The sequence below is a fragment of the Spinacia oleracea genome, chromosome 4 (assembly GCF_020520425.1).
Source record: "Spinacia oleracea cultivar Varoflay chromosome 4, BTI_SOV_V1, whole genome shotgun sequence".
NCBI classification, from domain to species: domain Eukaryota; kingdom Viridiplantae; phylum Streptophyta; class Magnoliopsida; order Caryophyllales; family Amaranthaceae; genus Spinacia; species Spinacia oleracea.
This window is the reverse complement of record NC_079490.1, coordinates 26,249,348-26,321,436: the sequence shown is the minus strand read 5'-3', so window position 1 is coordinate 26,321,436 and position 72,089 is coordinate 26,249,348. Positions and strand designations below refer to the sequence as shown.

At 39.6% G+C, this 72,089-nt stretch overlaps 2 protein-coding genes and 1 long non-coding RNA gene across 9 annotated transcripts; 2 read left to right on the top strand and 1 right to left on the bottom strand.

Moving 5' to 3' along the window:
- Window positions 1-49,256: 49,256 nt before the first annotated feature.
- LOC110780854 (uncharacterized) lies at window positions 49,257-54,540 on the top strand. Of its 7 annotated transcripts, none has more exons than XR_008932805.1 (7): window positions 49,257-49,560; window positions 49,645-49,684; window positions 50,682-50,771; window positions 51,240-51,482; window positions 51,637-51,729; window positions 52,183-52,678; window positions 54,120-54,540. It is a non-coding gene; the product is annotated as an uncharacterized lncRNA (long non-coding RNA). The 7 variants fall into 7 exon arrangements; XR_008932806.1 differs by having other exon boundaries at window positions 49,258-49,560; window positions 52,188-52,678; window positions 54,143-54,540; XR_008932803.1 differs by having other exon boundaries at window positions 49,259-49,560; window positions 52,188-52,678.
- Window positions 54,541-65,592: 11,052 nt separating this feature from the next.
- Window positions 65,593-68,710, bottom strand: LOC110780531 (uncharacterized). The gene is made up of 11 exons (XM_021984907.2): window positions 68,315-68,710; window positions 68,126-68,210; window positions 67,812-67,897; window positions 67,306-67,433; window positions 67,061-67,176; window positions 66,846-66,976; window positions 66,665-66,751; window positions 66,514-66,574; window positions 66,372-66,412; window positions 66,171-66,291; window positions 65,593-66,072 (listed from the first exon to the last, which is right to left on the bottom strand). Exons 1-11 carry the CDS (start codon window positions 68,560-68,562, stop codon window positions 66,013-66,015), a joined length of 1,164 nt encoding a protein of 387 aa, XP_021840599.1. The 5' UTR covers window positions 68,563-68,710; the 3' UTR covers window positions 65,593-66,012.
- A 175-nt stretch (window positions 68,711-68,885) lies between these two features.
- LOC130459224 (uncharacterized) lies at window positions 68,886-71,654 on the top strand. Its single transcript, XM_056826462.1, has 6 exons — window positions 68,886-69,870; window positions 69,947-70,204; window positions 70,318-70,375; window positions 70,467-70,597; window positions 71,375-71,478; window positions 71,547-71,654. Exons 2-5 carry the CDS (start codon window positions 70,078-70,080, stop codon window positions 71,413-71,415), a joined length of 357 nt encoding a protein of 118 aa, XP_056682440.1. The 5' UTR covers window positions 68,886-69,870; window positions 69,947-70,077; the 3' UTR covers window positions 71,416-71,478; window positions 71,547-71,654.
- The last annotated feature ends 435 nt before the right edge of the window (window positions 71,655-72,089 follow it).

The window sequence follows — 72,089 nt, the reverse complement described above, 5'->3', positions numbered from 1 at the left end:
AAAATAACGAACACTTGGAGGGGTACAACACGTATTGAGATATACGTACCAAAAACACATGAAAAGATTTTTGTGCAAATACAGGTACTTAAAAAATAAAACAAAATTTTGGCTTACGGCAAGGTAGCAGATTAAAATAAACTTCACTTATTCCACCGTTTCAAATAATATGTTTCCACCTCAGAACGTACTTGTTTAAAATCGGCATTCTAAGAAACCATTTTCTGGCTTAGAACTACGCAAGACCTGATTCCAAATTAAATCTATTTAAGGCGGATACGTAGGCAATCCATGATTCGGTCCAACCAATTCGCAAAAATATTAAAGCCTATAGAATAACAAGAATAAAAAATAAAGTCCCTTATTGAAATTTAATCACTTGCAATCCAAGTCGAAAGAAAAACTTAAGTCAAAGAAAGAATCCAAGTCATCAAGATGCCAAAACGAGCACACATCAAAAAAAATAAGGGCACGTACCTTTGCCAAGAAGGAGCACTCACACTCCTAGACACTTAGCCAAGACTCAAAAAACCGATTTGCCTCAATTGAATGGGGGCTAGCACAAGCGTCCATGACCTCCAAAGTACTCGACTTGATCCTCCCTAAAGCGAACTAACCTTCTTTCACCACTAGACGTAGTCGTTCGCTTAAAGACCTTCTTTCACCACTAGACACAGTCATAATCGCCAACAAGTAGTAAAGACAGTAAGCTTGCAATAAAGAGGATTGTTCTACGGCGTCGCCCCATCGTTCCTTCGAACTCAGGGCACCCGTTCATGGTAATTCAAATGCTTGCGAATCCCCTTTGAAAAAAAAATCAGACATTGTCAATAGGACTTGGCACTTAACCAAGGCTCACCCTACTCAGACATATGGCACGGGCATCTAAAATCGAAATCTGAAAGCATCATTAATGGGAAGACATAACAGCAACTAGGGGCTAAAAATTGAAATGAAAGAGCTAGGGAAAGAACTAAGTATACCTTGACCTTTTGTGCAGACATACACCAAGTAAATCTAAGTCAATTTGAAAACGATTTATATTCCCGCAATTCTGGAAAAGATGGCCCTAAAAAGCCTAAAGCATATGCCAAACGGGCACAAGTATATCTTGACGCCTGCACCCTGGCTTCCAGCAAATCCTTAGACAGCATTCCAAAAATCGTAACAGTATTTTGATTCACTCATGTAATCCTGTACGAACCCTTCTATAAGTCAACCTACTTAGGACACCTCGGATTGTACACAGTAGGACTCGAATTTCAAATAATTTTCAAAAGACTTCTTCGAACATAATAAAGTGTCGTTGGTTTAAGTTAAGTATGCGTTTATCTCAATGTTGCAAGTGAGTCAAAAAGATTTCTAAATATGATTATGGGTAAAGAAAGGCACCTAGCTTTTGGTCAAGGAACACTTCAACATGTGACTACCTTGACTATGGCAATGTCGCACAATACGACATTTACAAGAGAAGTAGCAAATCACTACTCGAACATACCTCGCACTAAACGAGTCTGGTTCAAACTATTCATGATCCACGTCACCATGAACGCATAAAAACGTATGCCAAGCATTATAGCACCAAGCCAATCCCGTAGCTACAATTGGGGGCTTGAGAAAAACACTCTAAAAATGCTCGAAACGACGATTTTATCGCAAATTCTCGACGCTAATGCTATACATACGTCATAGGGGCACAATCCTAAGGTTTGATTGTGTAAAACGAACCTTAGAAAGGCTACAACCCCTCCCAAATTCTAAGCGCTACTTAGAATATATAAAGTCACCCCATTAACAAGGGTAACTGAAAATCGCGAGTCACCAATACTCCGATCAAACTACTGCACATAACGCTCGCCCTACAAGCGCCCGTTACACAGTCTACGTCGTTCCAAAGCAAAGGCGAAAGAAAAATCAAGGATAAAAAAGAAAGAAACATCTATGAATCCTCGCATCGAACGAAGTAATAAGCCGTGCACACCCGCGCAAAAGGTGCTACACTTGTTCGAACACTTGAACGAGGCATGATGAAGTACTCCAACGCAAAAAATAATTATGATATCCCAACACCTGGAGGAATATTCTAAGACACGCTGTTAGGCCAGACAAGCCTACGTCGCACCATAAGTTCAAACCATCCCACGGTACAAGTCTAAGAAAAAAAAGAGAGTAAGGAATATTGCGCTAATGCAGGCACAACCAAGAGCATGTGTAAAAGAGGCCAAGACTACTTATCGCCCAAATTCGAAATGCAAGACACACGACTTCTACATTAAGGATTAAAGGTAGCAAAATATTACCTACCACGGAAGGGATAGCTCGCACCTACACGAGCGGAACCCCAAGGTATCTTTCTCGAAAGAACCTACGAAAATCGTACGCCAATAGGAAGCATCCCAACATGCATACTTGGGGGCTCCAAGCTACAAAACAACCATAGCAAAATAAATGTAGAAGCAAATGTTTGAACAATCGAAAGGGCACGATGTTTGAGCCCACTTCATGAATGGGCCTGAACCCTATCAAGTTTCTAAGCAAACTATTCAAAATCAGTCATTGCTCAAAAAAAAAAAAATTGATTCAAGCGAACTGATTAATGGACCGCACACAACGGCTATTCTATGAACGCCCGTTCGCACATACATCGAACATTCACGAACGCGTTCAGAAGAAAAATATATACGAGCGATAAAAATATACGCCTCAAGGTATGTTCCTCGGGCCATGTAGACTCGCCCAGCTATTGCAATAACTGTACACCTTAAAGAGCGACAATTCCTTTAAATAATCGCCCCAAAGCGACAAACACCGTAGTCCACCAATCGGCTACGGCTTTTCGAGAAATCATCACGATCGCTCAACTCATTATAATCTCTAATAAAATTCTACGTTCCAAAAAATAAAGAAAAAAAACAAAAAAGAAGAGAATACGTAGAATTTCCAAGTGAAGAAGACGAACGAACGAACAAGAGGCCAACTGTATCATCAAGAAAACTCGCCAGAAATCATTTTCAGCGCCCAGCGCTGGGCGCCGAAATCTTTAACGCCCAGGCATGGCGCCGAAAACGATCCCCGACCCAAAAAGGCCCCTGACTTCTATAGGGCCCTGCCGTATCTGTTCGACTCGAAAATTACCGATTTCTGAAAGTCGCACCTCACGACTTTGTCAAGAGTAGCACACCACTACAAAGATCGCTCGCACTTACGAGCACAATCCCAAACATGATCAAGGACATCACAAAATGCGTATCCCCAAGGAATCTCTTTGACAAGAAATGACAATCAAGCACGAATGCTTGGGGGCTCAAAAGAAAATATATTATGCAAAGTTAAAAACAATATTCCCAGACTACGCTGTACAAAGTCCCGTGTTTGGATAATCTCAAAAGATGAAACCGGATTACGACCTCAAGACAAAGGTCGCCGTTGATACTTAAACATAGGACCCAAGTGGTGGCAAAATCGAGCCATAAAGACTAGCTCAAAACCACGAAAGAAGATGACCACAAAACAATGGTCCGTCTAAGCACGTTGTCAACCCACATTCACACTACTACATTTCGGAGCAAATGCGACGCCCAAATCCGTTGCATTAGAGCCCAAAACCCGTCGCATTAGGCCTAATGCAACGACTCATGACCGTTGCATCCGAAGGCGTTGCATCAGACCTAATGCAACGGCAATCTGATCTAATGCAACGGCTCTGACCATAACCGTTGCATTAGATAAATATCTAATGCAACGGTCCACTCTATTGCAACGTTTGGGTAACGAGGTACAATAAAGACCTAATGCAACGGCTATATATACAAATATTTATTTCATTATAAATTTATGATGCTTAATTTGATTTTAATATAAATATAACTTAAGATATTAAAAATGAATATCATTATAATAAAAAAAGATGGATAAAATTACATTGTTCGACTTGGGAAAAATTACAAAGCCAAACAATCTAAATAATCAAAGCTAAATTGGTATTCCCCAAACAACATATTTAACATTACACAAAGGCATAAGCCACAAAAAAAACCGCAAGAACCGAGATAATCAAAAGAAAACCATTGTCGTTTGTCTCACTTGTTAAGATGGCAGGTTCCTAATCTTGATCAACCTCTACTATCTCAATGCAATGTGATGCTACTAGCAGCTTTGTTCATTTAGTTTTCCAAATGATACTTCGGTTTGTGTCGCGATTGAGGCCGTTGAGGCTGAAGCAACACCAACACCAACAGCTACACCTGCAATGTAATGCTACCAGAAGCTATGGTCATTTAGTTTTCCAGATGATATTTCGGTTGGTGTCGCGATTGAGATTGTTGAGGCCGAAGCGACACCAGCAACTACACCTGCAACTGATACTAACATCTTATAGTTGGGCATTGCGAGTTTTTAATTCATGCATATTTCCTTCATACTAGTCAGAATTATTAAATATAAAATGAGGCTAGATGAGATTACAGGAAATTTTATGGTGCCTACAGAAGAATTGAGGAAGGTAAGTTGGTTACGCAAATGAATCAATCAACGAACAAAATCCAATCTAGCGTGTGCTAGGAAAAGAGTGAACATGTAAGGGAAGTCTTAAGTTTACAACTGAAATAACGTAAAGAAGCATTTTCAAACCACCATATCAAGCATATTTACATACTTCATTCCTCAAAAAGTTCTACCTACAACGAAAATACATACCTCTAGAATGAAGTTGAGAGTAAATGGGTTTCCGCCTTTCATAATCTTTAGTTTTTCGACATTGTTGATTTGGGCCTGTCATAAAATCAAACAGATAGAATAGATTAAATAAAAGTAAAAGTATGAAAATTTGAAATACATTAACTGATAAAAACTTTCAATGGGCAAGTAGAGCCTAACAAAATCATTAGGTTTCCATTTACCATTTAGCAGGTAGATGGACAAATAGATCAATTTCGACCACAGGAACATAAAGTACAGAACATATTAAAGAAACAAACTGCAAATGTTGTGAAAGTTGAAATTATACATCCAATGTGGAGATTACCTGACCTTTTCATGCAAGAAATGCTATGCAGGTAATAACTCTCAATGAATATCCTTGTTTCTCTTGCTACCCATGAATTTATTTTCCCTTAATCACCAAAAAGGAGCAAATATAAACAATAAACGTGCCAGACCCATTAGATATGGAAGGATGTATAAGTACCAAGGGTTCATTAAGTGCATGGTTAACATACCTCCCTTAAACTCAAAAACAGCTTCCTTTGACCTGTTCACTTATTTATTCTTGTTTCCATTCTCTCTTCCGTCATGTGAGTAAGCTCACAGACTTTCAAAGTAGTCTTGACTTGCAATGTAGATCTTCTGATTGTCATATTCTTTCAATGTTATCTTTCCACTATCAGCAAGTAAATCCAGAGCTTCCTGGACTTGACACCAATTATGGAAGCCAAAAGTATAATTAACTAAATAGAATCAGTGGACAAAGCAAGGGGAGAATGCTCTAAAATTCCATGATAAATTCTAAACTCTAATCTTTTCTTTATTTTCTATTTGATCACCTGCAACTACATCTATTAACTGGCATGAAAAGGTTATATTCATACTTTTCAAGCCTTTAATCTAGTTATTGTTTGAAGCTTAATCATGTTAACAATCGATCTATTCTTCATTCCAGCCTCACATCTTTTTAAACTGTCAAAACAGTGGACAAACTAAGCTTTTCTATTTATTTAAACTAGGTGACAACTCGAATCCACAAAAGAACAGCCAAATCTCGCCCTTAGTTTCATAAAAAATATCCAATATCTTTTGTGTCACAAATATGAATGAATACAGGAACAATTAGGTTCCTTAGAACTCAAATTTAGAGCTATAAAGATACGAAGATCACTATTCCGGTACGAGTTAACAATGAATAGATCAATTCAATATAACTCCAAAATACAACTTTCTGAAATTACTAGTTGTTGAAGTAAACTGTATGAAAAAACCCAAATAAATCAGGGATGCATAATTTTCTCCCAGTGAGTTGAAAAACAAAAAAAATGGTATTCAAATCTATTATCTTGAATCACGGTTGATATGTTATGTCTGCAACAATTAAATAAGAGCTGTAACTAAAATAGAGACTGAAGAGAAGTAGAGGAGTAACTAAATTTGGCTCATTTCGTAAGAATAAGAGACAAATTGGGAAATCCCTAAAAATATAATCAAAGAAATCAGGAAAGATTTCTAGGTTACAATAGCGTCAATTCAGAAATACTCAATTTAGTAATGAAGATTATACTAAGAACTTGAATTACCAAATGTCAAACCCTATATTGAGAAAAAGGGGGGAAAACTACAATTGATTTGCTAGAATGTCAATCATAAAGAATAAAAAGCCTATTTGTTGGTTTTTTTCCATTAATTGATAAAAATAACTAATCAAGAGTTAAAGAACAACATAACCATACCTACAATTTCAATGGACCTCCAAATGAGACAAGGGTATCAAAATCTCTGTACAACTTTTCTTTGACTAGAAATTTGACATTATCCAAGATTAGCGAGACAAATCTTCAACGGAATTTAGATAATAATCTCTTCCTTATTATTCTAGTGCCCTAAGAGAGTGAGAGAGGTGGAGGGAGAGCTCGAGAAGAATGACGGCAAAAATGCACAGGTGAAAAAGTATGAGTTTTTTATTTTATTTTTATATTAGTAAATAAAAAATGAGTAAGAAGGACGGAAGGAGTCGTGGCATTTGGTGGGCTAATGCATCTGTATTAACTATTAAGGCAACCGTTGTCATAGCCTTACCTGATGCAACGGATAGGAAACGCTCTCACATAAATTTACTTGGCGTTGCAGTAGACAGGCCTATTGCAACGGCTTCTACTGTACCGTTGCATTAGCCCCTTTTGTGTCGTTGCATTTGATCGAAAATGTAGTAGTGTCAGGTTACAACTAAATCCGAGCATCCCTCGAAAGAATTCGCTCCTGCGAGAATGAATAAGAAAAGAAATTCTCAAAGAAATCACAAGAACAAATGAAATAGGGACTTGCCCACCTCAATCGGGCAAGATCGCGCCACGAACCGCGCGAGTTCCAAATAGAAAAACGAATTCAGGGACGTCCACCCTCAGCGGACAGGACTCGCTCACCTTCAGCGGGCGGGGTCTGCGTCACTAGCCGCGCAGATCCTCAGTTTTCGAAAAATAAAAATCTTCAAAACAAAAAACAGGCTCGCCATCTTCAGCCGGCGGGGTCTACGCCACGAACCGCGTAGGTCCTTATTTTCAAACAAATTTCAAAACAGATTCGTCCACTTCTATCGGACGGGGTGTCCACCCTTAGCGGATAGGCTCGCCATCTTTAGCCGGCGGGGTCTACAAACCGCGTAGGTCCTTATTTTCAAAAAAAAAACAAACAAACTTCAAAACAGATTCGTCCACTTCTATCGGACGGGGTGTCCACCCTCAGCGGACAAGCTCGCCATCTTTAGCCGGCGGGGTCTGCGCCACTAACAGCGCAGGTCCTTATTCGCTGCAGCGATAACTTTTCCTGGTTTTCCGTTTTTCCAAAAAGAACGATGTGTGTAGCTTTTGGTTTTCCGTTTTTCCAAAAAAGAACGATGTGAGTAGCTTTTGGTTTTCCGTTTTTCCCAAAAAAGAACGATGTGAGTAGCTTTCGGTTTTCCGTTTTTCCCAAAAAAGAACGATGTGAGTAGCTTTTGGTTTTCCGTTTTTCCAAAAAAAAAGAACGATGTGAGTAGCTTTTGGTTTTCCGTTTTTCCAAAAAACCGATGTGAGTAGTTTTCCCTTTTTTCAAAAATTAAAGGATTGGTTTTCCAATTTTCCAAAAAAAAAAAAAGAACGATGTGCTGGATTTTCCTTCGTTTTACGTCCCATAAAAACAAGGGGGTTTTCTCGTTTAGCTAGCCCTGAAAATGAGAATCTTTAAAAACATTTTTACCTCGTGGTTGGGCTTGGCCAGGCCCAATTACACTTTATAGCTTTGATTTCGAAAACATCTGTAGCTACTCCCAATGACAAAGTGAGGGAGTTTCTACGCCTCTTTAGATAATTCCAATGACAAAGTGAGGGAGTTTCTGTACTATCCGTTGACAAATCCCAATGACACGTGAGGGATATGTCTGCACTTCAAGTGATGACCCTTAAGTCAAATGTTATCACTTGGGGGCTCGTGAGACCCTCGCAAAGCAGGTCACCATGACTTGTGTGACGCACTCCGTCTAAAACTTTGACCATCGTCTTACTCCAAGACTCAGTCAAAGTGGGGGCTAACTGTATACACCTACTTTTGTCCCCATTCCCGAAAGGGAAGGTTCGATGATGAGAACATAAATCTCCACTTGACAACGCATCTCCTATAAAATAACGAATCTCAATCACCCTCTTCATTTCACCCGAAACCTGCTATTTATAGTAACCTGGTATTTCTGGAAACCTGCTAAAAATAGTAACTGTCGTAATGGGTAGTTGTTAAAAGTGGCAAGTCATAAAAGATAGAAACCTGTCAGAATTAGGTGTTGCACTCCAATATAAATCCTAAATAAGATAGAGATTACGAGAGAATCCTATTCCTAATATGATTCGAAAATAAGAGTCACGTATTAATTAAAATCCTAACGAGCCTAGAGTTCGTAACGGGCCCAGACGCATTCCGTCACAAGGTTAATACGCTCTAAAAGACTCAATTAAGTCTCAAACACTCCGGATTCTAGGAATCCGAATCTGACTAAGAAAACAGCCCAGATCCTATTTTCAACGCCTGGCTCTGGGCGCCGAAATCTTCGGCGCCCAGGCCTGGGCGCTGAAATTACCTGTGACGTATTCTTTCCTAATTCCTCGTGGATTAGAGCTCTACAATTCTATCTTTCCACGAACTCTTTTCTATAAATATAGCCCAAGTTCGACGTGAAAAAACAACACACAATTATTATTCTAAGTATTGACTCTAAACCCCTAAGCCTAAGCCTCACGCTGAAAAACTGATCACGCGTTCTGTCGCAATCGATCCAAAAATCGAACAGAACGTATCCTGTCCTATAATTTGAGATTCGTTAAATAAAAGGAGAAATAGAAAAGTCAAAGTGGTTAGTTTTCTGAGAACCGTGACACACCTCTCAAGGGTGCGTCGTAATGTGTCCCTTTTCCATGATTTAATTGCTTTCCTCGCCCTTTTTATGAACTGTTAAACTAACTAAATCTGATTGTTCTATCACGCCTAATAAATATGATATTTTTGGGAAATTGGATTATCATGCTAGGTCCCTTAATACAATCTAAATCAGATAATCGCGCTCGATCTAGTACTATATGTTGCATATTGTTAAAATCAACTCAGATTAGTTTGATAGTTAACACATGTCCCTTCAATTATTTATGCTGAGCTAGTAAGGATATCCTGCCTCTGGAGTTATCGAAGAGCGAGTACTCCTCTCGGTAGTTACAGTCCCCCGAACCCTCAATCTCTACCTTGCGGGTGTATGTTGAGAGATCCCCACACCAGGGATCACAAGGGAACCTACGGCCGTCGTGGTCAAACATAATTTCACTCCCTTTATGTCAAGATAACCGGGTTTTGTCAGTTTTTCCCATTGTCGTTAAAAACTGAATGGCGACTCCTATATTACTAGTTAATTGGGTGTAAACTCACAGGAAATCCAATTACACTTGATTTGACAAAAAGAAACGTCACACCCACGAGGGACAAGGTCACGCATTAGCCTCGTGCTTTTTCGACCCCCTCACAGCAGTCGTGCTTGCTGGGCGTGGCCCATGAGCTGCTACCTTGCTCGCAGCTTGGCGCGGCCCATGGCGCTGCTGCCTTGCTCGCAGGGCGCGGCCCATGTGCTGCTGCCTTGCTCGTAGCTTGGCACGGCCCATGGCTGCTGCCTTGCTCGCAGGCCGCAGCCCATGGTGCTGCCTTGCTTGTCGAGCGATGGGCCGACTCGCTTGCCGGCTTGTCGCTCGTCGAGCTTCCGATTCATTTTCCGATTCCGGAATTCATTTCCGTTTCGAACAAATATTTACGTTTCCGTTAATATTTTCGATTCCGGAAATAATTTCCTTTTCCGACAATATTTTCGATTCCGGTAATATATCCGTTTCCGGCAATATTTCTATTTCCGATAATATTTTCTGATACGAAACATGTTTCCGTTTCCGGTAACATCTACGACTTGGATAATATTTATATTTCCGTTATGAACCATTTCCGTTTCCGGCAATATCATCATTTCCGGAGTATTCTTTATTTTGCCTTTTGACGATTTCAGCTCCCACTGGAACCGAGATCCGTCGTTTCCGAATGTTCATAAATGAAGTACTTAATGAATAATATATTCACTTAAATACATGATCCGTTCACGTAATATTTGTGTGACCCTACGGGTTCAGTCAAGAGTAAGTTGTGGATTAATATATATTATGAATCCCACATGAACTGAAGCGGCCTCTAGCTAGGCATTCAGTTCACTTGATCTCACTGAATTTATTAACTTGTTAATTAATACTGAACCGCATTTATTAGACTTAGCATTAAAATGCATGAAATGCAAACTTGGACCAAGGGCATTATTTCCTTCAGTTTGTGTGAAGTGGATGGAGTGGCTTTAGATGATGCTTTGGTGGTTTTCTTTGGAGGTGGCTTGGCTCTTGCTATGTGGGAAGGATTACGCTTTTTCGCGATGGACTTTGTAGGAGTAAGTGGGGATGTGGTGGATTTTGGGTGAGAGATAGTTGGTTTAGTTGTTCTCATGATGCAACAACCACAATTCAAGGTACTCCAAGTCTCCAATGAACCAAAACGGTGCACAATTCAAGATTCAATGATCAATCCCAACAAATACTTCAAGCAATAACAATGATCTCCAATGCCAATAAGTCAAACTCAACAACCAACAAGAGATAACCAATATCAACAAACAATTCAGATAATATTCACCAACAACGACAACCATTCGAATTCAACAACCAATATTGATATCAAAATTCCAATTTCCCTTTCAAAATATGATTCAAGTGAATTAACTTTAGAAAATTTGAAAATTTAATACCTTTGTGTGCACCACAAAGACCATAATTGGTTGCTGTAGACACCTACTTTTGTCCCCATTCCCGAAAGGGAAGGTTCGATGATGAAAACGTAAATCTCCACTTGACAACGCATCTCCTATAAAATAACGAATCTCAATTCCCCTTTTCATTTCACCCAAAACCTGCTATTTATGGAAACCTGCTAAAAATAGTAACTGCCGTAATGGGTAGTTGTTAAAAGTGGCAAATCATAAAAGATAGAAACCTGTCAGAATTAGGTGTTGCATTCCAACATAAATCCTAAATGAGATAGAAAACTGCGAGAATCCTATTCCTAAAATGATTCGGAAATAAGAGTTACGTATTAATTGAAATCCTAACGAGCCTAGAGTTCGTAACGGGCCCAGACGCATTCCGTCATAAAATTGATACGCACTAAAAGACTCGATTAAAGTCTCAAACACTCCGGATTCTAGGAATCCGAATCTGACAAAGAAACGGCCCAAACAGCAATTTCAACGCCCAGCCCTGGGCGCTGAAATTGCCTGGATCCTATTTTCAACGCCCAGAGCTGGGCGCCGAAATCTTTGACGCCCAGCCCTGGGTACTGAAAATACCTGGGACGTGTTTTTTTCCTAATTCTTTGTGGATTAGAACTCTGCAATTCTATCTTTCCACGAACTCTTCCCTATAAATAGACCCCTAAATTCGACGTGAAAAGAACACATAACAACACACAATTATATTCTGAGTATTGACTCCGACCCTTAGCCTAAGCCTCTCGCCGCGAAACTGTTCACGCGTTCTGTCGCAATCGATCCATAAATCGAACAGAACGTATCCTGTCCCATAATTGAGAGTCGTTAAATAAAAAGGAGAAATAGAAAAGTCAAAGTGGTTAGTTTTCTGAGAACCGTGACGCACCTCTCAAGGGTGCGTCGTAATGTGTCCCTTTTCGATGATTTAACTGCTTTCCTCGCCCTTTTTATGAATTGTTAAACTAACCTAATCCGATTGTTCTATCACGCCTAACAAATATAATATTTTTGGGAAATCGGATTATCATTCTAGGTCCCTTAATGCTATTTAAATCAGATAATCACGATCGAATTAGTATTATATGTTGCATATTGCTAAAATCAACTCAGAATAGTTTAATAGTCAACGCATGTCCTTTCAATTATTTATGCTGAGCTAGTAAGGATATCCTGCCTCTAGAGTTATCGACGAGCGAAGTACTCCTCTCGGTAGTTACAGTCCCCCGAACCCTCAATCTCTACCTTGCGGGTGTATGTTGAGAGATCCCCACACCAGGGATCACAAGGGAACCTACGGCCGTCGTGGTCAAACATAATTGCACTCCCTTTATGTCACGATAACCGGGTTTTGTCAGTTTTTCTCATTGTCGTTAAAAACTGAATGGCGACTCCTATATTACTAGTCGATTGGGTGTATACTCACAGGAAATCCAATTACACTTGATTGAATAAAAAGAATCGTCACACCCACGAGGGATGAGGTCACGCATTAGCCTCGTGCTTTTTCGACCCCCTCACAGTGGCGACTCCGCTGGGGACAGTGAAGGAAATACTCGTGCTTGTAGGTAATCAAAATAGCCGAAGGGTGAAACGATCCTACCCCGCGTTTATTTCCCCATCAAGTTGGGACGACCTGAAAATCAGCATATGAATGTGAACGGGCAGAACCGCATAACGAATCTCGGCTCCCTCGGGAGTTGGGACTAAGGATACCTTTTTTCGCCAATAGGGGGGTTCATACGCCGCGCATGTTTCCCACTCGGTACTTGTGCAGGTAGTACACCTATCCCGAACCCAATCGCTCGCTCATTAGGTCCCTCTCGCCTGCATGCCCCCTTGGCTTGCACTTGCGGGTTGGCCTCTTGAGCGAAATTCGTCTGTTGAAGACACTACCTTGACCGGGGCATGTGTTGGATCTACGATAGAAGCGGTACCAAGCCAGGCGCAAATACTACCCATAGAAGCCTATCATAAACTACGTGACATATTTAATTTTCAAATCCATGTTTGTAATGTAGTTATGTGTAGCGAACTATGTGACTATGTTATGATTGTGCGTACGAATAATGCTAGACAAATAATGCTAGAAAACCAACGACCTTAAAAGTTGCCCAAACATTCATGAACCAATTGGCCAAAGAGTTATACCAACATACGTGTTCCGCAAGCCCGAACGATCGCCACAAAAATAAGCGACGCTTGGGATGGCCTGTAACGAATCCCACAAACGCTGCACAACGCGTAAAGGTCGTTATAAGGCAAGCACGCAAAACTAAAGTCGCAAAAACAAAAGTATACGCAAACAGAAAACGAGAACCAGCCAGGGACGCATTTTCAACGCCCCTGGCTGGGCGCCAAAGTTTCTCACGCCCACTGCTGGGCGCTGAAGTTGTTGCCTGGCCTTTTGGTCAGGCACAGCAGCCTCGGTGCCCACGCATGAAGAAAATACGTAGCAAAAAAAAAAAACTTTTCGTAAAAACAATTGCTACGAGGGCGTATGAAAAAGCACTCGATTCTAAAAGCGACTTGTAAAAAATAAATAACTCTTTGTGTCGTTGTTAGGCATCCTACGACGACGATGTTCGGCACCAAAGCCGAGCATGCTAATTAAACCTTGAATGTCACATGGGCGAAGTATTCGAAAAAAATAAATGTTCAAATAAATCCAAATCTAGACTAGGCTATGCCAAAATACAATCCAAATCCTAAGTCTTAGTTGTCTTATCCATAGAATCGGTCCTAATGCTTGGTGTCGTTCTGCAAGTTAAAAGGTTAAACCATATTTGAGTCTCCCTTCCTAACATTTAAATCAATGAGCACCCATATGTAATTGTCATCCCTTGCTAGGAATCCACGGCCTCAATACTCTCTCTCACCAATAAAAAGAATATATTATAGTATTTGTAAAATGGAAATGGTCACATTCTGGAAATCATTCCCCCATAGTCGCACAACCCCCAAAGTGAACCTAAGGTGTTAATACCATTGGCAAAGAAAAAATTAATGGCCCCAAGGCTTATAATCACATTGGGTCACGACTATCATAGTCCTCTCGAGTCACTCGCTCCTTGAAATACTACTAAGTACGGACTAAAAGATTTTCCATGAATGCAACATGACCAACCATGAAAACACCCAAATCGGCATACCATAAAGCTACCATTGGGGTAAAGCAATACACACTAAGAGAGAAGCCGCACTAATGATTCTAGTCTTGCAAAAATAAAAATTCGATCTCCCCAATTAACTACCTTGCCAACATTAAGCAAAATGGCGCATGACAAATGAACACCCAAGGGTTAAAATCTAAAGTGTCAACCAACGAAAGTTATGGTCCAATTAGCCTAAGTCTGAGAGTCGCTTGGTCAAGTATTATAGGCTTACACCATGTCATTATTTTGAGTCTAAGCCACCTCCTTGTATTCATACACGAGTTATAATCAGAAAGATTAATGAAAGTTTGAGTCTAAGTCACAACTTCCAGTTAAAATCCGAGAAACTGGAATCTGAAAAAGAAGCAAAAAGGATATTTTCGATGCAATTCTTTCGTTAAATTTCAATAAGGTAAAAACAACATTTTGAATCTACGCTATTTGCACATCTTAAGAAACGACTAAATACGCTTGCAAAGTAAGACAAAATTAAAGGTCCACCCTAGGCCTGCTAAAATTAAAGGTCCATCCTAGGCCTACTAAAATTAAAGGTCCACTATAGGCCTACCAAACGAGGCTCACTCAGTCTCGCCTCGTGACTCAAAGACCACAACCATCTACCTTTTAGCCCAAATGAAAAATTCGAAGGATTTATGTTGGGGAGAAATCCCAAGCAAAAAGAAAAAAATAGAAAGAGAAAAGGGAGAGCGAAAAGAGCCATGAAATACTTAGCCCGTACCTCCCAAAGTGCGAAATCTACCCAAGTAAACGAAGGAAAAGAATTGAGTCAACCAATCCAAATCATAAAATTATACGATGTCTACCCTTTCCAATCCTTATGACGCTTTCGCTCTGGGGCCCCTGTTCAGCTCATTTAACCCTGTTAGGTTATGATACATATGACAATACATAAATCATGCGGAAACAACCATTAAGCCAGGAATACATATTATTTACACATAATCATATAGCATAATTTAGATGCATACTCTTTGTTGCGTGCCTTCCCTAGCTGCGCCCGAACCGAACAAGAACAAGTCTTTAGGACTCCAAGTGTCGTCCCTCCGTAGATAGTCCACAGCACGTCCGGATCCGCCTTAAGATTGAACAACTAGAATCGCCCTTAAGGTACTAGAATTTTCGGCACTCTTAGGTAAGAAATATGGCTGAATTTTTCTCTCAAAACTCACTTTGAATACTTGAATTAATCTCTGAAAATATGTGACCCTAGGCACGTATTTATAGAGTTATGGAAAGGGAATTGGAATCCTAGTAGGATACGAATTAATTAAACTTAGAATCCTACAAGAACTCTAATTAATTAATTTATCCTTTTAGGAATAGGATTTTAATCATATACTAATTCTAATAGTTTTAGGAATCGTGCATGAACACAAACTCACACACACACGGCAGCCACGATGGGCCGCCCATGCGTGTGCGTGCGAGCAGCAGCCCACGCAGCGAGGCCATGGCCTTGGCGCGCGCTGGGCCTGCCTTGCGGTGGGCCTGGGCGCGGCCTTGGCTGGGCGCGCGTTTGGCTGGGCGCGCGTTTGGCTTGCTGGGCGATGGCCCAACTTCGTGCTGGGCCTTCGTCCGGCAGGCCTCGTCCAATGCTAATTCGTACGATACGATTCCGATTAAATTCCCGGTTCCGGAATTCATTTCCGATACGAACAATATTTAATATTTCCGATTCCGGAATCAATTTCCGTTTCGAACAAATATTTAATATTTCCGTTTCCGGAATTATTTTCCGATTCCGATAATATTTCCGATCCTGACAATATTTCCGTTTCCGGCAATATTTCCGATTCTGGCAATATTTCCATTTCCGATAATATTTTCCGATACGTACCATGTTTCCGTTTCCGGCAACATCTACGACTTGGATAATATTTATATTTCCGATAGGATCCATATTTCCGTTTCCGGCAATATCATCGTTTCCGGAGTATTCATTTCTTGCCTGTGACGATCTCAGCTCCCACTGAAACCAAGATCCGTCGATTCCGAATATCCATAGATGGAGTATCTAATGCCATTAAATACTTGATCCGTTTACGTACTATTTGTGTGACCCTACGGGTTCAGTCAAGAGTAAGCTGTGGATTAATATCATTAATTCCACTTGAACTGAAGCGGCCTCTAGCTAGGCATTCAGTTCACTTGATCTCACTGAATTATTAACTTGTTAATTAATACTGAACCGCATTTATTAGACTTAACATAGAATGCATACTTGGACCAAGGGAATTATTTCCTTCAAACCCGTCCATGTTCTCATCACCATAACCCAAGAAACCATTACCTCGACTCTTGTTCTCGAACTTGTTGTCAACCGCAAACCACGCACGGCCATTGACACGTGCGTCATACCCATTATTTCCAAAGCCCAAACCTGCTCTTACACCACCATTAGCACAAGGACCATATAACTTATTTGGATACATCCTGTTGATATACCCTTAAGCCATCCCCATGCTATTCATTGGCCTTGGTTGATGTAATCCTCATGCTCGACTAATACCTATACAACCTATCCTATCTCATTTAACCCATCTTTCAAGCCGTCTTGAGTCACAAATAAAAAAGAGACAAATGAAAAGTACATTCTACGCTCAACGTAAAAAAAATATGAATAATAAAAAAGGAAACTTTGCAAAGCGCCTCTAAAGTTAGTTTAAAAAGAAAATGAAGCATTTAGCACAACAAAAAAGAATCCGTCCCAGAAGTCATTTTTAGCCCCCATAGCTGGGCGCCGAAATCTTTAGCGCCCCTGCCTGGGCGCCGAATCTCTCTGCTTGCCAAATTTTGTCCAGAAGTGCTCGTCATTTTATCCGCACATGCACGGAAAAATAACGAACACTTGGAGGGGTACAACACGTATTCAGGTATACGTACCAAAAAACACATGAAAAGAAAATACATGTACTTAAAAATAAAACAAAATTTTGGCTTACGGCAAAGCAGCAGATTAAAATAATAATAAACTTCACTTATTCTACCGTTTCAAACAATATGTTTCCACCTCAGAACATACTTGTTTAAAATCGGCATTCCATGAAACCATTTTCTAGGCTAAGAATTACGCAAGACCTGATTCCAAATTAAATCTATTTAAGGCGGATACGTAGGCAATCCATGATTCGGTCCAACCAATTTGCAAAGATGTTAAAGCCTATAGAATAACGAGAATAAAAGTCCCTTATTGAAATTTAATTACTTGCAATCCAAGTCGAAAGAAAAATTTAAGTCAAAACAAGAATCCAAGCCATCAATATGCCAAAACGAGCACACATCAAAAAATAATAAGGGCACATACCCTTGCCAGGAGGAGCATTCACACTCCTAGGCACTTAGCCAAGACTCAAAAGATCGCTTTGCCTCAATTGAATGGGGGCTAGCGCAAGCGTCCATGACCTCTAAAGTACTCGACTTGACCCTCCCTAAAGCGAACTAACTCACTTAAAGACTTTCTTTCACCACTAGACATAGTCATTCGCTTAAAGACCTTCTTTCACCACTAAACACAGTCATAATCGCCAACAAGTAGTAAGGGCAGTAAGCTTGCAATAAAGAGGATTGTTCTACGGCATCGCCCCATCGTTCCTTCGAACTCAGGGCACCCGTTCATGGTAATTCAAATGCATGCTAATCCCCTTTGAAAAAAAAATAAAAAATGGTACATTGTCAATAGGACTTGGCACTTAACCAAGGCTCACCCTACTCAGGAATATGACATGGGCATCTAAAATCGAAATATGAAAGCATCATTAATGGGAAGACATAATAGCAACTGGGGGCTAAAAATTGAAATGAAAGAGCTAGGGAAAGAACTAAGTATACCTTGATCTTTTGTACAGACATACACCAAGTAAATCTAAGTCAATTTGAAAACGGTTTATATTCCCGCAATTCTGGAAAAGATGTCCTTAAAAGCCTAAAGCATATGCCAAACGGGCACAAGTATATCTTGACGCCTGCACCCTGGCTTCCAGCAAATCCTTAGACAGCATTCCAAAAATCGTAACAGTATTTTGATTCACTCATGTAATCCTGTACGTGTTAGGTTATGATACATATGACATTACATAGATCATGCGGAAACAACCATTAACCCAGGACAACATATTATTTACACATAATCATATAGCATAATTTAGATGCATACTCTTTGTTGCGTGCCCTCCCTAGCTGCGCCCGAACCGAACAAGAACAAGTCTTTAGGACTCCAAGTGTCGTCCCTCCGTAGATAGTCCACAGCACGTCCGGATCCGCCTTAAGATTGACCAACTAGAATCGCCCTTAAGGTACTAGAAAATTTCGGCACTTTATGAGCAAGATGTGTGTTTTAATTTTCTCTCAAAAAACTCACTTTTGAATACTTTGAAACTTGTGTATAAATTATGACCCCTAGGCCTTTATTTATAGAGTTATGGAAAAGGAATCGTAATCCTAGTAGGATACGAATTAATTGAAATTAGAATCCTACATGAATTCTATTTAATTAATTTATCCAATTAGGAATAGAAATTTAATCATACACTGACTCTTGTAGATTCAGGTATCACGCATGAGCACAAACTCACACACACACGGCAGCCACAAGGGCTGCCCATGCGCGTACGAGCAGCAGCCCACGCAGCGCGGCCCACGCATCCGTGGCCCTTGGCGCGCGCTGGGCCTGCCTTGCGGTAGGCCTGGGCGCTGCCTTGGCTGGGCTTGTGGCGCGCATGCTTGCTGGGCGATGGCCCCGGCTTCGTGCTGGGCCTTCGTCCGGCAAGCCTCGTCCGATGCTAATTCGTACGATACGCTTCCGATTAAATTTCCAGTTCCGGAATTTATTTCCGATACGAACAATATTTAATATTTCCGATTCCGGAATTAATTTCCGTTTCGAACAAATATTTAATATTTCCGTTTCCGGAATTATTTTCCGATTCCGGTAATATTTCCGATTCTGACAATATTTCCGTTTCCGGCAATATTTCCGATTCTGGTAATATTTCCATTTCCAATAATATTTTCCGATACGTACCATGTTTCCGTTTCCGGCAACATCTACGACTTGGATAATATTCATATTTCCTATACGATCCATATTTCCGTTTCCGGCAATATCATCGTTTCCGGAGTATTCATTTCTTGCCTGTGACGATCTTAGCTCCCACTGAAACCAAGATCCGTCGGTTCCGAATATTCATAGATGGAGTATTTAATGCCATTAAATACTTGATCCGTTTACGTACTATTTGTGTGACCCTACGGGTTCAGTCAAGAGTAAGCTGTGGATTAATATCATTAATTCCACTTGAACTGAAGCGGCCTCTAGCTAGGCATTCAGCTCACTTGATCTCACTGAATTATTAACTTGTTAATTAATACTGAACCGCATTTATTAGACTTAACATAGAATGCATACTTGGACCAAGGGCATTATTTCCTTCAGTCTCCCACTTGTCCTTAGGGACAAGTGTGCATTTCCTAATTCCTTTGTCGCTCGATGCTTGCTCTTGAACATAAGGTAAGAGTTGTCATCCTTATTATGTCCAGAGGTGTTCCTCGGTTTCAGAGTTCAACTGATCAAATAAACAGATAATCATAGCCTATGATTCATCCGAGCACGGCCATGCATTTCACAGTTTCTAGCTCTCCGAGTGGCCTTGTACAACTTTTAAGCATCTCATCCCGATTTATGGGAGGACAATCCCAATCTTGCGATCTTGAGATTAGACTTCGTTTGATAGGTGATTACCTGAGCGTTGCCTTTATAGCCTCCTTTTACGGTGCGACGGTTGGTCAACGTCAAAGCAACCAGTTCTCAAACAAGTAATCTCAAATCACTCAGGTATTGAGGATTTAGTGTCTAATAATTTAATGAAATTTACTTATGACAGACTTTCATCTCTTACAGTAAAGTTTCATAGGTCTTGTCCGATACTAGTCTTCCCAAAGTAAGTATCTATGCAAATGATTATGACATTGCCATGTCCACATAGTTCAAGAAACAGAACTACTAGTCATCTTGCATTCTAATCGTCTAACGTTTTCTATGCGTCCAATTTTATAGAAAACTCCGATTAGGGACCATTTTCAACCTTTGACATTCAAGTTCACTTGATAGACATTTCTTAGTCACAGGACTGGTCCTGACAGTCTATCTTGAATATATCGTCAAGTTGAAGGGACTCATCATTTAATAAACCACAAATTAAATGGAAAAATGAATTCCTTTCATTTATTGTGAATGATTAACCAATAATGTTTTACAAAGATTTAAACTCTAAAACTTTAAAACATTAAACAGAGACATCAAAGCCATTCTCCAATATGCTTGATTCCCATAGCTGCAGTGTGCGAGTTGTGCTTCGCTTGCGGCAGAGGTTTAGTTAATGGATCTGATATGTTGTCATCAGTTCCAATTTTGCTTATCTCGACTTCTTTTCTTTCAACGAACTCTCGTAGAAGGTGAAATCTACGAAGTACATGCTTGACTCTCTGGTGGTGTCTAGGCTCTTTTGCCTGTGCAATAGCTCCGTTATTATCACAATACAGGGCTATTGGTCCTTTAATGGAGGGGACTACACCAAGTTCTCCTATGAACTTCCTTAGCCATATAGCTTCCTTTGCTGCTTCATGTGCAGCAATGTACTCCGCTTCAGTTGTAGAATCCGCAATGGTGCTTTGCTTAGCACTTTTCCAGCTTACTGCTCCTCCGTTGAGGCAGAAGACAAACCCAGACTGTGATCTGAAATCATCTTTGTCGGTTTGGAAACTTGCGTCCGTATAGCCTTTAACAATTAATTCATCATCTCCACCATAGACCAGGAAGTCATCTTTGTGCCTTTTCAGGTACTTCAGAATGTTCTTGGCAGCAGTCCAATGCGCCTCTCCTGGGTCTGACTGGTATCTGCTCGTAGCACTGAGTGCGTACGCAACATCCGGGCGTGTACATATCATAGCATACATTATTGAACCAATCAATGATGCATATGGAATCCCATTCATTCGTCTACGCTCATCAAGTGTTTTTGGGCACTGAGTCTTGCTTAGAGTCATTCCATGAGACATGGGTAGGTAGCCTCGCTTGGAGTCCGCCATCTTGAACCTATCAAGCACCTTATTGATATAAGTGCTTTGACTAAGTCCAATCATCTTTTTAGATCTATCTCTGTAAATCTTGATGCCCAATATGTACTGTGCTTCTCCTAGATCCTTCATCGAAAAACATTTCCCAAGCCAAATCTTTACAGAGTTCAACATAGGAATGTCATTTCCGATAAGCAATATGTCGTCGACATATAATACTAGGAAAGCAATTTTGCTCCCACTGACCTTCTTGTATACACAAGATTCGTCCGCGTTCTTGATGAAACCAAAGTCACTGACTGCTTCATCAAAACGTATATTCCAGCTCCTGGATGCCTGCTTCAATCCGTAGATTGACTTCTTTAGCTTGCATACCTTTTTAGCATTCTTTGGATCCTCAAAACCTTCAGGCTGTGTCATAAACACAGTTTCTGTTAAAACGCCGTTTAAGAAAGCAGTTTTGACATCCATCTGCCATATTTCGTAATCGTAATATGCAGCGATTGCTAACATTATTCGAATAGACTTTAGCATTGCAACTGGTGAAAAGGTTTCATCGTAATCCACACCGTGGACTTGCCTGTAACCTTTTGCAACCAATCTAGCTTTGAAAACTTCAAGTTTCCCATCCTTGTCCTTTTTCAGTTTGAAAACCCATTTGCTTCCAATGGCTTGGTAGCCATCTGGCAAATCGACCAAATCCCATACTTGGTTTTCAGACATGGAGTCTAATTCAGATTGCATGGCTTCTTGCCACTGCTTGGAGCTAGGGCTCGTCATAGCTTGCTTGTAAGTCGCAGGTTCATCACTTTCAAGTAATAGAACGTCATAGCTCTCGTTCGTCAAAATACCTAAGTACCTTTCCGGTTGAGATCTATATCTTTGCGATCTACGCGGGGTAACATTTCTAGATTGACCATGATTCTCACCAGATTCTTCTAAAGATCTCTGAGTTTCATCTTGAATGTCATCTTGAGCATTCTCTAGAGTTTGTTGTTCGACTCGAATTTCTTCGAGGTCTACTTTTCTCCCACTTGTCATTTTGGAAATGTGATCCTTCTCCAAAAAGACACCATCTCGAGCAACAAACACTTTGTTCTCAGATGTATTGTAGAAGTAATACCCCTTTGTTTCCTTTGGATAGCCCACAAGGATACATTTGTCAGATTTTGGATGAAGTTTGTCTGAAATTAATCGTTTGACGTAAACTTCACATCCCCAAATCTTAAGAAAAGACACATTTGGAGGCTTTCCAAACCATAATTCGTATGGAGTCTTTTCGACAGCTTTAGACGGAGCTCTATTTATAGTGAGTGCAGCTGTATTTAGTGCATGTCCCCAAAATTCTAATGGAAGTTCGGCCTGACCCATCATTGACCTGACCATGTCTAGCAAGGTTCTGTTCCTCCGTTCTGACACACCGTTCCATTGTGGTGTTCCATGAGGAGTCAATTCTGATAGAATTCCACATTCTTTCAGATGGTCATCAAATTCATAGCTCAGATATTCACCGCCTCTATCAGACCGCAGTGCCTTAATCTTCTTGCCTAATTGATTCTCTACTTCACTCTGATATTCCTTGAATTTGTCAAAGGATTCAGACTTATGCTTCATTAGGTAGACATAACCATACCTACTGAAGTCATCAGTGAAAGTGATAAAGTAGCTGAAACCACCTCTAGCATTTGTACTCATTGGTCCACATACATCTGTATGGATTAAACCCAATAGTTCATTTGCTCTTTCTCCAACTTTGGAGAAAGGTTGCTTTGTCATTTTGCCAAGTAAACATGATTCGCATTTACCATAATCCTCTAAGTCAAATGGTTCTAGAATTCCTTCCCTTTGAAGTCTTTCTAAGCGTTTCAAGTTTATATGGCCTAATCGACAATGCCACAGATAGGTGAGATCTGAATCATCCTTTTTGGCCTTTTTGGTATTTATGTTATATACTTGTTTGTCGTGATCTAATAAATAAAGTCCATTGACTAATCTAGCAGATCCATAAAACATCTCTTTAAAATAAAACGAACAACTATTGTCTTTTATTATAAAGGAAAATCCCTTAGCATCTAAGCAAGAAACTGAAATGATGTTTTTAGTAAGACTTGGAACATGGAAACATTCTTCCAGTTCCAAAACTAGCCCGGAGGGCAACGATAAATAGTAAGTTCCTACGGCTAATGCAGCAATCCGTGCTCCATTTCCCACTCGTAGGTCGACTTCACCCTTGCTTAACTTTCTACTTCTTCTTAGTCCCTGTGGATTGGAACATAAGTGTGAGCCACAACCTGTATCTAATACCCAAGAAGTTGAATTAGCAAGTATACAGTCTATAACGAAAATACCTGAAGATGGAACGACTGTTCCGTTCTTCTGATCTTCCTTTAGCTTCAAGCAATCTCTCTTCCAATGCCCCTTCTTCTTGCAGTAGAAGCATTCGGATTCAGAAGTGGGTTGACTGACCTTCCTCTTTGCAGATTTGGCGCCAGTTTGCTTAGTTGGGCTGGCCTTGTTGCCACCTTTCTTAGCATTCCTCTTCTTTCCAGATTTCTTGAACTTGCCCCCACGCACCATAAGCACATCCTGCTTATCACTTTTGAGCGTCTTTTCAGCGGTCTTCAGCATACCGTGAAGCTCAGTGAGCGTTTTGTCCAGACTATTCATACTGTAGTTCAGTTTGAACTGATCATACCCGCTATGAAGAGAATGGAGGATGGTGTCTATAGCCATTTCCTGAGAAAATTGCTGATCCAGCCGACTCATATTCTCAATGAGTCCAATCATTTTGAGAACATGTGGACTTACGGGCTCGCCTTTCTTAAGCTTGGTCTCAAGAATTTGCCTATGAGTCTCGAATCTTTCGACTCGAGCCAGATCTTGGAACATGTTCTTCAACTCACTGATGATTGTGAAAGCATCTGAGTTGATGAACGTTTTCTGCAGATCCGCACTCATGGTGGCGAGCATTAGACATTTCACATCCTTGTTGGCATCAATCCAACGATTGAGGGCAGCCTGAGTGACCCCGTCGCCAGGAGCTTCGGGCATCGCCTCATCTAGGACATACTCCTTTTCTTCCTGCATAAGAACTATTTGCAAGTTCCTTTGCCAGTCAAGGAAGTTTTTCCCGTTCAACTTCTCCTTTTCGAGAATTGATCGAATGTTGAATGAATAGTTGTTTGCCATATTAAAAACTACAATTGAAAAGAATAAACAAATAAATAACCATTCACAGTTTCTCTTAATAAACTTAAATTCTAGCATACATGCATAATTCAATGTTTATTAAGCATTTTATTCAAGTTATGTGTTCCGGCAGGTGTGAATAAAATGATTCCAAGATCCTAAAATCATTGAAGAACTAAGCACAGTTTGTCGACTTAATCCTAGAACATCTTAGGTAAGCAAAAGCCTTTTGCTAATAGTCTAGAAACTATTCTTGGTTGATAGGTACGTCTAAGAACTTATTAGGTAAACCTATCGAATTTGCCACGACATAAAAGGACTCCTTACTTATATCGTTGAGTTTCACCAAAACTAACATGTACTCACAATTATTTGTGTACCTTGCCCCTTTAGGACCAATAAGTAACACCTCGCTGAGCGAAAACTATTACTAGATTGATGTAAAGGATATCCAAGCAAGTGTATATTTTGGCATGGCACCTTTTAACTCAATTTTTAAGTTTGGAACTTAAGGCTCTTACTATGTTGGTTAGATTTTAAGTGAACTAAAATCCTTAATCATGCAACATAATCAAGCTTTTGATCTCATGCATTTTAAGACATATTTAAAGCAATAAATAACTTAAAACATGCATAAGATATTTGTGATCTAGTATGGCCCGACTTCATCTTGAAGCTTTGACTTCAAAGTCCGTCTTGAAAATCTCCGTGGGAGGCACCATTTTCTTCAAATAGGATAAGCTATAACTAATTACAACTATTTGATGGTTCGCAGACCATATTTGAATTGAAAAATAACTTTGATACTTTAGACCAATTACATTCAAATTAATGGTACGCAGACCATATTTTCTATCCTATTTGGGCCATACTAGTCACTTCATAACCTGCAAAATAGTACATATACAATATATACCATTCACCCATTCATTATCATGAATGGCCCACATAGCTGGTTAGTAAAACACATTATGCATCACGTAAACATTTGCAGCAATTAATCAAGGGCACCAATAATCTACCAATTATTCAGTCCTTATTAATTCTAATCAAGTTGTTTTAACCTTAAGGATTTGTAGACCTAATCAAGAGTTTATGACTAAAAAGCGCTCCCACTTAAACCAATAAATTCATATGCTTTACCAATTTTAAACATAAAAATGTATTTCTAGTCCAACCGGAAACATACAAATTTAATTAAAATTTAAAGCTCATATCAATTTATAATTGAATCCAAAAATTTAATTTAATTTCAGTCGTATTTAAATTAATTCATGATTTTAATTTTAGTAAAATAATTAGAATAAATTAAATTTATTATAATTATAATATTCAAAATTAAAATCCAAGAAAATAATTCAAATTATCAATTTTAAAATTAATTAAAATTACGTGAACTGAAATTTTCAAATTAAACATTTAAAACGATCTAATCGTAACGCAAACACCCTACGCGTTGCACGCCCATGGACCGTACGCACACAGCCATTGCTGGCCATGTGCGCGCAGCCCATGCGCTTGTCGCATAGCTGCTGCTTCCCTATCGCAAGCCTCCGCACACATCGTGCTCGCTGCGCGCGCCAGCGCTCATCGCACGCGAGCTATCGCTCGCAGTGCGCGCGCGCGACATCGCTCGCTGGGCGCGCGACATCGCTCGCTGGGCGCGCGAGCCATCGCTCGCTGGGCGCGCGACATCGCTCGCTGGGCGCGCGACATCGCTCGCTGGGCGCGCGACATCGCTCGCTGTGCGCGCGAGCCATCGCTCGCTGGCGCGAGCCATCGCTCGCTGGCGCGCGAGTGATGCTGGGCGCAGCGCTCGTGGCACGCGAGCTTGCGCTCGCTGCGCGCGAGGCTGCGCGCTCTTGTGCGAGGCAGCGCGCGTTGTGGCGCAGCTCGCTTGCTGCCCACACGCGACTGCCTTGGCTCGCCCTTCGCCCATGCCCATTCGTTCATTGCTCGTGGCACACGACACAAGGCAGGGCTGCTGCCTTGTGCTCGTGCACTACGCCCTTGCTCATTGCATTCGTGCCGCACGGGCGACGAGCTCCCTTGCTCGTCGTCGCATGCCCGCATTATACAACACCCCTTAAGGGTAACACGAAGCGTCCATTGCTTCGTGCGTGCAAGTTTTATGAACGAATCGCATAAAATTTAAAATTTATATTTAAAATTAATGACAAATTAATAAATAATATTAATTTCATAATTTTAGGGCGAAAAAATCGAAAATTTATTATCCAATTGATTTCCGATTGATATGGATTCAAGTCTAGGTCATAAAATTTAAAATTTATCGTAAATTTACAATTTTTATGGTGGTTTTTAATCATAGGTTTCTAATTAAATTACAATTAATTATGAAAATCAAATTAATTCTAAATTATTCTAATTTTCAACAAATTAATCATAATTACAAATTAGATTGCATAATTAACAAGACTAGGCATTCAAACTTGTTAAACATATGCAGTAGGTCAATCAAAAATTCAAGATTTATCAACAAGAATCGCAAATATTTAATTTAACATCTTAAATTTACGAAATTTTGCATTCGAAAAACTAAAACCTTCGAAAAGTCATAGTTAGGCTTCGAATTTGAGAATTCTGGGTTCGGCAGAAAAATACTGTTTTTGTCAAAATTTTAGAATGCCTTTTACATGCGGAATTGACACAAAAATCACTCAATTCGGATGAGTAACGAAGAAACTGCCGAAAAACTGCGTACGTATAATTAAATAAACGCAATTTGCAATTAATTAACAATTACGAAAATTAATCACCCCTTTTAATTCTTGCAAATTTGTAATATTTAACCATGTTCATGCAATTTAGATTATGAAAATAATAAGGGGCTCTGATACCACTGTTAGGTTATGATACATATGACATTACATAGATCATGCGGAAACAACCATTAACCCAGGACAACATATTATTTACACATAATCATATAGCATAATTTAGATGCATACTCTTTGTTGCGTGCCCTCCCTAGCTGCGCCCGAACCGAACAAGAACAAGTCTTTAGGACTCCAAGTGTCGTCCCTCCGTAGATAGTCCACAGCACGTCCGGATCCGCCTTAAGATTGACCAACTAGAATCGCCCTTAAGGTACTAGAAAATTTCGGCACTTTATGAGCAAGATGTGTGTTTTAATTTTCTCTCAAAAAACTCACTTTTGAATACTTTGAAACTTGTGTATAAATTATGACCCCTAAGCCTTTATTTATAGAGTTATGGAAAAGGAATCGTAATCCTAGTAGGATACGAATTAATTGAAATTAGAATCCTACATGAATTCTATTTAATTAATTTATCCAATTAGGAATAGAAATTTAATCATACACTGACTCTTGTAGATTCAGGTATCACGCATGAGCACAAACTCACACACACACGGCAGCCACAAGGGCTGCCCATGCGCGTACGAGCAGCAGCCCACGCAGCGCGGCCCACGCATCCGTGGCCCTTGGCGCGCGCTGGGCCTGCCTTGCGGTAGGCCTGGGCGCTGCCTTGGCTGGGCTTGTGGCGCGCATGCTTGCTGGGCGATGGCCCCGGCTTCGTGCTGGGCCTTCGTCCGGCAAGCCTCGTCCGATGCTAATTCGTACGATACGCTTCCGATTAAATTTCCAGTTCCGGATTTTATTTCCGATACGAACAATATTTAATATTTCCGATTCCGGAATTAATTTCCGTTTCGAACAAATATTTAATATTTCCGTTTCCGGAATTATTTTCCGATTCCGGTAATATTTCCGATTCTGACAATATTTCCGTTTCCGGCAATATTTCCGATTCTGGTAATATTTCCATTTCCAATAATATTTTCCGATACGTACCATGTTTCCGTTTCCGGCAACATCTACGACTTGGATAATATTCATATTTCCTATACGATCCATATTTCCGTTTCCGGCAATATCATCGTTTCCGGAGTATTCATTTCTTGCCTGTGACGATCTTAGCTCCCACTGAAACCAAGATCCGTCGGTTCCGAATATTCATAGATGGAGTATTTAATGCCATTAAATACTTGATCCGTTTACGTACTATTTGTGTGACCCTACGGGTTCAGTCAAGAGTAAGCTGTGGATTAATATCATTAATTCCACTTGAACTGAAGCGGCCTCTATCTAGGCATTCAGCTCACTTGATCTCACTGAATTATTAACTTGTTAATTAATACTGAACCGCATTTATTAGACTTAACATAGAATGCATACTTGGACCAAGGGCATTATTTCCTTCAGTACGAACCCTTCTATAAGTCAACTTACTTAGGACACCTCAGACTGTACACAGTAGGACTCGGATTTTAAATAATTTTCAAATGATTTTTAAAGACTTCTTCGAACATAATAAAGTGTCGTTGATTTAAGCTAAGTATGTGTTTATCTCGATGTTACAAAGTGAGTCAAAAAGATTTCTAAATATGATTATGGGTAAAGAAAGGCACCTAACTTTTAGTCAAGGCACACTTCAACATGTGACTACCTTGACCATGGCAATGTCACACAATACGACATTTACAAGAGAAGTAGCAAATCACTACTCGAATATACCCCGCACTAAACGAGTCTGGTTCAAACTATTCATGATCCGTGTCACCATGAATGCATAAAAAGGTATGCAAAGCATTATAGCACCAAGCCAATCCCGTAGCTACAATTGGGGGCTTGAGAAAAACACTCTAAAAATGCTCGAAATGACGATTTTATCGCAAATTCTCGACGCTAATGCTATACATATGTCATAGGGGCTCAATCCTAAGCTTTAATCGTGCAAAACGAACCTTAGAATGGCTACAACCCCTTCCAAATTCTAAAGCACTACTTAGAATATATAAAGTCACCCCACTAACAAGGGTAACTGAAAATCGCGAGTCACCAAAGCTCCGATCAAACTACTGCACATAACGCTCGCCCTACAAGCGCCCGTTACACAGTCTACCTCGTTCCAAAGCAAAAGCGAAAGAAAAAAAAAACAAAAAAAAAAAAAACTGTCAAAGTTCTGCCCAGAAATCATTTTGAACGCCCAGAGCTGGGCGCCGATATCTTCAACGCCCCAGCCTGGGCGCTGATTCTTTATGCTAGCCAAGTTTTGCCCAGATATAAAAATAAGAAAGAAACACCAATGAATCCTCGCGCCGAACGAAGTAATGAGCCGTGCAAACCCACGCAGAAGGTGCTACACTTGTTCGAGCACCTGAACAAGGCGTGATGAAGTACTCCAATGCAAAAAATAATAATGATATCCCAACACCTGGAGGAATGTTCTAAGACACACCGTTAGGCCACACAAGCCTACGTCGCACCATAAAGTTTAACCATCCCACAGTACAAGTCTAAAAAAGAGAGTAAGGCATATTGCACTAATGTAGGCATGACCAAGAGCATGTGTAAAAGAGGCAAAGACTACTTATCGCCCAAATTCAAAATGCAAGCCACACTACTTCCATAATAAGGATTAAAAGTAGCAAATCATTACCTACCAAGGAAGGGATAGCTCGTACCTACACGAGTGGAACCCCAAGGCATCTTTCTCAAAAGAACCTACAAAAATCGTACGCCAAAAGGAAGCATCCCAACATGCATACTTGGGGGCTCCAAGCTACGAAACGACTATAGCAAAATAAAAAAAAATCGAAAAAGCAAATGTTTGAACAATCGAAAGGGTACGATGTTTGAGCCCGCTTCATGAATAGGCCTAAACCCTATCAAGCTTCTAAGCAAACTGTTCAAAATCAGTCATTGCTCAAAAAAAATATATAATTCAAGCAAACTGATTAATGGACCGCACATAACGGCCATTCTATGAACACTCGTTCGCACATACATATCATCATTCACGAACGCATTCAAAAGAAAAAAAATATATATACAAGAGCGATCAAAGTCTTACGCCTCAAGGTATGTTCCTCGGGCCATATAGACTCGCCCAACTGTTGCAATAAATGTAGGCCTTAAAGAGCAACAGTTCCTTAAAATAATCGCCCCAAAGCGACAAGCGCCGTAGTCCACCAATCGGCTACCGCTTCTTAAGAAAATCATCACGTTCTAAAAATAAAGAAAAAACAAAAGAGAAGAGAATACATAGAACTTCCAAGTGAAATAAACGTATGAACAAGAGGCCAACTGTGTCATCAAGAAAGCTCGCCAGGAATTATTTTCAGCGCCCAGCGCTGGGCGCCGAAATCTTTAACGCCCAGGCTTTGGCGCCGAAAATGATCCCAGACCCTTTCTGACTTCTATAGGGCCCTGCCATATTCCTTCGACTTTAAAATTGCCGAAAGTCGCACCTCACGGCTTTGTTAAAAAGTAGCACGCCACTACAAAGATCGCTCGCACTTACGAGCGTAATCCCAAACACGATCAAGGACATTACGAAATGCGTATCCCCAAGGAACCTCTTCAACAAGAAATGACCGTCAAGCACGAATTCTTGGGGGCTCGAAAGAAAATATAGAGTATACAAAGTTAAAAACAATATTCCCAGACTACGCTATACGAAGTCCCGTGTTTGGATAACCTCAAAAGATAAAACCGGATTACGACCTCAAGAAAAAAGTCGTCGTTGATACTTATACATAGTCCCCTAATCAAGGACCCAGGTAGTGGCAAAATTGAGCCGTAAGGACTAACTCAAAACCATAAAGGATGATGACCACAAGACAATGGTCCATCTAAGCATGTTGTCAACCCACATTCAGGTTGCAACTAAATCCGAGCATTCCTCGAAAGAATTCGCTCCTGCAAGAATAAATGAAAAGAAATTCTCAAAAGAAATCACAAGAAAAGAAATGAAATAGGGACTTGCCCACCTTAATCAGGCAAGATCGCGGCACACGAATCCCAAATCGAAAAGACGAATTCAGGTTCGCTCACCTCCAGCGACCGGGGCGTCCACCCTTAGCGGACAGGGCTCGCCCACCTTCAGCGGGCGGGGTCCGCGTCACTAGCCGCGCAGGTCCTCAGTTTTTGAAAAATAAGTCTTCAAATTTAAAATAGGCTCGCCCTCTTCAGCCGGCGGGGTCTACGTCACAAACCACGTAGGTCCTTATTTTCAAAAAAAGCAAAACAAATTTCAAAATAGATTCGTCCACTTCTATCGGACAGGGTGTCCACCCTTAGCGGACAAGGTTCGCCGTCTTTAGCCGGCGGGGTCTACGCCACAAACCGCGTAGGTCCTTATTTTCAAATTTCAAAAATAGATTCGTCCACTTCTATCGGACGGGGTGTCCACCCTTAGCGGACAGGCTCGCCATCTTTAGCCGGCGGGGTCTGCGCCATTAAAACCGCGCAGGTCCTTAGTCGCTGCAGCGATAACTTTTGCTGGATTTTCCTTCGTTTTACGTCCTATAAAAACAAGGGTGCTGGATTTTCCTTCGTTTTACGTCCTATAAAAACAAGGGTGCTGGATTTTCCTTCGTTTTACGTCCTATAAAAACAAGGGGGTTTTCTCGTTTAGCTAGCCCTGAAAATGAGAATCTTTAAAAACGTTTTACCTCGTGATTGGGCTTGGCCAGGCCCAATTACACTTTACAACTTTGATTTCGAAAAACATCTGTAGCTACTCCCAATGACAAAGTGAGGGAGTTTCTGCGCACCTTTAGATCATTCCAATGACAAAGTGAGGAAGTTTCTATACTATTCGTTGACAAATCCCAATGACACGTGAGGGATATGTCGACACTTCAAGTGATGACCCTTAAGTCAAATGTTATCACTCGGGGGCTCGTGAGACCCTCGCCAAAACAGGTCACCATGGCTTGTGCGACGCACTCCGTCTAATACTTTGACCATCGTCTTATTCCAAGACTCAGTCAAAGTGGGGGCTAACTGTTTTTGTCCCCATTCCCGAAAGGGAAGGTTCGATGATGAAAACGTAAATCTCCACTTGACAACGCATCTCCTATAAAATAACGAATCTCAATTCCCCTTTTCATTTCACCCGAAACCTGCTATTTATGGAAACCTGCTAAAAATAGTAACTGCCGTAATGGGTAGTTGTTAAAAGTGGCAAATCATAAAAGATAGAAACCTGTCAGAATTAGGTGTTGCATTCCAACATAAATCCTAAATGAGATAGAAAACTGCGAGAATCCTATTCCTAAAATGATTCGGAAATAAGAGTTACGTATTAATTGAAATCCTAACGAGCCTAGAGTTCGTAACGGGCCCAGACGCATTCCGTCATAAAATTGATACGCACTAAAAGACTCGATTAAAGTCTCAAACACTCCGGATTCTAGGAATCCGAATCTGACAAAGAAACGGCCCAAAGAGCAATTGCAACGCCCAGCCCTGGGCGCTGAAATTGCCTGGATCCTATTTTCAACGCCCAGAGCTGGGCGCCGAAATCTTTGACGCCCAGCCCTGGGCGCTGAAAATACCTGGGACGTGTTTTTTTCCTAATTCTTTGTGGATTAGAACTCTGCAATTCTATCTTTCCACGAACTCTTCCCTATAAATAGACCCCTAAATTCGACGTGAAAAGAACACACAACAACACACAATTATATTATGAGTATTGACTCCAACCCTTAGCCTAAGCCTCACGCTGCGAAATTGTTCACGCGTTCTGTCGCAATCGATCCATAAATCGAACAGAAGGTATCCTGTCCCATAATTGAGATTCGTTAAATAAAAAGGAGAAATAACAAAGTCAAAGTGGTTAGTTTTCTGAGAACCGTGACGCACCTCTCAAGGGTGCGTCGTAATGTGCCCCTCCTCGATGATTTAATTGCTTTCCTCGCCCTTTTTATGAACTGTTAAACTAACTAAATATGATTGTTCCATCACGCCTAACAAATATAATATTTTTGGGAAATTGAATTATCATGCTAGGTCCCTTAATGCTATCTAAATCAGATAATCGCGATCGATCTAGTATTATATGTTGCATATTGCTAAAATCAACTCAGATTAGTTTAATAGTTAACGCATGTCCCTTCAATTATTTATGCTGAGCTAGTAAGGATATCCTGCCTCTGGAGTTATCGACGAGCGAAGTACTCCTCTCGGTAGTTACAGTCCCCCGAACCCTCAATCTCTACCTTGCGGGTGTATGTTGAGAGATCCCCACACCAGGGATCACAAGGGAACCTACGGCCGTCGTGGTCAAACATAACTACACTCCCTTTATGTCACGATAACCGGGTTTTGTCAGTTTTTCTCATTGTCGTTAAAAACTGAATGGCGACTCCTATATTACTAGTCAATTGGGTGTAAACTCACAGGAAATCCAATTACACTTGATTGAATAAAAAGAATCGTCACACCCACGAGGGACGAGGTCACGCATTAGCCTCGTGCTTTTTCGACCCCCTCACAGTGGTGACTCCACTGGGGATAGTGAAGGAAATACTCGTGCTTGTAGGTAATCAAAATAGCCGAAGGGTGAAACGATCCTACCCCGCGTTTATTTCCCCATCAAGTTGGGACGACCTGAAAATCAGCATATTAATGTGAACGGGCAGAACCGCATAACGAATCTCGGCTCCCTCGGGAGTTGGGACTAAGGATACCTTTTTCCGCCAATAGGGGGGTGCATACGCCGCGCATGTTGCCCACTCGGTACTTGTGCAGGTAGTACACCTATCCCGAACCCAATCGCTCGCTCATTAGGTCCCTCTCGCCTGCATGCCCCCTTGGCTTGCACTTGCGGGTTGGCCTCTTGAGCGAAATTCGTCTGTTGAAGACACTACCTCGACCGGGGCATGTGTTGGATCTACGATAGAAGCGGTACCAAGCCAGGCGCAAATAAACTACCCATAGAAGCCTATCATAAACTATGTGACATATTTAATTTTCAAATCCATGTTTGTAATGTAGTTATGTGTAGCGAAATATGTGATTGTGTGTGATAAACTACCCTAGAAAACCAACGACCTTAAAAATTGCCCAAACATTCATATACTAATTTGCCAAAGAGTTATACTGAAACACGTGTTTCGCAAACCCGGATGATCGCCACAAAAATAAGCGACGCTCGGGATGGCCTGTAACGAATCCCACAAACGCTGCTACGCGTAAAGGACGTTATTAGGCAAGCACGCAAATCGAAGTCGCATAAACAGAAAACGAGAACCAGCCAGGGACGCATTTTCAACGCCCCTGGCTGGGCGCCAGAATTTCTCACGCCCCTCGCTGGGCGCTGAAGTTGCTTCTTGGCCTTCTTGTCAGGCGCATCAGCCTCGGTGCCCGCGCGAAAGGAAAATACGTAGCGCAAAAAAAATGTTCATAAAAAGACTTGCTACGAGGGCGTAAGAAAAGAACTCGAATTTCAAAAGCGACTCGTGAAAAAATTAATAACTCTTTGCGTCGTTGTTAGGCCTCCTACGACGGCAATGCTCGACACTAAAAGTCGACCATGCAAATAATTATGAATGTCACACGGGTAGAGATTTTCGAAAATATAAAGAGTTCAAAGTGCACACATAGCAGTCCAAATATACTAGTCCGACTTAAGGGTAGCCATAGAATGTCTAAAAAAACCGACTCACGAAACAAACTAATGTGTCTCCTACTCCACAACAATAATGCAAGGCCCCTGAGTACTTGCCTGTGATAGCCATCAAGGAACGCGATGGAAGAAGCATATCCCGAACATCTATACCTAGAGGTCGCACAAACCCAAGAGATGCATGCTCTGGGACACGACCCTTTACGTTCTCAAAGGCCACTCGCCCCAAAGAATCATGCTATGCCAAAAACGCTCCCCAACTCACATGCTTTCGGGCTATTGTTTGGGTTAGAAAAGAAAAGAGCGGAAAAAGAAACAGAAAGTATGGCATTAGCTATCCAAGATGAAGTGTTCGATCCTACTAAATTGATCGCTGCGTCACCCTCAAAAGATGACCAAATCCAACGAGGGTGGCGCAAGACTTTCAAATGGACTAATGCTCGTGGGATGAAGTTCAAGATATCTGCGGGAGAGGGTCCGATGTACGAAGAATTAGAGTCTGGATCCGAGTCTGACTCCGAGTCCGAACCTAGCAAAATTGTAACCCCTCCCAAAAATAGTTTAGACCCGGAAATCTCTACTCCGGGAGATCTTTTTGATGTAATGCTTCATGACTTTAATAAGATAAACAAAACTTTTGAGTATGTGCCGCTTAAAAATCCGAGTAATAATACAGAATGTCTCGCCACTAATGAGCACGAAAAAGAGCCAGAAGAGGAATATACCGAACTAATATAAGCTGTAAGTGAACAAGAACTCAAAACTCCTATAATTGAGGACACGGAATCGGTAAATATTGGAACAGAAGAAAATCCTAAAATTATTAAAATCGGCCTCACCTTAACTCCCACTGAAAAGGCTGATCTAATCTCCACTTTGCGGGAATTCGAGGGTGTCTTTGCTTGGTCCTACAAAGACATGCCAGGAATAGATCGAGAAATCGCTGAGCATAAAATTCCGCTAGATCCCAAAATGACGCCAGTAAAACAAAAGCTACTGCGGCTCAAACCAGAGATAGCCTTGAAAATAAAAGAAGAAGTCACTAAACAATTAGACGCCGGCTTTATAAAAGTCTCCAACTACCCATAATGGGTGGCCAATATTGTCCCCGTAGCTAAAAAAGACGGACGAGTGCGAATGTGCGTAGACTTTCGAGACCTCAACAAAGCCAGTCCTAAAGATGACTTCCCTCTACCTCACATTGACATATTAGTAGACAACACAGCAGAGCACGCGCTCCTCTCCTTTATGGACGGGTATGCCGGATATAACCAAATACTCATGGCAGAAGAAGACATGGGAAAAACAACTTTCATTACCCCTTGGAGTACATATTGTTACACTGTAATGTCGTTCGGTTTGAAAAACGCGGGGGCCACCTATCAAAGAACAGCCACCACGTTACTCCATGACATGATACACAAAGAAATCGAGGTCTATGTGGACGACATGATCGTCAAATCTAAAGACCGGCACGGTCACCTCCCGGCACTTAGAAAGTTCTTCACCCGAATCTTGAAATATAACATGAGACTAAATCCACAAAAATGTGTGTTCGGGGTAACCTCGGGAAAATTGCTAGGATATGTTGTTAGTACACGAGGAATCGAGATTGACCCATCTAAGATCAAAGCCATTACCGAAATGCCCCCACCAAAAACTGAAAAACAGATAAGGGGCTTCCTAGGAAAGCTGCAATACATTAGTAGGTTCATTTCCAAGCTTACTATGACTTGTGAGCCAATATTCAAAAAATTTAGAAAAGAAGAAAAAGTCAAATGGGATGAACAATGCCAAACTGCCTTCGATAAAATCAAAGAATACCTAAGCAAACCACCCGTCCTCTCCCCGCCTATGCCTAGAATCCCTTTACGCCTATACCTAACCATCACGGATACTGCAGCGGGAGCTATGCTCTCACAGTGTGTACATGGATCCGAGCGAGCCATTTACTACTTGAGCAAGAAGTTCATACAGTACGAGACGAGATACACAGAACTTGAGAAAACCTGCCTCGCCCTCGTCTGGGCATCCAAAAAACTCAGACATTACCTATTGGCCCACACTGTTCATATAGTGTCACAACTAGACCCCTTAAAATACATGTTCGAAAAGCCCGCCCTAAATGGTCGCCTGTCCAGGTGGCTAGTCATGCTCTCAGAATTCGACCTAAAATTCATGCCAGAAAAAACAATCAAAGGAAGAGCGGTAGCCGAATTCCTGGCCGAGCATGCCACGAATGAGGAAACCACGGAAGCTTACCTCCTCCCCGACGAGGAACTTCTGATGATACGAGACGACTATTGGACACTATACTTCGATGGCGCGTCCAACCAGAAAGGATGCGGCGTCGGAGTTCTCCTAGTCAGTCCCGAAGGGGCCCATATACCAATTTCCGTCAAACTTGACTTCGAGGCCACAAACAACGCCGCCGAATACGAGGCCTGCATAGTTGGGCTAGAGGCCGCAGTTAGCCTCGGAGTCAAACATCTACAAGTCTTCGGGGATTCTTCCCTAATAATCAACCATATATCCAAAAGATGGAAGGTCCGAAGCACTAGTCTCTCAAAATATCAAGCTCACTTAGACCAAATAGTCGAGCAATTTGAAAAAATCGAGTATACATACTTGCCAAGAGACGACAACCAATTCGCGGATGCACTAGAGAAGCTAGCTTCAATGCTCAACATCCCGAATGAATGGGACGGAATGACCCTTCGGGTCGAGCGAAGGAAAGAGTCGGCTTATTGTTGTGCCATAGACTCCGAACCTGAAAACACCGAAGAAGAACCATGGTACACGGACATCCTTCGTTACAAAACAAGTGGGGAATTCCCCCCAAACACCTCCCCGCGAGCACAAAAGGCCCTACGCCTCCTCGCTTCACAATATAGCATAATTCTGGGAGAACTGTACAAATACACGCCGAATAAAATCAAGTTACTTTGTGTCCACCAAAACCAAGCCCAAAGACTAATGGAAGAATACCATAACGGCGTGTGCGGACCCCATATGACCGGAAAAATGCTATCCCGAAAAATATCCCGCTCAGGGTACTATTGGACCACTATGGAAACCGATTGCCATCACTTTGTAAAAACTTGCCCAAAATGCCAAATCTTCAGTAACCTTAACCATTTGCCTCCCTCAGAACTATACACCTTCACTTCTCCATGGCCCTTTTCTACCTGGGGTATAGATATAATCGGCAAGGTAACACCAACAGGCGTAGGGGGAAACGAGTACGTTTTAGTCGCAATTGATTATTTCACTAAATGGGTAGAGGCAGTCTCCTATGCAAAATTAACGGCCAAACATGTCGCTCGATTCCTAGAAAAGAACATATTCTGTCGATACGGGGTTCCACATGAAATCATAAGTAACCAAGGTTCCCACTTTAGGTCCGAAGTCCAAGACCTGCTCGAAAAATATCATGTCAAACACCATAAATCCTCTCCCTACAGGCCGCAAATGAACGGCGCGGTAGAGGCGGCCAACAAAAATATTAAAGTCATAATCGAAAAAATGGCCGAAAATTATAAGGATTGGCCCAACAAATTACACTTCGCATTATGGGGCTATAGAACCTCAATCCGCACCTCCATTGGAGTAACACCCTACTCCTTGGTATACGGAATGGAAGCAGTTCAACCGATCGAGTTGGAAATTCCCTCCCTCCGGATCGTCCTAGAAAGCAAGCTACCCGAAGCTGATTGGGTTCAAGCTAGGTACGACGAGCTCGTCCTTTTAGACGAACGGAGGTTGAGAGCTTTACATCACGTGCAAGTGTATCAAAAGCGCATCGCAAGGCAATTCAACAAAAGAGTCAAACCTCGAAATATCAAAGAAGGTGATTTTGTATTAAAAGAAGTCTGTGCACCTACTACGGACCCTCGAGGAAAATTCCTGCCTAACTGGACAGGACCATATTTTGTAAAGACCATCCTACCTGGCGGAGCAGTCCAACTAGCTGACATAGATGGAGCGGAATTCGCTAACCTCACGAACTTAGACCAATTGAAAAAGTACTATATTTAATAAAATTCAGTCCGGAGTTAAGGCATCTAATAAAACACATTAAGACTCATAAGCAAACATTATGCGCATTACTCTAAGAAAACGGCATAAAACTCGATAAAGTAGGAAAAGCGAAGGACAAAACTTCAACGCCCAGGTCTGGGCGCTGTTATTTTTCACGCCCAGGCCTGGGCACCGATATTTCTTTCGCCCTTGAACGGGCGTCATTCTCTCTTGCCACCTATCCTCCCGATTCTGCAAGTGTTCGTACTCCTTTTTCGAACCATCAAAAGAACCACGAACACTTGGGGGGGAAGCAGACGTGTAATGAACACCCTTTCAAAAAAAAAAAAAAAATTTTTTTTTCAAAAGCTAGAACTACGCGCGACCTGATTCTGACAAGATACGTAGGCAATCCTTATCAAGGATTCGGTCCAATAAAAATTAAAAAATAATAAAGTCATGCAACGCATCAAGAAGAAAGGATATTGCAAAGGGCACTATACCCTAACCCATGCACGGGCAAGACAAAATAGAAGCCACAAGAACTTTCAGGGACAAGCCCAACAAAGGAGTATGACACGAGTCGGCAAAAAACAAAAAATAGTGAACATGCATATGTAATGCCCCAAGTAGTCGGTTAGTCTAAAAATATGTGTGCACTCTTGTATGAACTCATTATTTTTACGAAAGTCTTTCCCTTTTCAAAATTCGTCGGTTGTTTAGAAAGCTAATATTACTATAATATGTTAAAACAAAGCCCACGGAAGGCTCAAAACATTCTTGCACCAAAAATCGCAAAAAATATATATACATGCGGAATACAAGAATGAATATGTACAAAACAGGAGGTAAGCCTAAGACTCGTCATCGGCTCCATGTCTCCAAGCCTCGCCGGTCCATCCACTCCACTCCCCGTGGTATGAGGGCCCCCAGCCAGAATCACCCCAAAAATGAGGCTGTGACTGCAACTCGGGGTTAGGCTCTCGGGCCACCGACACGGAACGTCGCCTAAGCTCCGGCTCGGACCCCTCCCCGGAAGAACTCACCCCCGCATCGGAACGGCGATGCCGTAGGGGCGAGTGACGTGCCCTCTCTCTCTCACGACCGTGTCCCCCGCCCGAGGGACCCGCGTCGTCGGCCCCTGCGCGTCCAGCACCCGTCTACAAGAAAAGACAAAAAAGAGAGTGAGTAACCGAAAGCCAAACAAAAGGTACAGATCAAAAGAAAAAAAGAGGGCACATTACCCAAGTAGAGTGGGGGCTCCTGCAAGAAAGTGCAGATCGGGCTCGAACCAACGCGGACTTCAACCGGTTGATCACCCCCACCATCGCGTTGGCCGTACGGGCCGGAACCTGAAACAGGAATGTGAGTAACAAAAAAGAAAAAAAATATAAGAAGAGTGCACAAATAAAAGGTGCATACCGCCTGTACTCCCTCAGGGAGCGGAGCATGGAAAACCCGGTCTTCTGGGAAAGTCTCCATAATCTCGGATCCACTCTCTCCGGTATACGAGATCCGAGCATCGGGAAGCACCCATCCCCCCGACGAAGGGTCAGGACACTCCTGCACAAAACACAGTAGACATAAACACATGGGCACGAGCATGAAAACACTAAAATCAATACAAAAAGAGAGGGCAACTTACAGCGCCAGGCTCCGGGAGACGAAGAGAATCCTGGATAAACTGGTAATAGCTAGCTCCCTCTATCACCAACTCCGTCGCCGGCACGCCAGTCCTCGAGTGGACCCTCCACGACTCGCCTATCGAGCGAGTAGACAGCATGGTCGCAGGCGGAGGCCTAGGCACCGAAAAAGCCCCGACCGTCTGCATGCGTACCCGCTCTCCCAGGTACCAGACAGGGTCCCGGCGGCCAACGAACAAGACCCGCATCTGGCTCAGGGCATAACTATCCCTGACCGAAGCATGAGTACCCATAAAAGAGAGCCATGGGGTCCAAACCACCTGTTTTTGTGCAAACACGGTCAGATCTCGCACATAGAAAATAAAAAAGAATGACGAAATACGAGATAGAGGATAAGATTATGTACATGCTCAGGGTTCCCGTCCCGAATAAGGTCCCACACGGTATCGGGCGGTGGACGCACTGTCAGCTTCTTTTTCCAACCCCAACGGCGACCGGCGGGAACTCCAAAGGCCTCTGCCCCTTTCGGGGAGCCAGCCAAGGTAAGTGCTCAAAGGCCCACAGCTGCAAAAAGAAAATAAAACATCAAAAAAGAGGCCCGGTAAAAGCGAGAAAACAAAAGAAAGTCTAGGCACATACCTCGATCAAACGCGGCACTCCCGCTAATGTAATCACAAAGTGACGTCTACTCGGGTCCGAGTCGCGTACCGCCAAACTCATCTGGCTGACGAGCGTCGCATGGCCCAAATCGCCCCAACGATAGTCACCCAGTGTAGACACGTCCTCCACCATGCCTATCCACCTCGGGTCAAAGGTGTCAGTCGGACCCGATAGAAAAGTGGAAGTAATGAAATGGAGGTAGAACAGCCGAGCCTGTCTCAAAGGCGACTCCTCTACCCCATGCTCTAAGGCCCACATCAGGTCAGCAAAAGGTATCCCACGGGGCTGGTACGAAGGTAATCTCCTACCCATCCACGAGCCCAGGAGCCTGGTACCCTCAGCAACAGTCGGCGATGGGCCATCCGACCTCAGACGAACGGGGTTCCTTGTAAAGGTCAAGCCCGTCAAAGCCGTGTAGTCCTCGGGAGTGATCGTCATCTCGCCCCAAGGAAAATGGAAGGTGTTGGTGGTATCCCACCACCACCTCATGAACGACCGCAGAAAGGACAGGGAGATGTTAAGCCGCAGTATCTCCCAGAAGGTCTCGACCACCGAAAACAGTGAGCTCGCCCTCATCAAGGCATGGGCGTCCGAGCTCAGGAAGCTAAAAACGGTCTCACTCGTCGCTGCGTCATAGCCGCGAACCGTAGTCTCTCTCCTCGCGTGAAGGCGAGAAGTCACGTGGTGCTCTAGGTCGTAGTGCAGATCACGACCGTCGTAGAGCTCAGGGCCCACCCATAGGGGACCCGCGCCAGTAGACTGACGCGTCATGCCGCGCTCCTCGTGGCCACCAGGAGGAGGTGACGACTCGTCAGCCATGCTGATCAATAATACAATAAGGCATTATACCTTTAACAAAACTGGCACTCACACCAATCACTAAAGGAGTGCATTCCACTCATAAAATGGAGTCATACAATTTTTGTTCCCTAAGACATGATACTAAGTTCATATCGAGCAAAAAAAATTCCCTAAGTGAAATTTTTTGATTAAACTCCAACAAAATGAAAATTCTTCCATAATTTGTCATTCATGAATTATGAGGAGCGCAAGCGATATACCAAGAACACCTACATTGTAAGAAAACACTAGAGTCGTAGGTATACTTGGGGGCTAGCATAAAAATGCCCAAATTCAACAAGAATCAACATACTTGCGAAAATTAACATGCACAAACTAATTAACATGTTATGTGGAACATTTCCAACTATCTAATTGAAGGAAAGGGGCACAAAATCAAAAACCCCCAAATCAATTTCATGCATAAAAATACTTGACAAAGATACTGAAATTGACAAAAAGGTTCAAAATTACTGAAAAATACTTACATTGGGAAGATTAGGACGTGATTTGGAGTAGAATTCGTAAAGAAAAGTGAAGAAACGAGCAAGAAATCAGTTGAAAGAGATGAGGAGCTTGAGCGAAAATGGTGGAAATGGGAAAGGAAGGAGATGGTTCGCGAATTTAAAGACCCGTCTCCCCTTCGCATTTTCAATGCCCAGCTCTGGGCGTTAGAAATTCTCGCGCCCAGAGCTGGGCGCTGAAAATGCTTCCCAAACAGCGAATATTCGCTGTCGGGCACGCGTACTCCCCTATTTTGTGTAAATTATCTGTTATGTTGATATTTCTTTCCCAAGAATGGTATTTTGAGATATCGTTAAAAATATACACAGTGTGGACCCACTCATAGGACACACCTGATGAGGAAATATTACGACCCACCAACAGGTTGTAATCACAAAAACCCTTCTACATAGGCAAAATAAGAAATTCAAAATGGGCTCGCCCACCCTCAGCGGGCGGGGTCTGCGTCACTAGCCGCGCAGGTCCTCGATTTTCGGAAAAATAAAGTCTTCAAATTCAAAATAGGCTCGCCATCTTCAGCCGGCGGGGTCTACGGCACAAACCATGTAGGTCCTTATTTTCAAAAACACAAAACAAATTTTAAAATAGATTCGTCCACTTCTATCGGGCGGGGTGTCCACCCTTAGCGGACAGGTTCGCCATCTTTAGCCGGTGGGGTCTATGTCACAAACCGCGTAGGTCCTTATTTTCAAATTTCAAAACAAATTCGTCCACTTCTATCGGACGGGGTGTCCACCCTTAGCGGACAGGCTCGCCATCTTTAGCCGGCGGGGTCTGCATCACTAACCATGCAGGTCCTTAGTCGCTGCAGCGATAACTTTTTCTGGGTTTCCCTTTTCCAAAAATTAAAAGGATTGGTTTTCCGTTTTTTCCAAAAAAGAGCGATGTGCTGGATTTTCCTTCGTTTTACGTCCCATAAAAACAATGGGGTTTTCTCGTTTAGCTAGCCCTGAAAATGAGAATCTTTAAAAACATTTTTACCTCGTGGTTGGGCTTGGCCAGGCCCAATTACACTTTATAGCTTTGATTTCGAAAACATCTGTAGCTACTCCCAATGACAAAGTGAGGGGGTTTCTACGCCTCTTTAGATACTCCCAATGACAAAGTGAGGGAGTATTCTATACTATCCGTTGATAAATCCCAATGACACGTGAGGGATATGTCGACATTTCAAGTGATGACCCTTAAGTCAAATGTTATCACTCGGGGGCTCGTGAGACCCTCGCAAAACAGGTCACATACACCATGGCTTGTGTGACGCACTATGTGTAATACTTTGACCATCGTCTCATCCCGAGACTCAGTCAAAGTGGGGGCTAACTGTAGACACCTACTTTTGTCCCCATTCCCGAAAGGGAAAGGTTCGATGATGAAAGCATAAATCTCCACTTGACAACGCATCTCCTATAAAATAAACGGATCTCAATTCCCCTTTTCATTTCACCCGAAACCTGATATTTATAGAAAACTGCTATTTATAGAAACCTGCTAAAAATAGTAACAGCCGTAAAGGGTAGCTTCTAAAAGTGGCAAGTCATAAAAGATAGAAACCTGTCAGAATTAGGTGTTGCATTCCAACATAAATCCTAAATGAGATAGAAAGCTGCGAGAATCCTATTCCAAATATGATTCGGAAATAAGAGTTACGTATTAATTAAAATCCTAACGAGCCTAGAGTTCGTAACGGGCCCAGACGCATTCCGTCATGAAATTGATACGCACTAAAAGACTCGATTAAGTCTCAAAAACTACGGATTTCAGGAATCCGAATCTGACTAAAGAAAACAGCCCAGACCCTATTTTCAACGCCTGGCTCTGGGCGCCGAAATCTTTGGCGCCCAGGCCTGGGCGCTGAAAATACCTGGGTACGTGTTTTTTCCTAATTCTTTATGGATTAGAACTCTGCAATTCTATCTTTCCACAAACTTTTCCCTATAAATACAGCCCCAAATTCGACGTGAAAAGGACACAACACAATTATATTCTGAGTATTGACTCCAACCCTTAGCCTAAGCCTCACGTTGCGAAATTGTTCACGCGTTCTGTCGCAATCGATCCATAAATCGAACAGAACGTATCCTGTCCCATAATTGAGATTCGTTAAATAAAAAGGAGAAATAGCAAAGTCAAAGTGGTTAGTTTTCTGAGAACCGTGACGCACCTCTCAAGGGTGCGTCGTAATGTGCCCCTCCTCGATGATTTAATTGCTTTCCTCGCCCTTTTTATGAACTGTTAAACTAACTAATTCTGATTGTTCTATCACGCCTAACAAATATAATATTTTTAGGAAATTGAATTATCATGCTAGGTCCCTTAATGCTATCTAAATCAGATAATCGCGATCGATCTAGTATTATATGTTGCATATTGCTAAAATCAACTCAGATTAGTTTAATAGTTAACGCATGTCCCTTCAATTATTTATGTTGAGCTAGTAAGGATATCCTGCCTCTGGAGTTATCGACGAGCGAAGTACTCCTCTCGGTAGTTACAGTCCCCCGAACCCTCAATCTCTACCTTGCGGGTGTATGTTGAGAGATCCCCACACCAGGGATCACAAGGGAACCTACGGCCGTCGTGGTCAAACATAATTGCACTTCCTTTATGTCACGATAACCGGGTTTTGTCAGTTTTTCTCATTGTCGTTAAAAACTGAATGGCGATTCCTATATTACTAGTCAATTGGGTGTAAACTCACAGGAAATCCAATTACACTTGATTGAATAAAAAGAATCGTCACACCCACGAGGGACGAGGTCACGCATTAGTCTCGTGCTTTTTCGACCCCCTCACAGTGAGATATTAAATCAGTAAAGGGACCGTTACCTCAAGATTCTAACCATTTCCAAGAACTTACCAAGTTGTTGATCCACCTTAGTTTTCTGGATCCGGTGAGGCAACGGAAACTTAGGCACAATAGGGAGAGAATCAGAAATCTTCTCCTTCTCCTTATTTGCGCCAACATCATCAGCATTATCAACTTCCGGGACTTGAATCTCTACATCAATTTCTTTCTCTGGTCCATCTGTGTTCTCCTTAGCAAGAGTTACATCATCAGTGGGAATGGGGGGTCCATCATATTTAGTGCCACTTCTAAGAGTGATTGCATTGGCACTTTCTCTATTCTGACCTTGGGGAGGAGTAGGTTGCCCTGGTAGTGTACCCGGTTGCCTCTGAGATAGTGTGTCAGAAAATTGAGTAACTTGATTCTCCAACATTCTATTCTATTCTGATTCTTCAACTCTTTGATGCTCTCATCATGGTTTTTTTGAGCTATCTCTGCGGTCTTCTGCATATTTGCAATGAGCTTATACAGATCACCCATCTTAGGCTCTGGAGTAGCATTGGCCTGAGGAGATTGGTGTTGATAGCCTTGGTGCGGGGTCTATTAAACCTCGTGGGAGTATTATGTGAGGCTCCTTGTGGAAATGGAGGCCTATCAACATGCGGCTGAGGTGGATGGAACTGTGGTTGTGACCATTGTTGCTGGGGTTGAGGATTATGAACATTGTTGCTCCGATATGAGAAATTTGGATGATTCCTCCACCTCGGATTATATGAGTTGGAATATGGGTCATTAGGCTGCCTCTGTTGAAAAGCATTCACTTGCTCCATTTGCGTAGTATCCTGCGGACTATAAGAGCACTCATGACCAAAGTGACCTTGGATGCCACATACTCCACAGTAAGAAGTTGTCATCGGAGCTACACTAGACATAGCATTTATACTCATTGGGGGAGTACCAGACTGAGTAGCCTTCAAAGAATCGATCTTCAGGTTCAAGGCTGCCCCTTGTGATGACAATAGAGCATAAGCATCGACATCCATCTTGCCCTTCTTAGATGTGGTTCTGGTGGTGCTGTAATGATTGGCAGCTAAATTGGCAAGAAAATCATAGCCCGCATCCACTTCTTTGTCAAGAAAAAGACCCCTAACAGCATAATCAACCGTGTTCTTTGTATCATCTTGCAAACCATGGTAGAAAATCTGAACCAAGAACCATTTTTCAATGTTGTGGTGAGGATAAGACAGTTGCGATGCCTTGAATCTATCTCAGGCTTCTGTAAGTGATTCACCAGGTTCTTGAGTAAATGTAGTCAGCTTGTGTCTTATTTCGGCAGTCTTGGTGGGGGGAAAGATTCTTCCAGAAAAGCCTGTGAAATAGCACTCCACTCTGTCTCCTTAACGTTGTTCAACCATGTTTGAGCCTTATCACGAAGGCTAAACCCAAACAACATAACTTTCAATTGGTCTTGAGTGACCCCTTGATGCTTGATAGTACCACAAAGTTGGTTGAACCTCTGCAAATGGTTGGTGGGTTCCTCATATGGATAGCCACCATATTGATTTTGTGAGACCATGGAGATTAGAGTAGGCTTGATCTCAAAGTTGATTGCCTCAATAGTTGGCAGAGCCCAGTCAGAACACTGTTCGAGGAAGGCACCCTATATGCTTTCAAAGATTTAGACATCGTGTGTCTCAGTGGAGTCTGTAAGTCTTGGGACCCTGACTGCTTCTTATTCTTCTGTTGCTTTTTTAGTTGTCGAAGGGTCTTTCCAAGATCGGGATCGGGAGGAACCAAGGTACTGTTCTGGAAGACCTGGGCATAAACAACAAAGAAAGAAAACGCAGTGAGATTTGCCTCAATTGGAACTGAAAGTTCCAATGAGACAATGCAAAACATTCAAATAATCAAACTAAAACTAATAGAATCTAGCCGTTTCCCCGGCAACGGCGCCAAAACCTTGATAAATTAAAAAGTGATACCCCAAGTGCACGTCTTCTGTTGTTAGCAGATACTTAGCAAATACGGCCGGGTCGATCCCACAGGGAAACAAGTTCTCTTAGTTTTTGCCCAATTATACGAACTATTTCAATAAACAAAAGTTTGTTTTTCTTTATAAAAAAGCAATCATATAAATGTTGAATTTATCAATGAATTAAAGGTTTAGGGCATGCTTTCGGTCCACCATGCTTATAACAATCCAAGAACACAAATTAATTTGACAATGAATAAACTAAGCTGGGTAGTTAAAGTACATGTTAATCCTACGGTCGGGTCTTAACACTTTCAATTCAACATATGCAGTACATCGCTAACATAATCAGATTGCCAATTGTACCAAGCCTCTAAATATACGATCTTTCGATTCTAATTCCTATTAGCTAGATAATCAATTCACGAAATTGGCCAATTACATGAATCAACAGTTAAGAACAAATCAATTGGAATTACTCAACCATAATCTATAAATTAACAAACTTTAATGCATAACAATCATGGTATAAACATGGCTTCCTTTACTTAGCCCTAGAGAACGACTACTCGCTCATTATTGAATTAACAAACATGATAGAAATAATAAACATGAATTTCATAATCAAAGGACAAATTAAACTAAGGAACGAAAACAATAACAAAGAATTAAAGCAAAAACAATTCTTGAATTACTTCTAGATGATGAATTGAAATATTGAAAAGCTAGGATTCAACAAAGGAAGAGAGAAGAATAGAAAATGACGTGTAAATAATAATGGGAAAATAAAAGCATAAGGGAAGTAAATTAATTGCCTTGAAATATTTATATGCTTCCTAAATTCTAAACAAAACAGGAAATAACAATAATTACATAAGTTACGATTTAATTGAACGATCACGAGAAGGAAAGCAACGAATCCGCGTGGAATCAGATGAGTGCAGAAACCAGCGGGCCCGCTGGTTGGTCGCTTGTTTTCGCGCCCAAGAAGAAGAGCCGGGCCAGCGTTGTGGGCTGTGGGCGAATTGGATAGTCGAGCCACCTTGTTTATGTCATAACTCTTGTTCTACAATGCCCATAGGGACTTGTGACCTATGGTTGAAAAGCTCTTTAAACCTACTTTCTAGCCCAACCAAAATCATCTCACTCCGACATGTAGAACTTGATATATCATCAAAATAGTGAACGCTTGTCCATTTTGATGCTTAGAAAAATAATGTTTAGCTTTGTTGTTGACTCAAAATTATCCCTAGAGACATGTAATGATCCTTGAGTCAACATCCCATCCGTTCATCATCCAAATCAACTCAGAACGCTTCGAAAGCATCCAAATGATCGTAAAATCACCTGAAACATCAAAGAAAACACAAATGGGGCGTAATAGAGTACGACAACGATAACTTATGCAAATGTGACCCTAAATGCAACTAAAATCTTATATATATATATATATATATTATATATATATATATATATATGTGTATATATATATATATATATATATATATATATATATATATATATATATATATATATATATATATATATATATATATATAAGGAGGCATATTTGCTGAAATATTAGAGCGCCACATAGGATTACTAATGGTTTCTGCCAATGAAAAATAAGATTTTTAATTTATTTTTGAATTAAAAAAATCGATTGTCACGTAGATATTTTAATTAATTAATTACTAATATATACAACTCCATCTAAAATCAAACACTATAATCCTAACCCTTTTAAAAGCAAGAGATGGCTTCTAATTTTCCTTAAGAATAGTGGAGTTACGAGCTTGCCCTTGAATTCCTTCATGAATTACAACTCACCCTTATCACTTTGTCTGCAAAAAAGAAAAATGCTTACTGCTTCTGCTTTTCCTTTTCCTCGTGCTTCTGCTTTTCCTCTCTACCCTCCCATGCCTTTGGTACCTCCACCCTCTTCTCTCCCATGGTGTTGGTACCAAAAACAATTCTCTTTCTTTTATCTTTCTCTGGGTTTGATTTCATTTTTATTTGCACAAATCGATTTCCGCAAATACTCTAATTTGCTGATTCAAATGACTTTGAGAGAGCTTGAGGCGAAAGATTAGGGTTTCAAAATGAGATGGATCGGGGCTCGCATTCATTTGACTTGGACGGCGTTGAGGAAGGTTCGTGTTTCTCATTCAAGGTTTGGTTTGTTTTTCTTTTTCAATCGTTTGCATCTACTTATTGATTTTTGTTTCATTTTTTAGGGTTTATCAGTTCGAGCATCAATGGCGCCTACTGCTAAAGGTATTTCTTCCATTTTTCACTTGAATGTATTCATTTATTTTGAAGTTTTTGTACGATTTATTTCTGGTTTCTAAAAATTTTGTGGGAAAAATCAGGATTATCGTTTCGGTGTATTTAAATTGTAATGCCATTGTTGATTATTTCAAATCCATGTTTTACCTGCAATTATCTGTTTGTAATTGTTCTATTGAACCAGTAATTGACTATTAATTATGCGGACAAAAGCTTATTGTTCTTGGCTTTATGTTTGCTGAATGTAATCACTTTTGTTGTTGATTGATATTAAAGGCATGACATTTTGTATGTCGCCCAGATATGTTCGAAACATCGCAGTGCTTGTCCCACCCTTACATTCCTTCTAAAAATGGTTCAATTTCTCTTAAGAACAGCGGAATTACCGCCCCACCCTCTCCCACATTTCTGCCTGCCTCCTTCTCAACCTAATTTCTTCACTTCCTTTCAGTTCTTTCATCTCCTTCCTCCCCATGACCCATTTTCTTTCTCTCTCTTCAGTTTGGTTTGGTATCTTTAATGGACAGAGACAATAATCAAACTCTTTCAAGGTATATTTAATTTCTCAATCTTCTTCTTTACTGTATATGAGATTATTCGTATTTAAGGTTCTTTGATTTGGGCATGCAATCTTTTTTATGATGTGCGTGTGGTGAAGATGATTACGAAATCAATGTTTAGTTTCATGTGGGTATGTTTGATCTGCCTCATCGGATGTTATAATCATCTGCGTATTTAGTGTTTCATCGATTTGAGTATATTTCAAGTTTTGATTACAATTTTTAATTATTACTCCGTATTAATTTTTTTCTTCTTCTTCGATTCAACTCAATTTGTATTTATTTTAAGATACAAGTGGATATTAGCAGAACTTCACAATTAGATTGGATTAGGACTAACTATTTCTTGCATTTATCTTGTCTAAGCATTGATTTCTTCCAATTATAATAATTAGTGATTGATTCTCTTTCTGTGCTCACTACAGATACAAATCACAAGTTCTCTGAATCCGGGGCTTTACTGTACATAATTTGAAAATTTTCAGTGGGTCATCATCAATGCCTTCTCCTACAGAGTATACCCCATTTCTCATTCTTTACGGTTTTAAATTCCGATCTTTGATTAAAGGGTGTATTTCTTGATTATTTATGTTTTCTGGTTTTTTTTTAATTTGGGTTAGAATGTTTGATTTTGTGTTAGAAATGTGGATTTGAGTGGACTGGAACTTCTTGCCAATGAATTCCTAACCATTTCTATATCTTTCCTGTCAATTTTGTGTGTTTTGGCTTCCTTCATTGTATTCCGTCCTTTATCTTCCCTTCTGGTTTGCAGATCTATCCCACGTGAGTTGGATATTATTGGTTTGTTTGATTGATTGTCTTTTATGGTTGATTTGTTTGTAGTTGATACTTGCCTTCTTAATTGAATGGATTAGTCATATCTTATCCTTCGTCCATTGCTCGGTCAAATTTATTCACAATTTTTGGGAAATCTTTGTATATCATTCATTTCGTTAAATCACCGTCCTGGCTTACTCACACAGGGGGCATGTTCTTCCAATTTTGAATTTTAAGGATAATTCAAGCCGTTTAGGTACCCTCTCTTTCCCACACCATCCCCACTTCCTCTCTTTATATCATACTTCGTATATATTACTTTGGAAGATAGCATCCATGATATGAAAATCTCAATTCAGCTTGGGGTTGTTCTGATTGGGTTCGTAAATATGCACTCTTCCATAAAGAGTGCAGCGTGGTTGACAAGATCTTGACCGGGTGCAAGTAAGGTAAGAAGACTTGTTGAGTATATTTTGATCATGTCCCTATGTCATTTTTAACTCTTCTTACTATGTGTGTTTTACTTGTATTGAAGAACTGTTATTGTGAAAATAGAGTATCACACCATGAAAACAGTGCTTAATTAGCTTAGTTGCTTATCAGGTACACGGTATAACCCGACTATGGGCCTCTGAGGAGTTACTAGACCAATGGCCAGCTCTCCAACAGCTTTTGTCCAGGTTGATGTGTTGTCAGGTAAGACTTAATTCTGTTTTAGAATCTCATACTTGTTAGTTTCCAACACTTATATGCATGTCCGGAGTCTGATTACTGAAAATCGTGGGTTGGCTTAGTGTGTCTTACCACAGGACTTCAACATCAGGTGCTGAAAGAAAGACTAATAATGGTATAAATAATTTAGTTGACCTGGTTTAAACTTCTATCCAGAAACTTGTAACCTACTTTTTCTTGACGAATCCTACATCCCTTTATGAGCAGGTCTTATTCCCTTTGATGCTTTTTGTTTGGCTAAATTTCTCATTCCCTTTATCCTCTTCTCTTTTCCACTTCACCTCAAAGTATCCTTGACTAATTCCCAGACCCTCCAACTCCAATTTGATGTTCAACGTGTCTTTTACGTTTAAGTCATGGTGTGAGCCTATGACACATCTGCTACTTTCAGATTTTAAAACTAAGCTTTATTTGAAGTTCAGGAGTATCCAGAAAATGATGGATCCTCAAACAAAAGTGAAGAACCTGAAAACGAACAAAATCAAGAGGAAGAAGCGGAAGAGAAACCGGAAGAGCGAGAAGAAAAAATGATAACCATTTTGGAAAAGTTGAAAGAAAATAAAGACTTACCATCACCAATGGAAAGAAATGTGGTGCAGTCTATCACTGCTGGTATCATGTGGCTACAACGATCACAGTGGAGCCAGCAAACTCTATTCAAATTGTTTTCCGAAGGTTGTGTCAAATTGCGTTATCAATTGATGCAGTCGCTTCATCAAGAACCAACACTCAATGGAAAAATATCTTGATTGAATTGAGAGAATTAAAAAGGAGTTACATGGAGAGGGAGATCACAGATCGAGGCCAGCAGAAGCTCTCGGGAAGAGGCGTCTTAGGATCTCCCTGCATCCATTGCAAAGAAGCTCAAGGAACTCATGTCGCTTTCTGTTGAGTGCAACCAGGGTCTTAAAAGGTAAACTGTTCCCTTCCTCATTTCTTTTCCATTTTATTTTCAGCTCAGATGCATTTAGGTTTTTTTAAAAAATATAATTGGATTTATATACTTTGTTTTCTGTAGAATATGATTGATGTCAGTCAATGTAAATAACTCATAAGAACTTAGAATTTTCTTTAAGCAGAATTGTCTTTGAATTTTGCGAAGTTTTACTTTACCGCATATTTGGTAAATGGCTACTTTGATGATTGTATGCCATCATACAGGGTTAAGAGTTCAGTTCTGTTTATAGTTTCAGTTAAGTTGCTTGAAAATTTTTTTAATGGTAAAGAAAATTAGAACACTTGGATTTGTATCATAAACATGTCACACATACAAGAGTTTTCGTAAAACTTCTAAAACCATAGAAGACAAGCAATAGAGGAGAGAATGTGGGACATAGGAGAGGGCTGAGGAGTTAGAGAGCACTTTTAAAAGACTTATTTTAGAAGTATGATTTGTTTTAGAGATAAACAGAAACACAAGCAAGTAAAAAGAGACTTTATGAAATACGCAAACCATAAGTGTTCAGTGAGAGATGGAGTTATGGGAAGGGTAAAAGATCAAGTAGGGAAAGACTTTCTAAAATTACAAAGCCGTAAAAGACGAGTGAAAGGGAGAGAGAGGGAGTGAGGAGGAAGGACGATCAATGGAGAACACTTGTTAATGTAGTTGTTTATGTTGTACGAATTTGTTAATTTTATTATAGATGGGATCATTTTGATTTGAATAGATTCTACTTTTGGTTATATCTTTCTTAATTAAAGAGATTTTGAGTTGATTTAAGTTTCCAAGTTTTTATTTTTTTGCTGCTTTGTGTTCCTTTTTGTGTCACTTGTGAAGCTTTTGTTTCGGAAGTCTAGAAACTGAATGTCTGTTAAAATGAATATCTTCTTATCTTAATAAGAGGTTTGGTGGTAAAAATTAGTTCAAGAAATTGAGGGGAGTTAAACTGAATTTTTGCCTAATTAAGCGGTTTGATGGTAGAACTTAGTTCAAGCTTCTCGGTAAATGTTGGATGTCTCTAATCTTTTAGTAAGTTTGTACATAAATTAAACTGAAGTTTATGGCCCTGTTTTAGTAGTTGTTTAAAAGTAAAATCCTAGCCGAGTGTCTGACACGAGGGTCATGGCTAAGCGGGATGAGGGATCATTTGTCTCATGTCTGCATTAATTATGGCTAGGCTTGATTGATCATGTTCTTGACTGTGAAGCTAGAGACCCGCTACCTATTTTATAATTAATTGTTTAGTGATGCTGTGAGGTGGAGTATCAGAATCTTTGCTATAATTTTAGGCTGGTTTGTGAGAGATATCTATGAGTTGTTCTCATACTTGCAGTTTTCTTGCATAGTTGTAGAAAATAAATGATTTTTTTTGTTTTACCAAAAGTGTCATGGACTCATGGTGTTGTCTTAGCAGTATGGTTTGACTATGCAATCCAGGGATGCAAGGAACTTCGCAGGGACACAGGGCTTACTTGCGTCACAGTACATGGAGGAGGGTGGGGGGGAAGGAAGGGAGAGAGAGATGTTGCTTCGTGGTGTTGTAAATTGTCGGTAGAGCCACAAAGGGATGGAACTTGGCAGGGACACGGGGATCGCGACACTGACTCGAATTGTTGTTGTAATGACAGTAGTTAAGCTACAGTGACTGATTATGTACTAGACTACTCGAATTATGTGTTTATTGTGCCTCTAAAATTTATGGCACTTACATTGTCAACATATTTAAGGTTCTGTACTTCTGTAAATCCAACTTTAATATCTATTACATGTAAATCCAATTGTAGCATAACATTTTTAACATTTACAATATTTCTCGCATTTACCTTAAAACATAAGTGTTCATCTTTTACGTAAGGATTTTACAAAACTATTTTACATATCTTGGAGCGCGCACGGTCCAACAACTAGTAATTAAAAAAAATCTAAAATAAAATTCATCCAAAATCAAACACTAATCTAAAATAAAATAAATAAAATACAATTTAAAATCAAACATTAATCCAATAGGCATATTTATTGAATATTATAGCGTCACATAGGATTACTAATGGTTTCGGCCAATGAAAATAAGATTTCTAATTTATTTTGAATTAAAAAATCGATTGCCACGTAAATATTTTAATTAATTAATTACTAATATATACACCTCCATGTAAAATTAAACACTCTAATATTAAAAAATAAATCTAAAATAAAATTCATCCAAAATCAAACATTAATCTAAAATAAAATAAATAAAATTCAATTTAAAATCAAACATTAATCCAATATTAGAGCGTCGCGTAGGAAATCTAATGGTTTCGGCCAATGAAAAATAAGATTTCAAAATTAATTTTGAATTAAAAAAGTCGAGTGCCACATAGATAAATAATTAAGTATCACGTACATATTTTTATTAATTAATTATTAATATTACGCATATACAATTTCATCCAAAAACAAACACTCTCGTAATTAAAAAAAAATCTAAAATGAAATTCAATGCAAAATCAAAAACTAATCTAATATGATACGAAGTATATAAAATTTGTATATACATATGAGTTTCATTTAAACATAAAAAATTAATAGAATTCGTGCATCGCACGGGCTAAAATCTAGTGATATAAATGTCTAACAATGCAACCTAAATGCGCCTAATATACCCTATACAAATATGACTCATCACTAATCATATGGAGGAAGTATTTTCGGATATCAGATATGTGCTTGCAAATACATATCATAGCAAAAGACAAAATAGGAAAAAGGACAAAAAAGAAATTAAATGGTACTTTTTAAAACAAAAATGGTACTTTTTTTTACAAAATGGTACTACTTTTTATAGAATGGTACTTTTTTTTACAGAATGGTACTTCCTATTTTGTCTTTTAACTATTTGTCTTTTAGCTGATATGTGTGTTTCCACACATATCTGATATGCGAAAAATTAACCTCAATCATTAGGCACCTGGATTCAAACATAAAACTATCCCGAAGTCCCGGCATTCATGTTTGCTACAAATTGAAAAATGGTAGAGACATGGTATATATAGTCCCATTTTATAAGGCACAAAGATATTTTTATTAATTAATTATTAATATTACGCATATACAATTTCATCCAAAAACAAATACTCTCGTAATTAAAAAAAATCTAAAATGAAATTCAATGCAAAATCAAAAACTAATCTAATATAATACGAAGTATATAAAATTGGTATATACATAGGAGTTTCATTTAAACATAAAAATTTAATAGAATTCGTGCATCGCACGGGCTAAAATCTAGTGATATAAATGCCTAACAATGCAACCTAAATGCGCCTAATATACCCTATACAAATATGACTCATCACTAATCATTAGTCACCTGGATTCAAACATAAAACTATCCCGAAGTCCCGGCATTCATGTTTGCTACAAATTGAAAAATGGTAGAGACATGGTATATATAGTCCCATTTTATAAGGCACAAAGATTTTTTGAACCAAGAGCACATTGTAAACTTGTGGCCCTCCCACCCCCCCCCCCCCCATCCCTGAATTTTCAGCTAACAATGACTTTCTTCTTTCATTCCATGAAGTGACCAACATAGGTCTCGATTGGTTGCAGGGTTTAAGAATTGTCTCGCGATAATCTACATCAGATGCACAATAAGACTATATATCAAATCAAGATCACATAGGATAACTGTACGTACGGGATACTCCCGTAGGCCCAGTTCTATACCAGAATACCATATTCTAGTATTTTGGGCCCAGAGAGTAATAAAGGCAAAGGCCCAATCCATGACCTAATAATCCATAAAATCCCTATAAATACTCATTTATGGGGGAAGGTAAACAAGACAACTTCTCTACACTCTCTACTCCCTCTTCTCTGTACTCCATCTCTTTATGATATATTACTAATGTTGGGCGTCGGAGGCTCCGATCCGGGGAACCTCCCTCGGATTCGGGGTTCACTTTGCAGGAAATCACCTCTACATTCAAGATACGAAGATCCGACCACACCACCCGATTCCAATACCGGAACAATTGGCGCTAGAAGGAGGGGCACAATAACATACCATTGTGCCCAGAATCTCCGAACATAAAATCCCATTTTCATCCTCTCAGATCTACAAAGAAACAGGTTAAAAGTTGTATACAGAATACATAAACCCATCGCAATTCGACATCCACAAATAAGCAAAGATAAAAATAAAATAAAGAAAAGACCAATGTTGATTTCTCTCCTCAAGCACAACGTGCCGCTTACAAAAAAAAAAGCCACTGCAGACTCTATTACCCAAAATAAAAAGCCATTGCAGAGTCTATGACCCAAAACAAATTACTCCCCAAAACAAATTCAGTCTCAAATTCATAAATTTAGAAGGGTCAGATCTAAAAAACTCAGTTAAAAGAAGAAAAAGAAAAGGAAAAGGCAAGCATCAAAGTAAGGGTAAAGGGAAGTGCATAATTTGGGCATAAACATAGCAACACCGACTAAGTGTTGGTTGCTGAATTGCTCCGCTAACGGCAACGCTACCAGAGCACCGATACCAAAGATATGCTTCCTCTCTCCTTATTTGTGTGATTAAGATGATGTTTTGACTATTCAACGCCCAATCCATGATAAACGTACCCATTACTTGCCGTTTGAAATGACCTGATCCATTGCCGACTGTATTATTGCTGGTAAAGATTACCTGATTAGTTCCCGGCTGTATAAATGGCCGGTAACGATTACCTGGCTAAGAACATCCCGTAAAATTACTTAACCCATAGCAGATCGCGTTATTGTCGGCTAAAATTACCTGACCCATTGCCGACTGCATTATTGCCGGCTAAAGCTACTTGACCCATTGCATTCCTGCATTATTGCCGGCTAAAATTACGGACTCTAAAATTATGCTGAGGTAAGTGTTAAGATTATGCCTACTGCGGCAAGTGTTTAAAATTATGCCCGATTGCGACAAGTATTAATAACTATTTATTAGCCCACCTGTTAGCGAATAGAATAGTAGTACAATTAGGACTACTATGCTAGAGTTATACTAGGATTCAAAACAGTATACATAGCAATATTAGTTTACGTAGCTTTACAATATTAGTCTCCTAGTTTAACTAGCTTTAGGATTCTATTTATTTGTACGCTATATATCAAATTATCAACTGCTGGGAAGATCAATAAAAACACAACTGATTCTAAGATCTCAATCTGATATTTGTCACCACCCCAAGTTGACCTGAGATTAGTTCTGTCAGCATGCACCCTCCCGGTAATAATCGGTTCCAACCGAAGCCATTTTTTACCGACTGACAAAAATCACAGTATAATCTACAAATTATAGAGTAACCTCTCAATACCTATTAGGAAAAGTTTAACATTGGGTGAGCACTCATACGACATTCTTGCCGGTCTAAATTTACTACCGAGCTAAGCTTGATGTATCCTTAAGAGCAAAAAGAAGAAGGTGCGGGAATATAAAAGTTATTCTGCGCATCTGAAGTGTGACCCAATCTGTGTTCTCAGTGCATTAAGTTTCGAGTGATTGGTTTAATAATGTTGGGAAATTCGTGTATCTTCCCTTCTGCTTATGAAAGTTTTGTTTTGGTTGCTTGCTGGCTGCTATCGGCCTACGATTTCTGCCGGCTAGATTTGATGAGTCATACTCGCTACCGGCCTGTTTGAAAAGTCATACTGCATACCCTCTAATTCGTTCTCGGCTCTGTCTGTAAGATATTTTGTTATGATGATCTGAGTGCATAAATTGCCATAAATGTGTATTCTCGAAATCCCATACCAATGTGCTGCATACAAACATTTTAATCAGCTACCGGCATGAACCCGATCTAAATTTTAATACCAGCCCAATCCCATTCCATTATTTCATTTGCATATTCTGCCATTCTTTTTAAGAAGGTAAAAGGTGGCTAGTCGGTGAGAAAATCTACACCACTGATAGTCTAGTGTCATTGGAGATTGTTGTAGGCGTCTGTCAGCTATTTATCTGTCAGTCCTCAAGAGACTATCAGTCATGCAGTCGGCAGTGTATTAGTAATTAGTGTATACACCTCTAGCCGGTCTAAGTTTGTTACCGGTCCACATCCACAATGTCATAGTCTCATGCCAATGTCATACCAGCCTAGTCATGCTTAATATTGTTTAATCTGGTACTTTTTATCGCAAAATTTATATCTGCCTAATATGGAGCTTGTATTGAGCTAACCTTTTGGAAGGAAAGTGTTACTTTCTGTCGGCAGATTTCATGTGCCAAATGCATGAGATCATCTCGAGGAAATTTTTCAAGGAAATTGGTAGTCATTCTATTTTTATATTTATGCTACTTTCTTGCTGCTCGTATAGTCGTACCTGCAGTTTTCTCTATTGATGGGCAAAGAGTAGCTGAATTTCAGTGTTAAAGATTCATCCTTTATAGTTAATGACTCCCGTCGTCGGAGTGCGCATCTTACCGGCGCATAATAACAAACTTATTAGCTGGTGCATAATTTTATTGTTTTTGGTTCGCTACCCGGTAACTGTTGCCATACTAATAAACTAATTAACCGATGCATAATAGTGAACCTCTTGTTTGCATAATTAACAAGTTGAACAAGTCTCTTGTACCCGTCTAAATTGCCGTCGTATAAATAGGTATCAGCCTAATTTGAGGAGCTATATTTGCAACCGGCCTTATTCAAAGTTATGCCCGATGGCATGCCATCGTATATAAAGAAATGCCCAATGGGCCCATACCCCTTTATGTTTTATTTGTTGCCAAATGCGATGTCTCTTAATTCGATGCCAGTCATGCAATCAGCAATCCGTCCAGACATGAATTGTCTACCGACCAAATCCCCGCCAGACTCGGGGGAGCGAGTCATGTTGTGAGAGTTTTCCAAAATTCATAATCTAGTACCATTTAATTTACTACCGGTAGTTTTCTACCAGTCTTATTTACAAAATCAAAGTCCATACCGATTTTTTTAAGCGGCATCGACTTAATTCATTTGTTGTTAGCAAGAGTTTAAGTACTCCAACTGTCTTGTAAGTTCCCAAGTGTTTGTTGAGTGTATATTATGCACCATCTTGTAATAATGAATACCAAGGGTCGCCTACTTTGCTACCAATTACTATTTTTATTTCTTAAAAAGTCGACTATGTATATTCTTAATTAAGTGGTAATAGGAAGATGCAACCATTTTATTTGCAACCGGCATTTTAAACAGCCTAAGTTATTAGATGGTGTTTGGTAAGACTCATAAGTTCAATAGCCAGAGTAAAGCTAATTTATGATTTAATTGTAAGATCGAGCAATCATTTGTGATTTCTGTCCAAGTATGAAAATTTTCTGCCAGCGAAATCCTTGCCGGGCTTAGAAATGCAAATCATAGTATAGAAGTTTTTGAAAAATCACACGCATACCATTTATTGAGACTATGTGCTACTGTCTAAAGGGATGTCGGTCCAAGAGTGGTAGTGCCCATACCTTCTAATTTAATCGGTGATTGTACTAGAAATAAATTTAAAATAAAATAAAATAAAAAGTCTTGCTTCCAGTCTAAATTGCTAGCAGCCTGCAACTCTGCAAGGCCATACCTTGTACCAAGCAGCTTTGTACCACACCTAAACATAAGTGTCAATCACAATCTCCCTGTCATACCATAAGTGTTGATGAAGTCAGACTTAGTCTATATTTTTATTGAGGAATAATTTATGCTTCCCAAGTGTCAGGTTGAAGTTAATAAGAAGATTTATTGTTTGCAGGAGCTTCTCATAATACAATTGTTGGGTAATAGCTCTTGTCATCGAATTTATTACATAAAAATGTTTTGGAAAAAAGGATATTCTTACCATATAATTTGCAACCGGCCTATTTCTTGCCGGTCCCGTAAATATGTTGATTACCAATGGCTTAGCTCACTCACCGTTAAGGATAGTATTAAGCACTCTAGTTTGTGAATTATACAAGGGTCGCAACTAAAGTCTGAATATCATGGTATATTGCTACAAGTTGTGTTGGTAAAGGGTAGTAGTAGCGTACCTATTTTAAATATTGCTGATAGTAATAAGATTTAGAATCTTATACCCATTTGCTAGTCATGATATCAAGTTTTTTACAGATTCAAAAGCATAGTGCATTCATATGACGGTTAAAAGTTATTAAGAGTCTCATTGTATACAATCCCATTTGAAAGCGGAAAGTGGCCAACTTCAGTTTGTATGTAATTCGTTTGATATGTATGACATAGGTGTTTAATCCAACCATTGCCTCGCATTTTTCGAGTTGAAGTGTAGTCAATCCCATGATAACCTATGGAAGACATTTCATCATTTACGGACGTAAGCAGAAAAATTCTGTAAAAGGGATAAGCGTGCAACAATTACAACACTTCATCGTGCGCTGAGCAGGAAAACTCTGAAAAAGATAAGCTTGCAGCAATTACGATAAAAGTCAGGAAAGTCTCCCTAAATCCTTGTTGCATATGCTTGATGTTAAGTATGGTTATACGTGATTATATGCATGAGAAAGGAAATGTCGTATAATTATTCATTACACTCACATGAAGTGTGTGGTGTGTGGCTGCATGCCATTCCTAAGGCACAAAATCAGCCTAAAAAGAAACAGGATAGCACTATGATATTTAGGTGTTATTTTGTTCCAACTAGTACTATGTTAGCTGGTACCAATCATGGTGTGCGTTACAGCGACTCAAACATAGAGGTATCAAATTTCCCTAATGGTTGGCCTTTACAGGCACTACTAATTAGGTTAAGGTCCTAGCAATCGAGCCAAATTCTCTCTGTTGTTGACTAACTTGGCGGTCGTTTTGTAATAAGTTTATTAAGATTGACATGTCTAAGTGCTAAACACGTAAAATTAGTCATACGGCCAATAAAAATTGAGTAAAAGAAGCGTTGCCTAAACACTATATGTTTGATGAGTCTTTCACAATGTTATCCTAGTTTGGGTTCAATAATTACCTAAAGTCTCCTATTGTAAATGTTGGTAATTAGTAAATTAGTATCATTACGAAGGTTCAACCAGTATTAGCCGTAATAGTTTTATACAAGTAGGAAGACTTTAAGGGGGCTTCGTACCGCCATTAAAATATTGATTGAAAATGAAAAGCAAGACTACAAAGTTAGAATAATCATAGCATCACCAACACCTTAAATCAAAGAAATCCCAGTAACTTCCACACCACTATTTGCGTGTGGTAAGTAGTTCATGGTTAGAGATTGTTTAAAAATCTATTTTCTTCCTTGAATAAAGAGTCTTGGAATTCTCCTTATCAACGTACGTAACAAACAACTTGAGGGACTAATGAATAAGTGACAAGACTAAAAAGAAGTGTTTTGAGTCTCTTGTTACCAATGTTCAAATTCACCACTTAATTAGTTTGTGGTAAAATGGCCCACGTATAATAAAAGAAGTCTCTTGTAAGCCGACTGCGTCACAACTTCGAATGTGTCATTGTTTAGTGGGTTTTAGCCATGCTATTAAAGTAGTTGAATGTGTGTTTGTATGAATAAACGTCTTTACATAAGAAAGAGGACAACGAGTGACAGTAATACTGCTCATATGCAAAATAATTTTAGTTCTTAAGTCGACCATAAACTCAATGTAAGTCTTCGAAGGAGCTAGTTAGTGTACTAGAGTAAAAACTAATGATGTGTGCAATCCTTAAGTGTCATTCAGATTGTCATGGGCTCATAAGAAGAATAGTAGAACAATTTCATGTAGTTGCGATAAAGCCATGTGTCAAATCGTATTGTTGTCCTTCTAGTCGACCGTTTAAAGTGTTGCCAGATTGTATTCTATTGATAAGTACTTAAACTACAAACCTAGGTTTTCTAACGATTTCTAGAAGGTGACTACAAATTGATTAGTCGGGATTCAACTATTCAAACACTCATTCATATGTCTGTACATACACATAAATATTTGCTAAGATAATGCTCATACTAATAAGTATCATACCAAAAAGATAGAAGTGTAAGCTTCACGCAAGATATTATGGCACCATGCTAGTATGTCATGGTGTTAAAATACCATCGCCTACCTAAATGCATATGCTACCTTTAAGTTTCACGATCAATATTGTCGAGCAAGAATATAACATAAAGTTAACTCTTTTATCAATCAACTATCGTTACTGGTTTTTGAGATGCATATAATAAGCAAATTTAATAGCTTTGAGAATGTGAATGAGTATGCAGTATGCTAAATGCTTAAATACTTAATGCTTAAGGACATTGTATAATCTCACATATGCATTGATTTGGTTAATTATAATTATCACCTTATATTCTCCACAGCAAGATTGCAGGTGCTAAATAGCCGGTGTGTTTGAAGTAAGTAAAAGGCCGACATCGCATATCAAAGGTGAAATATGGCAACCAATAAAATGTATGGATGTGATCAGTAGCTTTGGGGAAAATAAATGCCGTAGGGGCACTCCATTGTGAAGCGTAGCAGTCCATAAGGAATGGATGTGATCAGTAGCTTTGGGGAAAATAAATGCCGTTAAGGGCACTCCATTGTGAATCGTAGCAATCCAACGAAATGTATGGATGTGATCAGTAGCTTTGGGGAAAATAAATGCCGTAGGGGCACTCCATTGTGAAGCGTAGCAGTCCATAAGGAATGGATGTGATCAGTAGCTTTGGGGAAAATAAATGCCGTTAAGGGCACTCCATTGTGAATCGTAGCAATCCAACGAAATGTATGGATGTGATCAGTAGCTTTGGGGAAAATAAATGCCGTAGGGGCACTCCATTGTGAAGCGTAGCAGTCCATAAGGAATGGATGTGATCAGTAGCTTTGGGGAAAATAAATGCCGTTAAGGGCACTCCATTGTGAATCGTAGCAATCCAACGAAATGTATGGATGTGATCAGTAGCTTTGGGGAAAATAAATGCCGTAGGGGCACTCCACTGTGAAGCGTAGCAGTCCATAAGGAATGGATGTGATCAGTAGCTTTGGGGAAAATAAATGCCGTTAAGGGCACTCCATTGTGAATCGTAGCAGTCCAACGAAATGTATGGATGTGATCAGTAACTTTGGGGAAAATAAATGCCGTAGGGGCACTCCACTGTGAATCGTAGCAGTCCATAATAAAGCAATGATAAAATAAAATATGAAATATAGTGTTGAAAAAAGACCGGCAAGACATATCAATGCAAAAAGGAGGCTAGTCATCCTAAAAAAATCAAAGGGGCTAGTCGTCCTAAAAAAAAAAAAAAAATCAAGGGGGCTAGTCATCCTAAAAAATCAAAGGGCTAGTCATCCTAAAAAATCAAGGGGGCTAGTGTCCTAAAAAATCAAAGGGGGCTAGTCGTCCTAAAAAATCAAAGGGGCTAGTTGTCCTAAAAATTCAAAGGAGGCTAGTCAACCTACAAAAATCAAGGGGCTAGTCGTCCTAAAAAATCAAAGGGGCTAGTCGTCCTAAAAAATCAAGGGGGCTAGTCGTCCTAAAAAATCAAGGGGACTAGTCATCCTAAAAAAATCAAAGGGGCTAGTCATCCTAAAAATTCAAAGGGGCTAGTCGTCCAAAAAAAAAAAAAAAAAAAAAAAAATCAAGGGGGCTAGTCATCCTAAAAAATCAAAGGGCTAGTCGTACTAAAAAATCAAGGAGGCTAGTCATCCTAAAAAAATAAAGGGGGCTAGTAATCCTAAATATTAAATACGCTAGTCGTCCTAAAAAATCAAGGGGGCTAGTGGTCCTAAAAAATTAAAGGGCCCAATCGGCCAGAGCAAACAAATTACATTATTATTTTTATCTGCATATCTTCGCCTCATGAGCAGGTAATATCAGTTCTGAAGTAGTTTCAAATATCAACACAGAATCAAGATATCCGCCCATTCTGCGAACCTCTGCAGATAAGGGGGCTAGTTGTACGGGGTGATTACTTTTTCAGAGCAAGCACAACAGTCTAAGACGGTTGTACTTACTCTGAGGGGGCTAGTTGTACGGGATACTCCCGTAGGCCCAGTTCTATACCAGAATACCATATTCTAGTATTTTGGGCCCAGAGAGTAATAAAGGCAAAGGCCCAATCCATGACCTAATAATCCATAAAATCCCTATAAATACTCATTTATGGGGGAAGGTAAACAAGACAACTTCTCTACACTCTCTACTCCCTCTTCTCTGTACTCCATCTCTTTATGATATATTACTAATGTTGGGCGTCGGAGGCTCCGATCCGGGGAACCTCCCTCGGATTCGGGGTTCACTTTGCAGGAAATCACCTCTACATTCAAGATACGAAGATCCGACCACACCACCCGATTCCAATACCGGAACAATAACTATAAACACGAAAATCATTTTGTTCACTAACCTTGCTCTTCTAACTCAGGAACGAAAGCCAATATCTTACTGAGTATCCACTCCTCTGAAGGAACACTAACAATGTCCTCTTTCGATCCTTTTGACTCTGAAACATGTCATGTTTTAGTATCCTTGCCTTTTTTCTTCTTTGTTTAGATTTTGAAGGATTAGGCTCTTGCTTATCCAGATCACTTTCAGTGACAAAACTCCTGGTATTTCCTGAAAATTTTCCTTTCTTCTTCTTTGAACTTCTCTCAATAGCTGGCTTATTTCCACTCTCAGTATTGGTATCATTTGACTTATTTTTATCGCACGGGATAAAAACTAGTTTAATAACAATTTATTTATGAAATAAGTATATACTCCACCAAGTCCTTAAATGAACTGGAGGATATAGTTCTTGCTTTACTTTTCGAAGTAACAGGAAATAATTTGACTTAAATTTGCTTCAGTCTTAGGAAAACTCAGTTCCAGTATTGAAAAGTCAATTAATATAAATGATGAACAAGTTTATGTTTTGACTTGGATTTTTAATTAAGAAAAACAATTTGGAATTACTTTAATCTTCCTGAACATAGATTAAGTAAACGGTCTAACTAATATAGTAATATACAGTTATATACCATGTTCAGGCAGCATTTCAACAGAGTAGGGAAGCTATTAAGACTACAAGGTCCATTTTTACATACTCAAAGCCATAGCTATAACATAAGTACAAAAGTTGATACCTTATACTCAAACCATATCAGCTGTACTCATTACATACTACGTAGTACGTACTATACTAGTACTAGTTACTTCCATCAGAAACCCCACAGACTTCTCCAACTCAGGCTCGATGTTGCCCATCTGATTAAGGTTATAGTTGCCTTTGCTGTCATTGTGAACATTTTATTTCCTTTTGAGTTTTATATTAATGCGTAAAAATATCCAAGTGCGTGTTAAACAAGGGGAATCACGTCTCTTGGCGTGAATATCATGTTTTTAAGAGTCGGGATGTTATTTGTACCAGCCAGCAAGGAGCCACCACAGGAAGAAACCAAAGCCGCAAGCAATAGCCTGTGGAGACGTACATGTCATGACTTGTATATATAAGTGGCCAAAAAGACATTAGTTTGGTTAAATAACAACTAACGGAAAGGAGTTAGCAGCCTCACCTGGAGAGAGAGCAGAACAATGCAGAGCGATTGTTCAGACATTCTTCCAAACCGTCTTAAACAAAAGTTCACTAGTGTCCCATCCTCTGTCCCGGTTAATAGTCCCGTTTGAGGGTCAAATCTGTCATTCAAGTTTGTTATTTTCAAACGAGGTCGGAACACTATGAACTGGTAGTTAAGAAAATATAGAAGAATACTCACTTTGGAAGACGATGTCGGGGACAAGGAATAATTCCAACAAGCTGGTAACAAGTCACAAGACACGTACATAAGCAATGTTCAAATTAAGGGCGTATGAGGGAAGAGATGAGATCGAGGAGAGGAGAGGAGAGGAAAATCTCACCTGGCGAAGTGACATGATGAAATTAATGATTTGAGGGGCAAAGAAACAAATCAGTATTTCACTGTATCCATCCAGAAGAAATCAAACATGAGTACGTGTACAGGGAATATAAATATTACTCTTTCCAAATTAGCTTAGGCAAAATAACTACCTAGAATGACTGATAATGCCAACAACAACAAGGGTCATTCCTGCAAAGTATGTATATGTATCCCCAACAAAGACAGAAGACGGATACCTGTATGACATGAAAGAAGGATATGAACTCAAAAGAGAAAACAAATGGAACCACATAAGTATAAATCCAGTCATTTAGCCAACGACAGAATTACCAGTTGTAAGAAAGTAAAGCCAAAGACGTAGCCAACAAAGGTTGAACAAGATGGATAGAGAACACATGAGCGTACTGATACTCAACGTTGCCCGTGGATGCTCCAATCCGCATAATATTATGTATTAGAATCTGTTAATTAAGCACTCAAAAGGATTAGATTTTATAAAACTTAATTACAATGTAGCAAATTCTAAAATTTATAGGCTTAATTACCGCAGATGCAATGACAACCGTCTGCCCAACTTCAAGACCATTTATACCAGCATGAATATTAATAGAATTGGTACAAAATACTGCGAGAAGACACATGTACAAATAATACACCCATCCTGCATATACAAAAGGGCATTAGAAGATATCAAAAGCCACAACACCAATATAACAAGAAATAATACACCCATACAAAGGACATTAGAAGATGTAGGAGTTACAACACCAATATAACAAGAAATTTTTACCTAGATCCAAAAACTCCAGACCAACGTGTGGAACGAGAGGTTTTGGGACTATGATAGTTGTATGGCCAACATAAGTATAATAAGCCAGCAACAGAGCAAATGCAGCCATAAAAGAAAATACCAGTTTCCTGCACATGGAAATTACATAGATTAGAATTTGGGTTTTCTGTGGGACATTATCTAATACGGAATATTTCGTGTGACACTCTTTTTGAAAACAACTACCTTAAAAGTTGCTTATTGAAAACAACTACGAAGTGCTTTATAATATCAACTATCAAGTTTTTAGTTTTGATGTTAATGGTGTTAGTTATAATGGTGTTAGTTATAATGGTGTAGTATGTACGAGGGAGTCATTTTTGTCATTGTCTGCATAAGGTAGTGTTTTAGGGCAAAAAAAAACTTAATATAAGGGAGTTAGTTTTGAAAAAGTATGTCATATTCGGTAGTTTTCATAGAATTTTGTAAAATAGTAGTATGGTAATTAAGGATAGATTGATGCTTACACTCTCCATCGAACTTCCCAAACATCGTCAACAAATCCAAGCAAGATCATGAGACAGATGGGGATCAAAGCTACCCAATACAGCCACTACAAAAACAAAAACAAAAACAAAATCATGAATACAATAAAACTTTTTCTACATAACAAAAGCAAATAATTTGACAATAATGAATACAAACTTGCGAAGTTGTAACTCTCGCTAAAGTTAGAGTAAATGTCAATATAAATTCGAACTTGTGACGAATTGTACATAGGCACTTAGTCTTAGCTACTAGACCAAGAAATCAATGGAAAGCCAAAGTGAAGATGACATACAGTGGAATTGGCAATGTAAAGATGTTGAAACAACCAAACGACGGCTAAAAAGACAATTCCGACGACTATACCCAATGCCTCAGGTCTGCAAATAAGTATAACACATAAAGTATTAGACTTTATTTTTATTAGTTTTAATCCAACAGAAAATAAGATGAATGGAAAACTAGGGTTTGAGAAAATACTGACATTCTAATATTTCCTCTGGGAGTGCCGAACTTGTTAATATCAAAACCAAACAATCTCCAACGATGAATCAGGTAAGGACAAACGACGGGAATCATTACGAAGGTGATAAGAAAAGCGACGAAGCTGAAACCGGCGTTGATGAGGATGGATCGCTTGACTTCGCCATCGATTTGGTGGAGAAGGTAAGCGTATAGGGAGAATAAAAATCCCGCCGAGAGAAACACAATATTGGTCCCTGCCACTCTCATCTTCTCTTCGATCTTTCTTTCTCCCTGCAGGAGTAATAAATTTCAATTTTTAAATCCGACTATATTATAGTACCGGTTGACCTTTAAGGCTAATTCGGATTCGGGGCGAGTTTTGGGTGGATAGGTTTCGGTCTCCTGCCAATTGTTGTTGTGGGGATCGTGGGGATCGAATACGAGTTCTCCCTACCAAGTTCAGCCCCAATCACCACTGAACCAACAAACAATTGGTAAAAATCCGACTATATATATGGTCAATAATCTTTAGGAAAATATGATCAATAATTATTAGGAAAATGTGTAAATTGATTTCTATTGCGATGTACGGAGTAGGTAGAAACGTTTACAATGTGAAGTAGCTACAAGACATTGACCTTAGGTGAACAACAATAAACCATACACACGAAATAGGAAAGAAACAAATGGAATTTCAAATATGGACAATTAAAAGGGACGAAATTAACTGAAATACAGAATTTTACCAATTTTGGGAGGTGTATGTTTTTGAAATTACCAATAATTCAAGTTAAAAGAAGATGATGATCGGATTGTTTTTGTTGGTTAACGGATAGTATAAGCCAAAAAATTACTAGTCGTTGAAGGGTTTAACATACGTTAAAATTCTAATACTTCACCTTTATAAACCAAATCTTAAGAGTTTGATGACGGCCTAAATTGTCCCTCATCGGTTAATATATTTAATTTGTTAAATCTAATATACATATACATATATAAAGGAGGCACTTTTGCTGAGATATTAGAGCGCCACGTAGGATTAGTAATGCTCTCGGCCAATGAAAAGAAGATTTCTAATTTATTTTTAAATTAAAAAATTCAAGTACCACGTATGTAATTAAGTAGATGGCACGTGGATATATATCTAAGTTTTTATTAAAAAAAAAAAACGTTAAACGTATTTGATAAAAGTAGATAAACGTTTGATGGGAAGAGTCCAAAAAACAAAAAGTCCTAATACACTAGATATAACCTAAACGTTTAAGATAAACGTAGATAAACGTATACTAATACACTACAATTCTTTAAGATATAAATTGGAAGTTCTAATCATATTCAAATTTATAATTGATGAAATCCTATAAATTGGTCGTATTGTTCAATTCATAACTCATACACAATCATATCTTTCACTTTTAAGTTTGGTTATCAATGGCTACTTCTTTGATCCATGATTTAAATTCCAGTAGGAACGATTGGAAAATTAAAGTTCGTGTTTCGCGCTTGATTGATGTGGTGAACTTCCGCAAACAAAATAGTTTAATTAGTTTGGACATGGTCCTCATCGACGAAGAGGTATATAATTCTTCTAATATTTACTTTATGATTTTACAATACACTTTTTAAATTAACTGTTATAATTTAACTGCAGGGTGATTATATGCATGCCTCTATTAAATCCAATTTTTTCCAGCACTTTCGTCTAAAATTAACTGAGGGAAAAATCTACACAATCAGATATTTTTCGGTCCAACCTACCGTATTGTTGGCGACAACAAGATAATGATACAATTTTTTCAAAATACCGTTGTTAGGGCCGTTGGGAATATAGATAAGATTCCAATGCATCGATTTGATTGTGTACAATTACAACACTTGAATAAGTTTGTTAAAAACTACTCACTTCCTGGTATGTACGATTTTGTTATTTATTCCGTACTAAAGTTTATTTGAGTTATTGTGAAACAATTTTGCTAAATACTTTGTCTTTTTTTCCTTTGTTTTTTTTTTTTCTCTTTTTAGATGTCGTTGGTATGGTTGTGAATGAAGTTGGAGATTCTATCGAAATAGAAGACCAATGGTACATATTTTTTTCTTCTTCTGTAGAGTTAATTAAATATATTATTTATGATGTTATTATTTATTTAGTTTTCTTATCTAAATTATTGCAGGGGACAACGAGCCCAATTAAAAATTTGGAGCAACTGTTTTGCTGAATATTCCCAACAAAGAACTCAACTTGGTGATTCTACTAAGCCTTTTGCTATAGTTGTTACGTCTACCATGGTAAAAGAATTTTTAGGTAAGTATTGGTATCACACAATATTTCTTAAAAATTGTTTTACGAACTATTTATATTTTTTATTTTATTTTATACAAGTAAAATTAATCTAACCATTTCACCATCAACCAAGATATATATAAATCTTGATGTTCCGGAGATTTGTAAATTGAAAGACAATAGCACCGGCTGCTCCAAGAAGATGGCCAGTCATGGACTTTGAAGAGTTTATTTTCACCTGTGAATGGGAAAATCCTTATAAGAAAATCATTCTAAATATATGGCAATTGACTAAATAAGTACATTTTGGTACCTCGGGATTATCACCAAAACAGCGAACCAAAACAGTGATTCAGTTTGGGATTTAATTCAAAACGTCTGAAACTTATAGTCTGGATTCTGATACAAGAGTTTTTCGCATTTCAAATCAATCAAACGCTTAATTTCTATTTAGTACAAGCATAGGAGATGTCAATCCGATTCCTATAAACATACACATCCAAATAATACAATATTATCTAAAAGGTAAACTACAAAACTGATTTATTATTTAGGAATTAAAGTCCTACTTGAATTATAATTTAGGAATTAAAATCCTATACAATTTAGGAATAAGAATCCTACTTGAATTGTAATTTTAAAGTCTGAATCCTATATAATAAGAATCCTATATAATAAGAATCCTACTTGAATCCTATATAATTTAGGAATAAGAATCCTATATAATTTTAAAGTTTGAATCCTATAAGAATCCTCTGTCAGAGTAATTACAGTAATTGTATCTCTCAATTTCAAAAGCTTTTGTGCGACAATGGATCAAGAACTGCAGAGAGAAATAAGGAAAAGAAGACGGATGATACTCGATGTGGAAAGACAACAGAGGCCATTACAAGCAATGCAAGGTATCGTAAACCTAAACACTTTATTTTTCTTCAATCTTTTTGACAGAATAACTAATCTTTGTTAGTAGTGAATCAAGAACCAAATAACACAGAGTTGCAGAGAGAAAGAAGGAAAAGAAGACGAATGATACTTGATGAGGAAAGACAACAGAGGCAATTACAAGCAAAGCAAGGTATTGTAAACCTTAAACGCTCTTTATTTTTCATTAATCTTTTTGACTGAATAACTGATCTGTGTTACGCAGTTAATCAAGAACCCAATAACACGAATTGCAGAGAGAAAGATGGAAAATAAGAAGGATGATACTCGATGAGGAAATACAACAAAGGCAATTACAAGCAATGCAAGGTATTGTAAACCTTAAACACTCTTTATTTCTCTTTATCTTTTTTATTGAATAACTGATCTTTGTTACGCGGTTAATCAAGAACCCAATAACACAGAACTGCAGAGAGAAAGAAGGAAAAGAAGACGGATGATACTCGATGAGGAAATACAAATGCAATTAGAAGCAATGGAAGGTAGCAACACATTCCATATTATTGCATTAGGCACTTACCGTGATATAAATTAAATTTAATAGTAACTCTATTGATATGGAAAGTTCAGA

Coding starts and splice junctions, on each gene's coding strand:
- LOC130459224 (XM_056826462.1), top strand. CDS start 70,078: ATGATACAATTTTTTCAAAATACCGTTGTTAGGGCCGTTGGGAATATA. Junction 70,205..70,317: donor TAAAAACTACTCACTTCCTG/GTATGTACGATT, acceptor TTCTCTTTTTAG/ATGTCGTTGGTATGGTTGTG. Junction 70,376..70,466: donor ATCGAAATAGAAGACCAATG/GTACATATTTTT, acceptor AAATTATTGCAG/GGGACAACGAGCCCAATTAA.
- LOC110780531 (XM_021984907.2), bottom strand. CDS start 68,562: ATGAGAGTGGCAGGGACCAATATTGTGTTTCTCTCGGCGGGATTTTTA. Junction 67,434..67,811: donor TGGGAAGTTCGATGGAGAGT/GTAAGCATCAAT, acceptor TTCCATGTGCAG/GAAACTGGTATTTTCTTTTA. Junction 67,177..67,305: donor TCTGGAGTTTTTGGATCTAG/GTAAAAATTTCT, acceptor TTGTATATGCAG/GATGGGTGTATTATTTGTAC.